This window comes from Dendrobates tinctorius, unplaced genomic scaffold (genome assembly GCF_039654945.1).
Source record: "Dendrobates tinctorius isolate UK_male_01 unplaced genomic scaffold, ASM3965494v1 ptg000151l, whole genome shotgun sequence".
Taxonomy (NCBI): Eukaryota; Metazoa; Chordata; class Amphibia; order Anura; family Dendrobatidae; genus Dendrobates; species Dendrobates tinctorius.
The window spans coordinates 9,065,922-9,137,698 of record NW_027361818.1 but is presented as its reverse complement, the minus strand read 5'-3'; the positions used below and the strand labels follow the sequence as shown (position 1 = coordinate 9,137,698).

Sequence of the window (71,777 nt, the reverse complement as noted above, 5' to 3'; positions counted from 1 at the left end):
TTTTTTTTCACATGTGGTGTGTAATATTTACCTTCTGGTGAGCATTGTTTCCCGGAGGAACGACAGGGCTTGTGCGTACTTGTACTTGCTCCTGCGTCCTCCAGATCCACTCGGGGCCCGCATCTCTTTATTGAACTCCTTCTTGAAACGATCCCTCACAGACCGCCACCGATTCACAATTCTGTTCCCTGAAACGAGAAAGGAGTGGTTAGTATACAACATCAGTGTTTCACAAACTCCAGTCCTCATGGTCCCCAGGGGTCATGTTTTCAGGATTTCCATAGTAAATAGAAATCCTGAACACATGATCCGTGGGGACCACGAGGACTGGAGTTCGGGAAACACTGGTTTACATCAAGCAACCGGTACTGTATATACTTACGCTCTTTACTCTGGGCCCGAACATCGAGGTCCTCCCAGCGGCCCACAAGGAGCGAACAGATTTCCTCCCAGAGTCGTCGGGTAACGATCAGGTCAGCGTGGCGGCGGTCAGCCATATTCCAGAGCGGCTCCCTTTCTCTGACGAGATCGATGAGGCGGTCCACATCAATCCCTCCATCCTCACCGTCAGAGTCGGGAGCACGCTGTGAAGGCTGTTAAAGAAAAAGACAAAAATAACATAATTAGCCTCCACAAAAGAAATGAAATAAAAAGTGCAAAAAAAACAGCAAAAATATTTATACTTACACGCTGGTGACCGCCGCGTTGCTGTCGCCGACGACCCTGGGAGGCACTGCGAGGACCTCTTGGCCGAGCACCAGATTGGGAAGACTAGAGAAGAAAACAAAAAATGTTATGTCTTTGGATGTAGGCATTTGTTTGCTGTGTGTGGTCTGCAGAACATTGTTTTCTATGTGTTGTATGTAGTGTGATGTTGTGTTTCTGCGTTTGATGCAAAAAACTTACCAATTGTGAGCCCACTCCAGGTGTCTGTCCACCCCTTCCTTCTTCTTCTGGGAGCTCCTCTTCATCTTGTGATTCCTGTTTTGAAATAAAAGGCAATGAATAGACATATATTACAGAGATGATGGATTTTGGAAATAAAAACTTACCGTCAAACGCTGACGATGCGAGGGAGGGCTCCCAGAAGATGATGTGCTGTCCTGTTGATGGCCAGACTCCATGGCTGTGGGTATTGCTGCTGCTGTTGCTGCTGCCAGTGATGCCATTTCTGCTGCTGCTGCTGCTGCTGCTGCATCTCTTTGGCGGCTGTTGAATAAAGAGAAACAAAGGGCCAATGAATATCTTGATATTCCATGGCCCTAGTTTGGAGGAATGGGGGATTTGATAATTACCGTCTCTCATCTGCTGCTGGACTCCCCTCCTCAGCATGTTCCATTTGCTGCTCCATTTGGGGTGGTGGTGGTGCTGATGGTGCTGCAGATGTCTGCTGCCTTCTCCTGCTCCTGGTTCTTGGCTTGGGTGGCATGTTGGGTGTGGCTGAGGGTCCCATTGTCTTGCTTTTATATATCTCCTGTGGGCAGAGCTAATGAGCATGCTCAGACCAAAAAACCGGATCCGGCCGCCGGATCCGGCTTTCGCCGGATCCGGCGCATTGCGGCGCTCATAGGCTTTCATTGTGTGAAAAAGCCGGACGCGCCGGATCCGGCGTGTCCGGCTTTTTCGCCGGAGACAAAAAACGTTACAGTAGCCGTTTTTTCCAGACGCCGGATCGCGACACATTGCCGGATCCGGCGAAAACCGGATGAAACGCATGGCCATCCGGCGCGATCCGGCGCAAATGCAAGTCGATGGGGGGGAAACCGGATCCGGCATTGCATTTCGCCAGATCCGGTTTCTGTCAAAAGCGCCGGATCGCGCCTGACGGCGAAAACCTGATGTGTGAAAGAGGCCTAACAGGGAAGGTCTTACGTTTTTTCTTTTGCAGTCCACTGAACATGAGTTCTTGGGCTGTCTTTTTTGCTCGCTCTTCTACTAGCCCCATGGTAGATCTAACTGCTTTAATGAGTTCATCTGTAGTTTCTACTGGGAACGTATCTTCCCCGTCCGAGCTACTTCCTGAATACTGCGTCTTATTTGAGTCGTCCTCTGACCCTGTAGAGTCTTGTTGAGAGACCCCTGAGGGGCTTGATCTCCTAGTTTTCCTCTCTGTATCTACAGATTGTAATGCTCTTACTGACTTGGAAACTTCTGTCTGAATTATGGACCTCAGACTATCCGAAAATGAGGGTGTCTCCTCCGCTATGGTCTTGTTAATGCACTCCTGGCATAACTTTTTGTTCCAGGCTGCTTCTACGGGACTTTTACATAAAGCACATTCTTTATTTTTAGACTTTCCTCTACATTTCTTAGGGACCTCCTATACTCCACCCCGCCAATGTATGTAAGAGGAGGAGGAGAGGGAAGAGAGGAGAAAAGAGAAAGAGAACAGACATTAGATTACTGGACTTTCTCGAAGTTCACTCACCACTCGGGCGCTTCACAGAACGGGTACCGGATCTGGAGGCTGACTGGTCCTTTCACTGTCTCCCAACGAGACTATGGACCCCTCTTTCCTGCGGTGACGATCCGCCCGTGCGCTGCCCGGCGTGTCTTTGCTTTCTCCTCTGAGCACGACCGCCTCTCCTTTGTTTCCTGGCGCGGTTGCACATGCTCTGGCGAAGGGCTCTCCATTATGCTGCCTATGGCTGCGAGTAGTCACCTCCAACTCAAAATTGGTGCTGTGACGCCTGCTCGCATTTTCTGGCGATCTTAAATAGCACCTCTTTTTTTTTTTTTGGACCACCTGGTCCCGCACCTGCCCCGCTAGTGTCTGTGTGGACGCGCGCGCGCACGTGCGTGCCCCATGCCTCTGCGTGCCCCCCCGGGACCGTGCACACCTTCTGCCTCTCGCAGGCCCCGCGGCGCGTCGCTCTACTTCCGGGTCGCACGCAACCACTTCCGGTTCATCGGCCGTCATGCGCGCTCCCAACGCGCGCGCCTCCCGGTGCGGCCATACGAACCCGGGCCGGGTGAGCGCCTGGGCCCTACTTGCTTCGGGGGGCCCCCAGACACCCCTTACCTGCCCGTTGGCCTGGCCACCACTGACTGCAGGTATACCTTTCCTTTTCGCTGCGGGGTCCGGTGTCTGGTCTTCAACAGGGAGGGTACACTGTCTGTGGCCTCTGAGGAGCATTTTTCTCTGCCCGGGCACCGATGTGTCTCCTGGGCTGCATGGCCACTGTATGTCGACAGGGAGGGAACACTGCAAGTGGCCTCCCTGGACCTTCTTTGTGTGCTGTCATCTTGGAGGGTCCACCGCCAAGGTACCCCGCTTCGCCTGGGCATCTGCCCTACCGGCTGTGGCCATGCCTTCGCTCAGGGGGGACATAGGCATATATGGCCCCCGAGGCGACTACCGGTACCCGGCGTCGGGTGTAGCAAATCCATGCCTGCCATTAATCACCCGACCCGGGTCCAGGCATCCTCTTCTTTCTTCAAAATCTTCAAGAGGCTTTCATCTTGAGGGTTCCCCGTCGAGGACAGGAAACCAACTGATGCGGAGAGAGGAGTCGCCCCTTTTATCTTGAAGGTTTCCTGTCCTCGTGGGGCGGATCCCCTCTCTCGTGGTGCCGTCATGTAGAATGGAAAAAAGTGTCTACCTCAGACTAAGAGGAAGGAAAAATCAAAAAATAAAGAATGTTCCCTGTGTACACGTCCGCTACCGGACTCTTACACAAAAAGGCTGTGCAAAAGATGTATTAACGAAACGGCAAAACAGGCATCAACATCAGCCGCAGATATAAGGGCTATAATTAGGGAAGAACTACAGGCTTTAAACCAGTCTAGCAGGCCTACTAATATCGAAACTAATAAGCCAGCAGGGGCTGTAGACACCGATGAGGACGAAGTAGCCTCGGATAGTTCCAATGCATCCACATCAGCATCCTCCTCAGATATGGAGGGCTGTTGCTGTTTTTCTTTAGATCATATGGACAATTTAGTTAAATCCGTGAGGAATACGATGGGATGCACAGACACAAAGGAGCCGCAAACGACACAAGAAATTATGTTTGCAGGTCTGACAGACAGAAAGAGGAGAGTTTTTCCGGTTATACCAGCGATAAAAGCTCTAGTTAAGAAGGAATGGGAGAGACAGGACCAGAGAGGGTATCTTCCCTCAACCTCAAAGAGAAGGTACCCCTTTAGCGACGAAGAGTTGTCGACATGGGTTAAGGTCCCGAAGGTGAACGCGGCAGTGGCCTCCGCCTCAAAGCAAACGATCTTACCAGTGGAGGACACAGGGGTTCTAAAATACCCTCTTGACCGCAAAGCTGACGCCTCATTAAAGAGGGCATGGGAGGCAGCTACCGGCACGTTTAAACCGGCAATAGCTAGTACGTGCACAGCTCGCTCTATGCTGGTCTGGATCGATCAACTAGACCAGCAAATAGACCAGAAGATCTCCAGAGACAAGCTACGAGCTGCCATACCACTATGCTTCTGCTGATTCCTTACGCATGGCAGCCAGAACAGCAGGGTTGGCTAATAAGGCCAGACGTAGCCTATGGCTTAAAAGCTGGAGAGGTGACACCCAATCCAAAGCAAAGCTTTGTACCATTCCTTGCGAGGGTGAGTTCTTATTTGGGAAAGCCTTAGATGAAATTCTTACTAAGGCAAAAGAAAGGAAAAAAGGATTCCCTAACCCTCCTCTCCAATTTTATAGGAGGGCGTTTAGGAGAAGACCATTTGGCCGGGGAAGACCAGCAGAAAATCAAAACCGCTGGGCCACAAAGGAAGGAAAGGGCAAAGGTGCCATGTTTAGAGGATCCTCCTTCCGCAGGGACAGGAACTGAGGAGCCAGTCCCTCCAGTAGGAGGGAGGCTAAAGATTTTTTTTCGAGAATGGGAGAAAATTACGGCTAGCCCTTGGGTTCTGGGCATTAATAAAGAAGGGTTAAAGATAGAATTCCATCATGTACCCCGTAATTCATTAGTCGTAACATCTTTCAGCTCACCAATCCAACAGCAGGCTCTGGAGGCTGAGATTTGGAACCTACTGGACAAAAAAGTTTTGGTCCATGTGCCTAAAGGACAGGAAGGGAGAGGATTTTACTCCCCTCTCTTTCTGATAATAAAAGAAGAAGTGATCCAGCTGAGTACTCTGGTGATTTATTGAGTGCTGTTCAGACAACAGAACGTTGTTAACGCGTTTCTGGCTAGACGCCCTTAATCATAATTATAATTATGATTAAGGACGTCTAGCCAGAAACGCGTTAACAACGTTCTGTTGTCTGAACAGCACTCAATAAATCACCAGAGCACTCAGCTGGATCACTTCTTCTTTTATTATTGCTGTGCGGCCAGGGCAGGGCCGGATCCGAGTCTGAGGTGCGGTGAGGTCAGACGTGGGTGAGCTGGATTCTCACACAAATCTCTCTTTCTGATACCTAAACCAGACGGATCATTCCGGACGATAATCAACTTGAAGAAATTAAATTCATTTATAATAAATCATAAATTTAAGATGGAATCCATAAGATCCACGATTAAGCTCCTCTTCCCCAATTGTATGATGGCAGGCTTGGATCTGAAGGATGCTTATTATCATATTCCCATCCATTGCAGATATCAGAGATACCTCAGAGTGGCGGTCTTCCTCGATGGCAAGATACAGCATCTCCAGTTCACAGCCATGCCATTCGGCATTTCCATCGCACCACGAGTATTTACAAAGGTGATGCTGGAGGTGATGGCTTTTTTACTAATAGTACCCTATCTGGATGATTTTTTGATAGTAGGGAATTCAATTCGGCAATGTAATGAGCGAGTTGCTGATACAATCTTGTCCCTACAGGCTCTACGGTGGTTAATAAACTTCAAGAAGTCCAGAATCGAGCCGCAGTCCGTTCAGTCCTTCCTGGGTCTCGAACTAGACTCCATATACCAAAAATGTCTGCTGTCACAGGTAAAAATTTCAGCAATTAAAAAGAAGGTTAGGATAGCAATAGATCGGCCACACATATCTTTAAGGGAAGCAATGTCCCTCCTGGGATCCCTTACTTCCTGCATCCCGGCAGTTCGGTGGGCCCAGTTCCACACGAGGGAACTACAACACCAAATTCTCTTAGAGGAATCCCGTGACCGGGGGAATCTGACAAAGAAAATCACGCTATCCCAGGAGGTCCTAACCTCCCTCGCATGGTGGCTAAGGGATAATAACCTAGCAGGAGGAGTACCTTGGGTTATAACACCCTCCCGTATAATTATCACGGACGCTAGCCCCACAGGATGGGGAGCCCATATGGGGAATATTTTTGCCCAAGGCCTATGGGATATAGGCGAAGATCAGGATTCGTCAAATTTAAAAGAACTAAAGGCAGTCTGTCATGCATTATGTCATTTTCTTCCACAGTTACAAGGGGAAAATGTGAGAATCCTTTCGGACAACACCACAGTAGTCGCATATCTGAACAGACAAGGCGGGACTCGATCAGTCACCTTAATGTCTTCCGCAAGAAGGATTTTATCCTTAGCCGAAAAACATTTTTTGTCTCTCTCAGCCCTCCACATAAGGGGAAGAGACAATTTGGAAGCAGATTTTCTAAGTCGTCATACACTGCGACAAGGAGAGTGTTGTCTGAGCCGGGGGATATTCACACGTATTGTGTCACTATGGGGTCTTCCCCAAATAGATCTCTTCGCCACCAGAGAAAACAGGTAGGTGCGAAGGTTCGCCTCTCTAAATATGACAGACAATCCGGAAATTCTGGATGCCCTCCAGGCCCCGTGGCGATTCAAACTGGCATATGCTTTTCCACCAATCATACTACTACCGCAGGTGATCAGGAAAATCAGAGCAGAGGAAGCACAAATAATCTTAATAGCACAATTCTGGCCCAGGAGGCCATGGTTTTCATGCCTGCAAGCAATGTCAGTGACAGACCCGTGGGTGCTTCCTTCAACCCCCAGGCTCCTCTCGCAGGGGCCATTCTTCCATCCTCAAGTGGACAATCTCCACTTGACGGCTTGGAACTTGAAAGGGAAATGTTGAGATCAAGAGGATTCTCGGAGGGATTAGTCAATACACTCCTACAAAGTCGAAAAGTGGCAACGACAAAAATTTACACCAGGGTATGGAGAAAATTCCTAGAGTCCCACACAGCCCCTGATTCCGGAGAAATTCCGATAACAGCAATCCTAGAGTTCCTACAGAAAGGGTAGGAATTAGGGCTATCTGTTAACACACTAAAAGTCCAGGTGTCGGCTCTAGGGGCCCTCTATAGTTATAACGTGGCAGGCAATAGATGGATAGGCAGATACATCTTGGCCTGTGAGCGGAGCGAGCCGGTGCACACACCTAGAGTTCCTCCTTGGGACTTGAACCTGGTACTGGAGGCTCTAACATGTCCTCCTTTTGAACCTTTAGATTCAATATCCCTTAAACACCTATCCTTCAAAACAGTACTGCTAGTTGCACTAACCTCAGCCAGAAGAGTTAGCGACATACAAGCACTTTCAATAGAACCCCCTTTTCTGTTGACATTCCAGGATCTGCTAATATTAAAACCAGACCCCTCATACTTACCGAAGGTAGCAGGGAAGTTTCATAGATCACAAGAGATCCACCTCCCTTCATTTTTTAGAAACCCTTCTACTCCAGAGGAAGAAAAGTTCCATACACTAGACGCTAGAAGAGCAGTATTACAATACATCGAGAGGTCTAGCAGCTGGAAGAGCAGGAAGAGTAGGGCTCTATTTGTTTCCTTCCAGGGCCAAAAGAAAGGATATGAATTCACAAGGGGTACCTTGTCTCGGTGGATCAGAGACGCGATCAGTCTGGCATACTCCGAGAGCAATGAAAATCCTCCGAAGGGTATCAGAGCACATTCCGCCAGAGCTATGGCTTCCTCTTGGGCAGAGAGGGGAGAAGTCGCAATCGAGTCTATATGTAAGGCTGCAACTTGGTCTACACCCTCTACCTTTTATAACCACTATAGGCTTGATTTATCATGCTCATCTGACCTAGCCTTTGGTAGAGCGGTCCTCAGCAAGGTGGTCCCTCCCAGGTGAAGGTCTCTGAAAGTCTCTCCAAGTGGGTGCTGTCGTGGCGAAGAGTAAAAAGCCGGATTACTTACCGGTAATGCTCTTTTAATGAGTCCACGACAGCACCAGTTCACTAACCCTCCCTAGAAGTTAACATAATGTATATACGCCTTTCCTAGTGGTAAAATTGATAAAAATTGAATACTGGATAATATAATGGCCTAATAATTGGCGGTCCTCCTGGTACTCTGAAATCCAACTGAGGGGGAGAGGCGGACCGCCCTCTTTTATCTCTGTAGGTTTCCTGTTCCTATGGGCGGATCCCTCTCTCCAAGTGGGTGCTGTCGTGGACTCATTAAAAGAGCATTACCGGTAAGTAATCCGGCTTTTTTTTTTTTTGATTGGGAGATTCTGAACGCGGCATTACCCAATATGTGTATGTTAGTTTTTTTGTTTTTTTTTATTTTGAATGGAGCGAAAGAGGGGTGACTTGAACTTTTATATATTTTTTTTATATTTTTAAAATACTTTTTTTTTTTTTTTTACTTTTTGCATGCTTCAATAATCTCCATGGGAGACTAGAAGCTACCACAGCCCGATCGGTTCTGCTACATAGAGGCGATGCTCAGATCACCTCTATGTAGCAGAATTACAGACTTACTATGAGCGCCGACCACCGGGTGCCGCTCATAGCAATCCGGCATCAACAACCATAGAGGTCTCAAGGAGACTTCTGGTTGTCAGGCCGACACACCGGTGACCTGCAATCACGTGATGTGGGTCACCAGTGAGCGTATTTCTGGCCGGATGGCCTGAAGCGCTTGTTAAATGCCGCTGTCAGTTTGACAGTGGCATTTAACTAGTTATTAGCCTTGGGTGGATCACAATTCCGCCCGTGGCTATTGCGGGCACATGTCAGCTATTCAAAACAGCTGACATGTCCCGGCTTTGAGATTGGCTCACCGCCGGAGCCCACTTCAAAGCGGGGGATACTGACATCGGACATACTAAGCCTTCCGATGTCAGTAAGGGGGTAATGATGTTTTTAGGGCAGCATAGGTACCATTCCGCTGGTATAATTAAACACTGCGACCGATGTTCAAAACTCAGCACAAAATCCTTGCAGAGAATCTTTGAGATTTGTAGTGACTGTTGGGATTGCTCAAACCAGATTACTAATGATTACTAATCTAGACCCATTGCTGCCACCAATTTGTCAAGGAAAACCGCCAGGAGAAAATGCAGATCCCAACGCTAGTGCCAGTTTGTCAGGGAACAACACTCCAATCATCAGGACAGTTACGCAATTGAGTGATGGACGAGGCCATAGCTACTTCCACTACTAGGCCGATTGTTGGGAAAGTCACAGTGAGTGTATGGTATATACACCTCTGATTCCAACGCATGGAATATGTGTATACACCTCTAGTACGGTCACTGCCAACTCCACGATAACAAAAGGAAACTATTAGCTTCCCTTGTATCTTCCTTATCCCACAACCCCAAACAGTTGTTCAATACTTTTAACTCCCTCCTCCGCCCACCATTGCCCCCTCCGACTTCCCTGATCTCTGCCGAGGACTTTGTTGCACGCTTCAAAAACAAGATAGACCAAACACGGCAAGTCTTTATTGCTCAACCACCACAACCCCTTTGCATACCAGACCAATGCCAAAACCCCATTACCTCCTTATCTAACATCACTGAGGTGGAACTTGCTCATCTTCTCTCCAAATCACACCTCACCACTTGTGCACTTGACCCTATCCCATCCCACCTCCTCCCCAACATCACCACCACTCTTATCCCATCCCTAACCCACCTCTTCAACCTATCACTAACTTCTGGTACCTTCCCTTCTGCTTTCAAACATGCCACAACCATACCTATCCTTAAAAAGCCAACCCTCGATCCAACAGCCACGTCCAGCTATTGCCCAATAACACTGCTCCCATTCGCTTCTAAACTCCTGGAGCAGCATGTCCACGCTGAACTTTCCTCCCACCTATCATCTAACTTGCTCTTTGACAATCTACAATCTGGCTTCTGCCCCATCATTCCACTGAGACAGCCCTGACCAAAATTACTAACGACTTACAGCCAAAGCAAACGGACAATACTCTATGCTCCCCCTTCTAGACCTGTCCTCTGCTTTCCACACAGTTGACCACTGCCTCCTACTACAGATCCTCTCCTCCTTTGGCATCAAAGACCTCACCCTATCCTGGATCTCTTCATACCTTTCCAACTGCATATTCAGCATCTCCCACTCCCACACTACCTCCTCATCCCACCCTCTCTCTGTTGGAGTCCCTCAAGGCTCTGTTCTAGGACCCCTACTCTTCTTGATCTACACACTTGGCCTGGAGTAACTCATAAAGTCCCACGGATTCCAGTACCACCATTATGCCGATGATACTCAGATCTCCCTCTCTGGCCCAGACGTCACTTCTCTGCTCTCCAGAATCCCAGTGTGTCTGTCAGTCATATCCTCCTTCTTCTCCTCTCGCTTCCTCAAACTCAATGTGGACAAATCTGAACTAATCATCTTTCCCCCATCTCACAGATCTTCCTTACCTGACCTTTCTATAACAATTGACGACATCACGCTTTCCCCTGTACTGGAGGTCCGTTGCTTCGGAGTAACCCTTGACTCTGCCCTGTCCTTCAAACCGCACATCCAAGCTCTCTCCACCTCCTGTCGCCTCCAGCTCAAAAATATTTCCAGAATCCGTCTCTTCCTCAACCCTCAATCTACTAAAATGCTTTGCCTCGACTATTGCAGCATCCTTTTCTGTGGCCTCCCTGCTAACACCCTTGCACCTCTCCAGTCCATCCTCAACTCTGCCGCCCGACTAATTCATCTCTCTCCTCGCTACTCCTCCGCTTCTCCCCTCTGCAAATCTCTTCACTGGCTCCCATTCTCTCAGCGTATCCAATTCAAATTACTAATACTAACCTACAAGGCCATCTACAACCTGTCTCCTCCATACATCTCTGAACTTATCTCCCGATACCTTCTCTCACGTAATCTCCGGTCCTCCCAAGATCTCCTTCTCTCCTCCACACTTATTCGCTCCTCACCCAACCGCCTCCAAGACTTCTCCCGAATATCTCCCATCCTCTGGAATTCCCTGCCCCAACACGTCCGGCTATCAACGACACTCGAATCCTTCAGACGGAACCTGAAAACCCACCTCTTCAGGAAAGCCTACAGCCTGCAATGATCCCCGATGCCTCCTCACCACTACTGGAGCTACTGCCTCACCATCACTGGAGCTACCGCCTCACCATCACTGGAGCTGCTGCAACCCCCCCACCATCCTGTAGCATGTAAGCCCGAAAGGGCAGGGTCCTCTCCCCTCTGTATCAGTCTGTGATTGTTAGTTTGTTTACTGAAAGTGATATCTGTAATTTGTATGTATCCCCTTTTCATGTTCAGCACCATGGAACCAATGGTGCTTTATAAATAAATAATAATAAATAATAATAATAATAGCTGCCACCACGCATCATTTATACAGGCCAATTGGACACCCGTTACCGGTAGCGTACGGCTTCACGGGTGCGGTTTATTAAGGAAGTGGAACGGAGCTAATAATTTTTCTATATTTAATCCAAAAAGTAGGCAGAGTGCATAAAACTATTCAAAGATGTTACAAAAAGGACAAAACAATACAGTGTAAACAATCGCATAAAATAAAAAAGATACACAGAAGAAATGTACTAAACCTGATGTTACAGGGTTGGCTCTGGCTTTTATGAAGGGGAGTGCTTTATTTTAGGAGGGTAACAATACAGAACCATAGGGAACGGTGTCTCCCAGGACTGAAACTGATCATAGTTTGGTATTTGCTTATAATAATAATAATAATTAATTTTATTTCTATAGCGCCAACATATTCCGCAGCACTTTACATTATAGAGGGGATTTCTACAGACAATAGACATTACAGCATAACAAACACAGATCAAAATAGATACCAAGAGGAATGAGGGCCCTGCTCGCAAGCTTACAATCTATAAGGAAAAAGGGAGACACGAAAGGTGGATGGTAACAACTGCTTTCTTTGTTCGGACCAGCCATAGTATAAGAATTGGGTGTTCATGTAATGCTGCATGAACTGGTTATCAGCCTAAGTATGTAACAGTACAGACACAGAGGGCTATTAAATGCATAAAGCATATGAGAACATGATGCGAGGAACCTGGTTATGGTAAAAATTTTGAATAGGTCACACAGGGATAGTTAGAGTGTGGTGAGGCGGTAAGCCAGTCTGAAGAAATGCGTTTTTAGGGCACGCTTAAAACTGTGGGGACTGGAGATTAATCATATTAACCTGGGTAGTGCATTCCAAAGAATTGGAGCAGCATGTGAAAAGTCTTGGAGACGGTAGTGAGAGGTTTTGATTATTGAGGATGTTAACCTCAGGTCATCAGCAGAACGGAGGGCACGGGTAGCATGGTAGACTGAGACGCAGGAGGAGCTGTAGGGTGGTGCTGAGCCATAGAGTGTTTGTGGGTGAGAGTAATAAGTTTACACTAAATTCTGGAGTGGGTGGGCAGCCAGTGTAAAAACTGGCACAAAGTAGAGGCATCGGTGTAATGATTGGTGAGGAATATGATCCTGGCTGCAGCATTCAGGATGGATTGGAGAGGGGAGAGTTTGGTAAGAGGGAGACCGATTAGAAGAGAGCTACAATAGTCCAGACGAGATTGAATAAGAGAAACAGTAAGAGTTTTTGCAGAGTCGAAAGTAAGAAAGGGTTGAATTCTAGAAATGTTTTTGAGGTGGAGATAACAAGAGCGAGCCAGTGATCGGATGTGGGGGTAAATGAAAGCTTGGAATTAAGTAAGACCCCAAGACAGCGGGCATGTTGCTGGGGAGTAATGGTGGAACTACACACGGAAATGGCAATGTCGGGTATAGGTACATTAGTAGCGGGAGGAAACACAAGGAGTTCAGTCTTTGACAGGTTCAGTTTCAGATATAGTGAGGACATGATGTTAGACACAGCGTTTAGACAATCGCCGGTGTTTTCTAGAAAGGCTGGCGTGATGTCAGGAGAAGAAGCGTATAATTGGGTGTCATCAGCATAGAGATGGTACTGGAGACTAAATCTACTGATTGTTTGACCAATAGGGGCAGTGTACAAGGAGAGGAGGAGGGGGCCTAGGACTGATCCTTGAGGAACCCCAACAGTAAGGGGAAGGTGAGAGGAGCAGGAGCCAGCAAAAGATACAGTAAAGGAGCGGTCAGAGAGATAGGAGGAGAACCAGGAGAGAACTGTGTCCTTGAGGCCAATGGAACAGAGCATAGTGAGGAGGAGCTGATGATCCACAGTGTCGATTGCTGCGGAGAGATCCAAGAGAATTAGCATGGAGTAATGACCATTTGATTTAGCTGTTAGTAGATCATTAGAGACTTTAGTGAGGGCAGTTTCAGTAGAGTGTAAAGAGCGGAAACCGGATTGGAGGGTCGAGAAGAGAGTTATCTGAGAGATAGCGGATCAGACGGGAGTGGACCAGGCGTTCCAGGAGTTTAGTGATGAAGGGAAGATTAGAGACAGGTCTATAGTTAGCGGCACAGTTTTGGTCGAGGGATTTTTTTTAAGTAATGGATGTATGATGGCATGCTTAAATGAGGAAGGAAAGATACCGGAAGAGAGAGAGAGGTTAAATATTTTTATTAGCACCAGACACACCCATATACCTCCGTGACTCATAGCGGGGCTGGTCAGGGATGTGCCTATTCTTTTGGGAATATATGTGATGCCCAACTTCTACGATATCTTCATCCGTGGCGGTTCCTTGCAGGAGACATTACTGTCATTTTTCCTATCATAATTTTATCTATCCATAGAGAGGAAACATGGCATACATATTGTCATCCACCTGCCTGATATTAATTTGAAAGGTGCTGTCGCAACCGCCCAGTGATGCAAGATAAAACCCAATATTCACAGTTTGCAAGAGGGGACAAAGAAGCTTAAAGTAGTTTTCCAGCCAGTGCTGGTCATGCTAAGGCCATAAATCTGTCACCTCCCCCATTCTTCTGTAGCTGAGGACAAAGGTGATTGCTTATCTCTACTGGCCATAAATCTGTCATATACCATAATTTCTGTCAGCCGTGTCTGGTCTGCGTCCATCTTGTAACCCTCTTTAATTACCCGTTCACATCATGGGGTCTACTTGCATTGGGGTTATTTGGAGGTCATACCCTTGCTTCATTATTCACTATCAACTATGAAATGGCTTATAGATTTTACAATTATCTCTTTAACAGTTGTCATAGCGTGTACTGGCAGGGGTCTTATCCACAGAGTTCCTTCATGTTCAAGAGCTGCCATCATGAATAATAATAATAATAATCTTTATTTTTATATAGCGCTAACATATTCCGCAGCGCTTTACAGTTTGCACACATTTTCATCACTGTCCCCGGTGGGGCTCACAATCTATATTCCCTATCAGTATGTCTTTGGAGTGTGGGAGGAAACCGGAGTACCCGGAGGAAACCCACGCAAACACGGGGAGAACATACAAACTCCTTACAGATGTTGTCCTTGGTGGGATTCGAACCCAGGACTCCAGGCTCCAGGCTAACCACTGAGCCACCGTGCTGCCCTGTCGATCATGAAGATCCTGCCGTGATAATGGCTGTTACAGCTGTAGGGCCATCCCGCTGGTTCTTCATCCTGAGAATTGTCCCTCACTATTCCTTCATCTCGCGAGGTGATTTCATGTTGGTTGAGTTGAATATTTCAGCTTTCAGCAGAATCATTCAACATTTAGACATTATAAGAATGAACGATTTACTTGGCCCATGTTTGACTACTATTTGTTCTACATTTTGGAAAACAATCTGATTGCGATCAAAGTTTTTTCCTTTTTAGGATTTCAATCAGCCGAGGTTTAAGGATTTTACTGTTCTGTCTTGTCTTTGTCGGTTACTGTGGGACAATATGTGGGAACCTACTGATCATCCAGGTCTCCACCAGCAAGAACCTCCACGCTCCAACATACCATTTATTTTGTGACATTGTCCGGTTACTTGAACTTGACTGCTATGACACCATCATTGTTCACTTGGAGACTGATCTACGAAACATTTCAGTTATCTTCATTCCAACCACAATTATTATTATCTCAGATACTTCTAGTCTTAAAGATCCCATTCATGACCGGCAGACAGAAAGCCTTCTACAGGGCAGCACGGTGGCTCAGTGGTCCTGGGTTCGAATCCCACCAAGGACAACATCTGCATGGAGTTTGTATGTTCTCCCCGTGTTTGCGTGGGTTTCCTTTGGCTACTCCGGTTTCCTCCCACATTCTAAAAGACATACTGATAGGGAATTTAGAATGTGAGCCCCATCAGGGACAGTGATGATAATGTGTGCAAACTGTAAAGTGCTGCGGAATATGCTAGCGCTATATAAAAATAAAGATTATTATTATTTGGAGATGGTATATTGCATAGTCTATGAGATCATGTTGAGTGTTTACCCATCAAAGGCACAAGCGCCCACCAAAAACACTATATAGTGTTTACTCCGGTAGTCAACCCCATTATATGTAGTCCCAGAGATGAGGACATTGGGAAAGCGGTACAAGAAGCGGTTTACAAGTGTGTGGTCTTCTCCACTGAAGTTAGATCAGAACATTCTCCGGCAATTGTTTATTTTTTCACCTGCTTTATCTAATAAATGTTACAGTAAATTATCTGTCAAGACCAAAGAGCTACCAATAGAAAGGCTTGGCACCAGATGTTCTACTAAGCAGACCTCAAATGTTATCAGCTTTATTTGTGCCGCCCCTTGGGTTGCATCCATAAAGTAGCCAGTGGTGGATCGGTCGAATGGAAAACATTTCAGAAAGCCAAGTCACATACAAAGATTACTCAACTGATAATCGGGTTCATGTCCAAATGGTAAAAAAAAGACATTGTAAAAAGAGAGTAAATGGAGAGTCTCGGGACAGGTCCAAATGTCCTTCCAGTCATTGAATGCAAGAGTGAACCTGGCACAGCAGCTGGTGGACATCCGTCACATCCTGCCATTGATCAGCTGAACAATCGGAGAACCATAAAGTAAAAGATTCCTCAGTGCTCGGCTCATCCGTCTTTTTCAGTCCCCAGTTCTGCCCCTCTGTCTCCCCTCTCAGTACTCGTTTCAGCTCCACTATCCATCAACTCTCTCTCTTTGTGCTCTGTATAGTCTATTTCTCTGTCACTACTCTCTCTACCAGTGCTCAGTGCAGCCTCTCTGTTTCCTCTCTCGCAGCACTCTGTTTAGCCTCTCTGTCCTCAGTTCAGCCCCTCTCTTGGTCACCTCTCTTTGTCACTTCTCTTCAGCCCTCAGTTTAACCTGTCTCTCGGTCACCTCTTTACCTCAATGCTTGGTTTAGCCTCTTTTTCTGTCTCCTTTATGTTAGGTGTCAGGTTTCTGCGGCTGCTCTGCAGGAATCCAGAGCCTCACATTCTGCAGTCTCCTGCTATCTATCTACTGCAGAGAAGATTACTTTGCAGCAGACCACTCCAGAGACTAAGTCCCTCTGTGCTCCTACTGGGCATGCTCACGAGACGATCTCCCATTGGAGATCGGTAGTCATGTGCCCAGGTCCTGCTCCAGATCTCATTGGTCCATCTTGGAGATCTGGAAGGTCCCGCACGGCTATAAAAAGCGTGCATGACCGTTCGGCCATGTGCTAGTATAGACTTTTCAAGCTAAATGTGTGAATGGTGACGGATGTATGATTCTGGTGACTGACTCACTTGAAACCCCTTCCCTCTGATATTACGCATGTGGATAGGGTATTAGTGCAGCAGTCAGCGCCAGTCAGTGGCAAGCCTTAGGCCACTGTGCACACCGCACTTCTACTCTAGCGTCCGAAATTGCGCCTGCTTCCTAGCTTTGTCGACTAGCAGCTGTGTCCTACGCCGCGCTGCAGTTGCAGCCCTCCTTGGCGTCCGCAGTAGTGACGCCGCACAAACGGTAGGTCTAGACGGACGCAGCTCCTCTGCCTTGGGTCCTGCTCCTGTGACCAGATACAGTGTGTGCATTTCCCTGTCGTCTGTGACACTAACAGGCTCAGCGTTTTTGAATGTTTATGTTGCGGCGCCTCTGTGTGTGAACAGAGCCCGCTTTGCGCACTTTGGGTGAAGTTGAACCTGTGCGCATTATACTGCCATATTGCTCCTCTATCATCACTCTGCAGCGGTTGTTACACCTACTGCACGGTGGACCCCGAGCGACGAACACACTTTATTATTTATTTTTATTTAGTGCGTTCCGCCGTTCCTAACACTTTTTTCAGCACTCTCCCTTGGTCACCTCTCTCTCAGCACTTGGTTCAGTCCCTCTCTCGTTTACCACTCTCCTTCGGTTCTCGGTCACTTCTCTTCCTCAATGCTTGGTTTATGCCCTTTCTCGGTCACCTCTCTACCTCAATGCCCAGTTTAGCCCCTTTCTCGGTCACCTCTCTACCTGTCATGTCGGACGCTGTTCACACCACAGCATCCGGCAGGCAGAGGTAGTTCCACCTCCAGCCACTATAGCCTCAGTGGCGCCGGCCTGATCTTCAGGCTCTCGGGGGTTAATCCTGCTGGAGACCAGGTTGGAAGGTTAGTCACGCCCACGGTCTTTAAATAGTCATGCTGGCCTATGGGCGTCGCCGATTATAGCTTGTGTTTCATACCAAGTGGTTCCGGTCTGGAGTGGAGGTGTTCAAGAGAGAGATTCATATCTGGTGTCGTATGATCCGTCGTTATCCTTTCTCCTTCCCATATTTGTGTTTAGTTGTGCCCTGTTCACATTACTGTTTATTCCTGTGTGTGTGCGGCGCAGTGCAGTTTAAGTTCTCCCTGTCTGTCATTATTTGTGTGGGAGCTTTGGTGGTGACTTCTCACTGGGTGGAGGGTGGAGGGTTAAGTGCAGGGCTGAGCAGGAGATAAGGAAAGGTCGGAGGCTCAGGCATTTGCACCTTCAGCAAAAACCCTGGGTTGAGGGTCAGACAGGGTTTCCCCTAGTAAAGGGACACCACAGGGGCCCCGGGTATTTCAGCCTTAGTTGAACTAAGCCCCCGTGACATTATAATTGGCCCACATTTTTTCAGGAGTCCATGGATCCATTAGATTCCATAACCCGCCAGTTGGCGGCGCTGTCCATACAGGTCTCCGAGTTGAATGGGGCAGTTCAGCAGCAGGGCCTGGTAGTAGCAAAGGTGCAAACGGCATCTGCAGGTATCGGTGCAGAGCCGAAGTTTCCGCTGCCAGAACGATTTTCAGGCGATCGCAGCAAATTTGTCGTATTTCGGGAGGCCTGCAAATTATACTTCCGCATGCGGCCAATATCCTCAGGTAATGAGGCCCAGCGAGTAGGGCTGGTGTTGTCATTACTGAGTGGTGACCCCCAAGCATGGGCATTTTCCTTACCACCTGACTCTGCTACATTTCATTCGGTCGATAATGTTTTTTCTGCCCTCGGGCTCATTTACGATGACCCTGACCGACTGGCTCTAGCGGAATCTAAAATCCGCGCCCTCCGCCAGGGGGAGCGCTTGGCAGAAGACTATTGTTCGGAATTTCGCCGCTGGGCTGTAGACACACAGTGGAATGACCCAGCACTGCGGAGCCAGTTTATTCGTGGGGTATCAGGGAGGGTGAAACAAGCCCTCCTGATGTATGAGACTCCGGCATCATTGGAGTCTGCCATGAGTTTGGTGATACGTATTGATCGCCGTTTTCGTCAGGGGGCACAGGAGACGCTACCTCTGGGGGAAAACAGAGGTGCAGGTGTGGTTGAAGTAGATGAGTCCCCTGAACCTATGCAGATTGCTGGCGTGGCACGGGTTCAGCCTCGCGCTCCGGGAGTCCGGAAGTCCGGAGCATGTTTCTACTGTGGTAAAGGTGGTCATTATGTTAACGTTTGCCCGGTACTACCTAAGAGGGTCACACCGGCGGAAAACTGTTAAGCTCAGAGGGTATGGAGGAGACCCAACGGAGCGTATGCATATCCTCCATGATGGTATCTCAATGTATGCTCCCTGCCAAGGTTATTGTCGCCGGCAGAGAGCTACCTATATCAGTGTTTGTGGATAGCGGTTCCGCCACCAATCTCATAGATGAGGAGTTTGCACACACCGCCGGGTTTAAGATTGAAAAACTTCCTCACCCCATACAGGTGGTGACCATTAATGCTGTTCCCCTCCCTCAAGGGGAGATTACTGAGTTTGTGGCAGAGGTGAAACTCCACATTGGGGTCCTACATTCTGAGTCGGTTACATGTAGGGTCCTCCGTAATCTCCCAGCTCAAATGGTCCTGGGTTTTCCATGGCTGTCCAGGCCCACCCCGGTAATTGATTGGAAAACTCAGGACATAGTACAATGGAGTGGTTTCTGCCAAGACAATTGCTTGGCCACATGTGTGTCCGCCGTGACGCCCAGCCTGCCGGAGGCTTTGCAGGATTTCGCGGATGTTTTCTCTGAGAAGGGTTGCTCAGAACTGCCTCCACATAGAGCCTATGACTGTGCTATTAGGTTAAAACCTGGGGCCAAATTACCTAAGGCCAGGATGTTTAATATTTCTGGTCCTGAGAGACAAGCTCTGAAAGACTACATCGCGGAGAGTCTGAGCAAAGGTCACATCCGGCCTTCGTCCTCGCCTGTAGCCGCGGGGTTTTTCTTCATTAAGAAGAAAGATGGGGGGTTACGCCCGTGTCTGGATTTCCGAGAGTTAAACCAGATTACTATCCGTGATCCCTACCCAATGCCGTTGATCCCGGATTTGTTCAACCAGGTAGCGGGGGCAAAATGGTTTTCCAAGCTGGACCTCAGGGGGGCGTATAACCTCATAAGGGTCCGTCAGGGGGATGAGTGGAAGACGGCGTTTAACACTCCTGAGGGTCATTTTGAGAGTCTGGTTATGCCGTTTGGGTTGACCACCGCGCCTGCCGTTTTCCAACATTTTATTAATGATGTCTTTGCTCATGTCCTGGGGAGATTTGTGATTGTATACCTGGATGATATCCTCATTTATTCTAGTGATCGGGACACTCATTTGCAGCATGTTAGGCAGGTGTTACAGTTGCTCCGGGAGAACCAGCTCTATGCTAAGCTGGAAAAATGTTTATTTTTTGTCCAGGAGTTGCCCTTTTTGGGATATATTGTGTCCGCAGCTGGTTTTAAAATGGACACCGCTAAGGTGCAAGCGGTGTTGCAATGGGAGAGGCCGGAGAGTCTGAAAGCACTCCAGCGGTTCCTTGGGTTTGCGAATTATTATAGGAAATTTATAAAACACTTTTCGACTGTCGCCAAACCGCTCACGGACATGACAAAGAAGGGTGCCGATCTGGCGAACTGGCCTGAGGTGGCTATACGTGCATTTGAGCGTCTGAAGAATAGTTTTGCTTCAGCCCCCATTCTGGTGCAACCAGACGTGTCTAAACCTTTTGTGGTAGAGGTTGATGCGTCGGAGGTGGGAGTGGGGGCAGTACTGTCTCAAGGCTCGTCCTTGAGCGAGATGCATCCATGCGCCTACTTCTCCAAGAAGTTGTCGCCGGCCGAATGGAATTATGATATCGGCAACAGGGAGTTGTTGGCCATCAAACTGGCTTTTGAGGAATGGCGACACTTCTTGGAGGGGGCGGCTCACCAGGTCACAGTTATCACCGACCATAAGAATCTGCTCTACCTGGAGTCGGCCAAGCGTCTGTCTCCTAGGCAGGCTCGCTGGGCATTGTTTTTTACTCGTTTCAATTTTCTTGTGACGTACCGTCCCGGGGCTAAAAACACCAAGGCGGATGCTTTGTCTAGGTGTTTTCCGGGGGGAGAACCTCGGGAAGAGCCGGTACCCATCCTCCAGAAAGGGGTAGTGGTCTCGGCTCTCACGACTGAGGTAGAGGCGGAGATTGCCGAGGCCCAGGAGGAGGTACCACCAGGACTTCCCGCCAACAAATCATTTGTACCCCTGCATCTTCGGCCTAAGGTGTTGAAGGAACACCACGATTCGGTACTGGCTGGTCACCCAGGGGTGAAGGGCACCTTAGAGCTGGTATCGCGTCGTTTCTGGTGGCCCAAAATCCGGCAGGACGTGGTCTCGTACGTGGCAGCTTGCATCACGTGCGCTAGGGCTAAGTCACCCCGAACCCGTCCTGCTGGCACGCTACAGCCTCTGGGGGTACCCAATAGGCCATGGACAGAAATCTCCATGGATTTTATCACTGACTTGCCAGCCTCGGCAGGGAACACGGTCATCCTGGTGGTGGTTGACCATTTTTCAAAGATGGCGCATTTTGTGGCGTTGTCCTCTTTGCCCAATGCTAAGACGTTGGCTCAGGTATTTGTGAAGCAGGTGGTCAGACTCCACGGAGTACCGTCTGACATAGTATCTGATAGGGGTACGCAATTTGTGGCGAGGTTTTGGAAAGCTTTTTGCTCAAGGTTGGGGATCAAGTTGTCACATTCATCGGCGTTTCATCCACAGTCTAATGGACAAACTGAGCGCATGAACCAAAATCTAGAACAGTATTTACGATGCTTTGTGTCCGACAACCAGGAGGAGTGGTCTACTTTCCTTCCTCTGGCCGAATTCGCATTAAATAATCACCGCCAAGAGTCATCAGGAGAGTCTCCATTCTTTTGTGTGTACGGTCAACATCCTCAGTTCTGTACCTTACGTCAGGGTGACTCCGGGGGTGTCCCGGAGGAGGATCAGCTAGGAGCCCAATTGTCATCAGTCTGGAGGCGGGTGAAACAGCGTTTGTTGAGCATGAGTGCCAGGTACAAACGGGTGGCTGACAGTAGACGCGTGCCAGGTCCGGACCTGTGTGTGGGTGAATGGGTGTGGTTAGCTACTAAGAACATAAAACTCAAAATCCCTTCTTTAAAACTGGGTCCAAGATTTATTGGGCCTTTTAGGATTTCTGCCATCATTAACCCAGTGGCTTATCGGTTGGAACTTCCCGCAGTGTACAAGATACAGAACGTGTTTCACAGGGCTTTATTGAAAAAGGTGGTAGGCTCTGTGGACACAACGCCGATGCCACCTCCAGTCATGGTGGATGGCGAGTTAGAGTTCGAGGTCGCCAAGGTAGTGGACTCTCGAGTAGTACGCCGTACTCTTCAGTATTTGGTGCACTGGCGGGGGTATGGTCCAGAGGAGAGGTCTTGGGTTCCAGCCTCAGACATACATGCGGATCGGCTGGTCAGTTCTTTTCACCGTCGTCATCCGGACAAGCCGGGTCCTATGAGTCTTGAGGGCCCTGGGGTCCCTCGTAGAAGACGGGGTACTGTCATGTCGGACGCTGTTCACACCACAGCATCCGGCAGGCAGAGGTAGTTCCACCTCCAGCCACTATAGCCTCAGTGGCGCCGGTTTGGGAGCTTTGGTGGTGACTTCTCACTGGGTGGAGGGTGGAGGGTTAAGTGCAGGGCTGAGCAGGAGATAAGGAAAGGTCGGAGGCTCAGGCATTTGCACCTTCAGCAAAAACCCTGGGTTGAGGGTCAGACAGGGTTTCCCCTAGTAAAGGGACACCACAGGGGCCCCGGGTATTTCAGCCTTAGTTGAACTAAGCCCCCATGACACTACCTCAATGCCCGGTTTAGCCCCTTTCTCGGTCACCTCTCCTCCTGAATGCTTTTTTATCTCCTTTCTCAGTCATCTCTCTATCTCAAAGCTCGGTTTTGCCACCTTCTCAGTCACCTATCTCCCTGAATGCTTGGTTTATCCCCTTCTGTGGTCGCCTTTCGCCTCTCTTTTAGTGCTTGGTTCAGTTCCTCTCGTTTATCTCTCTTTCAGAGCTTGGTTCACCCCACATGTTGGTCCCTTCTTTTGAAAGCAATAAACATACCTGACAACTTTTGAGGAACAGAAACACCGACAGTTCGTGCGCCACACATAGCGGCAAATTTTGGCCACATCCCAATCCACGCCCATTTATAATTTATTTCTACTCTGACATGAAGAGTTGCCAGAGGGGTGCTGGCAGTGAGGGACATTCTGCAGATGCCCAAGACAGCAGGGCATAGACCCAAATCCGGGACTGTCCACTGTATCTGAGAAGTAACAACTTGAGGGCACTACAAGAAATATTTAAGGGGATTGTATCACCCAGAGTGGGGTACTCAGGTCGCCGGGCAGCGTTGGATTCAGGAGGTCACGGGGGTGACAGCCGTGCCCGGTGCCTGTGCTCCGAGGACAGTGAAATGGGGGTGAAGAAAAATGAAGAAAAATTAAAGAAATTTGAAAAAGAGTTTGTGACGCCAGTTGGAGTGTTCGACTGTAAGATAGCCGGGACTGCAGATGATCTCTGGGGGGTAGATGGTGATAGCAGTGCAGGTGTTTAACCCCCTCCAACTAGGGCTGACCCCCAGAGATAGTGATGGAGGTAGATGGTACGGAGTAACAAGGCAAGAGACAAGGAAAGTCACTTTATCATTTACTGATGTCCAGATACAGTTCAGAGGATAAAATACAACTCTCATCAGGTATACAGTGCTCTGCACGATGGGAGTTATCTCTCTCACTGCTGGAGTTCAGTGTAAACTTCCTGCTGTTCTAATCCCTTTAGGGACAAAGGTTTCCCAGAGTCTGAGCTTGAATCCTGTGTGAAGCAAGTGCTCGTTCTGGCATAATCTCTCACTGATTCTTGGTTGCTGTAGTCTTCCTGGGAGAAGACACTCCACCGTTGGTTGTATAAACCGCACAGCCTTTCAGCTTACCATCCGACTCTAAAAGCATAGATGGCCTAGGGGCTGAAGCCCTGATTCTCCTCAGTGTTGTTCCTAGAGACAGCACAGGTCACTGCTCCCAGAACATTCTCCATTTTTCTTCCACACCGTCTTCTCCACAAAACAACAACAAAACTCCTCCCCTCCCAGTTAGGGTACGTCTCCAAAGCTCTAAGCTTCAGGCAAGTAAGGGAGTGGGGTAAAATTGTGTGTGCAGTTGTCTCAGCAGAGAAAGCATAACTCCCATCAATTGCAAAACACATATAGAATAGTATATATTTGACCATTTTGTGGCAGCAAAGACACAGGGCGCCACAGGATCACTGACCACACACTCGAGTCATAGTTAGCAAGGCCGAAAAAAGACATTAGTCCATCCAGTTCAGCCTATAAAATTCTGTCAGAATAAATCCTCAGATCTACGTCCTTCTAAAGAACCTAACAATAACTGTAAGATACAATATTGTTACGCTCCAGGAAGACATCCAGGCCTCTCTTGAACCCTTCGACTGAGTTCGCCATCATCACCACCTCTGGCAGGGAATTCCAGATTCTCACTGCCCTAACAGTAAAGAATCCTCTTCTATGTTGGTGGAAAAATCTTCTCTCCTCCAGACGCAGAGAATGCCCCCTTGTGACCGTCACCTTCCTTGGTATAAACAGATCCTCGGAGAGATATTTGTACTGTCCCCTTATATACTTATACATGGTTATTAGATCGCCCCTCAGGCGTCTTTTTTCTAGACTAAATAATCCTAATTTTGCTAATCTCTCTGGGTATTGTAGTTCCCCCATCCTCTTTATTAATTTTGTTGCCCTCCTTTGTACCCGCTCTAGTTCCATTATATCCTTCCTGAGCACCGGTGCCCAAAACTGTACACAGTACTCCATGTGCGGTCTAACCAGAGATTTGTACAGAGGCAGTATAATGCTCTCATCATGTGTATCCAGACCTCTTTTAATGCACCCCATGATCCTGTTTGCCTTGGCAGCCGCTGCCTGGCACTGGCTGCTCCAGGTAAGATTATCATTAACTAGGATCCCCAAGTCCTTCTCCATGTCAGATTTACCCAGTGGTTTTCCGTTCAGTGTGTAATGGTGATATTGATTCCTTCTTCCCATGTGTATAACATTACATTTATCATTGTTAAACTGCATCTGCCACCTTTCGGCCCAAGTTCCCAACTTATCCAGATCCATCTGTAGCAGAATACTATCTTCTCTTGTATTGACTGCTTTACATAGTTTTGTATCATCTGCAAATATCGATATTTTACTGTGCAAACCTTCTACCAGATCGTTAATAAATATGCAGAAGAGAATAGGTCCCAACACCGACCCCTGCGGTCCCCACTGGTCACAGCGACCCAGATAGAGAATATACCATTTATAACCCCCCTCTGCTTTCTATCACTCAGCCAGTTACTTACCCTTTACACACATTTTCCCCCAGACCCAGCATTCTCATTCTGTGTATCAACCTCTTGTGTGACACGGTATCAAACGCTTTGGAAATATCAGGATATACCACATCCAATGACTCTCCTTGGTCCAGTCTATAGCTTACCTCTTCATAAAAACTGATTAGATTGGTGTGACAGGAGCGATTCCTCATAAACCCATGCTGATATGGCGTTACACAGTTATTCTCACTGAGATAATCCAGAATAACATCCCTCAGAAACGCTTCACATATCTCACCACTCACCAACAATAGAGGTTAGACTTACTGGCCTATAATCTCCAGGGTCACTTTTAGTGCCCTTTTTGAATATTGGTACCACATTTGCTGTGCGCCAGTCCTGTGGAACAGACCCCGTCGCTATAGAGTCTCTAAATATAAGAAATAATGGTTTGTTTATTCCATTACTTAGTTCTCTTAGTACTCGTGGGTGTATGTCATCCGGACCCGGAGATTTATTTATTTTAATCTTATTTAGCCGGTTTTGCACCTCTGCTTGGGTTAGATTGGTGACCCTGTTAGATAGTATTAGGTGTAAAGTGCTGCTCCTCTGGTCGGATTCTGCACCAATTGTGAAAGATAATCATTCTTGGCTATTAGCAGAAACCTGTCGCCTTTATGGGTTTCGCAGGTCTCAGTTTCCCAGTTAATATCCGGGTAGTTAAAGTCCCCCATAACAAGGACCTCGTTATGGGTTGCAGCTTCATCTATCTGCCTTAGTAGTAAACTTTCCATGATTTCTGTTATATTTAGGGGTTTGTAACAGATGCCAAAGATAATTTTGTTACTATTTTTCCCTCCATGTATTTCCACCCATATGGACTCGACATCCTCATTCCCTTCGCTAATACCTTCCCTTAAAGTGGACTTTAGACAAGACTTTACATAAAGACAAACCCCTCCTCCTCTCCGATTTTTACGATCCTTTCAAAACAGACTGTAACCCTGTAAGGTAACTGCCCAGTCATAGCTTTCATCTAACCATGTCTCGGTTATTCCCACCATGTCATAGTTACCTGTAGATATTTCTGCTTCTAGTTCTTCCATCTTGTTTGTCAGGCTTCTGGCATTTGCAAGCATGCATTTTAGAGAATTTTGTTTTCTTCCAATCTCCTCCCTGTTGATTGTTTTAGGAATTTTCTTACCTCCCTTCTGAGTATGTTGTCTTGGATCTTCTTTGCCACACCTCATATCATTCATCAGTATAATATCTGGTTTCATGTTCTTGTCTGCTGTTTTTCCTCCCATCCCCTCTTCTTCTAGTTTAACTCTCCCCTGATGAGTGTAGCGATTCTTCTGGCGAATGTGTGTTTCCCAGGTTTGTTGAGGTGTAGTCCGTCTCTGGCGAGGAGTCCATCGCACAGGTAATTCACACCGTGGTCCAGGAATCCGAATCCTTGTTGTCTGCACCATCGTCTTAGCCAGTTGTTCGCATCAAGGATCCTGTTCCATCTCCTGGTGCCATGCCCGTCTACTGGAAGGATAGTAGAAAAAACTACCTGTGCATCCAGTTCCTTTACTTTCTTCCCCAACTCTTCAAAGTCCTTGCAGATTGTCGGTAGGTCCTTACTTGCCGTGTCATTGGTGCTAACCTGTATCAGAAGAAATGGGTGGACGTCCTTGGAACTGATGAGCTTTGGTATCCTATCGGTCACATCCTTGATCTTCGCACCTGGGGGGCAGCACACTTCTCTTGCGGTTATATCCGGTCTGCAGATGGCTGCTTCTGTGCCTCTCAGGAGTGAGTCTCCCACCACTACTGCTCTTCTTCGCTTTTTGGCTGTACTTTTTGTTGTCACTTCTGGGTGTTGCTGTGTGGCCTTTTCTTCTTTGCTTGCTGGTTGTGCCTCATCCTTAGGTGTACCATCGTCATCCTACGCAAGGCCTTGGTATCGGTTTGTCAGTTGTGTGGTTGGTGATGTCTCTATGGTCTTCTTACTTCTTTTGGTCACATGCTTCCACTCGTCTGCTTTTGGAGGTTCTCTGACACTTTCCTTCACCTTCTGTGACCAGTAGAGATGCTTCTGTTCTGTCTAGGAAGTCTTCATTTTCTTGGATGAGTTTCAAAGTTGCAATTTTTTTTTCCAGACCCCGCACCTTTTCTTCTAGAAGGTCCACTAATCTACACTTCTGGCAGGTGAAGTTGGATTCTTCTTCTGGTCGATCTGTGAACATGTAGCACATGTTGCAGCTCACCATGTAGGTTGTCACATCTGCCATGTTGCTCCTAGATCCTGCTGACTTGCTGCGTGTCTTCCTTCTTGTGTAATCTACTCAATCAGCCAAGCTTTCTTGCAATAATGTCCTAGAGGCAAAAATTTGCGCACCGTAAGGCGATGCTTTCCAAGCAGCTGGTCCTGGCTGTATCCAACGATCCTCTTGCTTAGGGAGACTCTTCGCTTTTCCCAGAAGGCGCCTGGAATATGCAAATTATCTTCCTCAAGCTTCAATCCTTGGTTCGGCGATGCTTTCCAAGCAGCTGGTCCCGGCTGTATCCAATGATCCTCTTGCTTAGGGAGACTCTTCGCTTTTTCCAGAAGGCACCTGGAATATGCAAATTATCTTCCTCAAGCTTCAATCCCTTCAAACACTGATGTAATATAACATGAAAGAAAAGAGAAAGTAGTGTGTATGGCAGACATGATCACCCAGAAAATAATGACCAAAAAATATATTCAAAAATACTTTATTAAAGCAGAAAAACACACAAAAAAGAACAATATTATTAAAAACAATAAAAAAGGCCACCAAATTGATCATGAATAGACCACTAAGGATCCATATAAGGACCCAGAGATAAAGCCAGAACATTGGAACATTGGAGGAGGTTAAATGCAGGCACTATTGCAATAAATATATATATATATATATTATTATTATTATTATTATTATTATTATTTATTGTTATAGCGCCATTTATTCCATGGCGCTTTACATGTGAGGGGGGTATACATAAAAACAAGTACAATAGTCTTAAACAATACAAGTCATAACTGGTACAGGAGGAGAGAGGACCCTGCCCGCGAGGGCTCACAATCTTCAAGGGATGGGTGATAATACAGTAGGCGAGGGTAGAGCTGGTCGTGCAGCGGTTTGGTCGATCGGTGGTTACTGCAGGTTATAGGCTTGTCGGAAGAGGTGGGTCTCAATATACACATGTTTGTAATTATTTGCACTAATTTTATTCAGGATTGCCTTTTATATGGCTCCACATACAAGGAGCAGATTAGGTTTGGACCGTGAAGAAGGCGGATTAGGCCGCAGAAACGCGTAGTCCCATTTGCGCTTATTTCTGCCATGTTCTCTGGTTTCTGATTCTTGTGGGTCGTTTTTATACCTTGTTGAAGAAATAAAGAAAAGCATCATTTTACTCCAACCCTGGTTTGCTGAGTTCTTGCTGGATTTCCATTTTGTTTATATATATATATTACATGCATACATAAGCACCAGTGGTATAAATGTGATGAGTCCTAATTCACATGAGGTAATTACTAATCAGTGAGCATGGTCCACACAGGGGTTAGAACTGTTAAGATGTTAGATCAAAAAAAATAAGGAGCACAAACCCTCCTAATTCACATGGGAAGCTGACCCAATACAAATGAATAAGGACACAGTAATAATGAACACAAAATTCAGAGAGCCAAATATAAGCTTGTGGATGATCTTATGTTCCCATGGGTGGCAGTGGATAAAAAAAAGACAATGGTAGAATGGAAGGGCTCAAATAAATACCCCAAAGGGGCTGAATAGAAGATGCAGGAAATTGAATACAAAAATGTAGTAAACCAGAGAATATCACATATCAAATATTAGATGGAATAGAAACAATATAAGGACCAAACCTCCTGATCCCCATAAGATAAAGGCACACAACAAATCTGTATGAATGTGATCTCCTAAGTAATAATATGTCTGCACTAAGGAGGCAAACAAATAATCTATGGATTAACAATAATAATAATAATAATAATAATAATAATAATAAATTTTATTTCTATAGCACCGACATATTCCGCAGCACTTTACATTTCAGAGAGGATTTGTACAGACAATAGACATTACAGCATAACAATAATCACATAGATCATTACAGATACCAAGAGGAATGAGGGCCCTGCTCGCAAGCTTACAGTCTATGAGGAAAGAGGTAGACACGAAAGGTGGGTGGTAACAGTTGCCCTGATTGTATGGACCAGCCATAATGTTAAGTGTGTAACAGTACAGACACAGAGGGCTAATGGATGTATAAAGCATGTGGGAACAGGATGCGGGGAACCTGGTTATGGTAAAACTTTTGGCTGTGCCACACAGGGATAGATTAGGTTAATATGTTGAGGCGGTAGGACAGTCTGAATAAATACGTTTTCAGGGCACCCTTAAAATTGTGGGGATTGGGGACTAATCGTATTGACCTGGGAAGTGCATTCCAAAGAATTGGCACAGCATGTGTAAAGTCTTGGAGACGGGAGTGGGAGGTTCTGATTATTGTGGATACTAACCTCAGGTCATCAGCAGAACGGAGGGCACGGGTAGGATGGTATACTGAAACAAGGGAGGAGATGTAGGGTGGTGTTGAGCCATGGAGCGCTTTGTGGGTGAGGGTAATAAGTTTATATTGAATTCTGGAGTGGATGGGTAACCAGTGTAAGGACTGGCACAAGGTAGAGGCATCAGTGTAACGATTGGTGAGGAATATGATCCTGGCTGCAGCATTCAAGACAGATTGGAGAGGGGAGAGTTTGGTAAGAGGGAGGCCGATTAGAAGAGAGTTACAATAGTCGAGACAAGAATGAATAAGAGAAACAGTAAGAGTTTTTGCAGAGTCAAAAGTAAGAAAAGGTCGAATTCTAGAAATGTTTTTGAGGTGCAGATGACAAGAGCGAGACAGTGATCGTATGTGGGGGGCAAAGGAAAGCTCGGAGTCAAGTATGGCCCCAAGACAGCGGGCCTGTTGCTGGGGAGTAATAGTGGAACCACACACGGAAATGGCAGTGTCGGGTATAGGTACATTAGTAGAGGGAGGAAACGCAAGGAGCTCAGTCTTTGACAGGTTCAGTTTCAGATATAGTGATGACATGATGTTAGACACAGCGCTTAGACAATCGCCGGTGTTTTCTAGAAAGGCTGGCGTGATGTCAGGAGAAGAAGCGTATAATTGGGTGTCATCAGCATAGAGATGGTACTGGAAATCAAAACTACTGATTGTTTGACCAATAGGGGCAGTGTACAAGGAGAAGAGGAGGGGGCCTAGAATCGATCCTTGAGGAACCCCAACAGTAAGGGGAAGGTGAGAGGAGGAGGAATCGGCAAAAGATACAGTAAAGGAGCGGTCAGAGAGATAGGAGGAGAACCAGGAGAGAACGGTGTCCTTGAGGCCAATGGAACGGCGCATAGTGAGGAGGAGCTGATGATCCACAGTGTCGAATGCTGCAGAGAGATCCAAGAGAATTAGCATGGAATAATGACCATTTGATTTAGCTGTTAGTAGATCATTAGAGACTTTAGTGAGGGCAGTTTCAGTAGAGTGTAAAGAGTGGAAACCGGATTGGAGAGCGTCGAGAAGAGAGTTATCAAAGAGATAGCGGATAAGACGGGAATGGACCAGGCATTCCAGGAGTTTAGAGATGAAGGGAAGATTAAAGACAGGTCTATAGTTAGCGGCACAGTTTTGGTCGAGGGATGGTTTTTTTAGTAGTGGATGTATGATGGCATGCTTAAATGAGGAGGGAAAGATACCAGAAGAGAGAGAGAGGTTAAATATTTTAGTTAGGTGAGGGGTGACAGCAGGGGAAAGGGACTGGAGGAGATGTGACGGAAATGGGTCACTGGTGCAAGTGGTTGGGCGAGAAGATGCAAGGAGCTTGCTTACTTCTTCTGTGACTGGTTCAAAATCAGAGAGTGAGTTAGATGCAGTGGGGGAGGGAGGACAGTGCATGATATGAGGTGATTGGGAGATAATTTCCTGTTGAATCTGGTCAATTTTTTCTTTGAAGCAATTGGCCAGATCGTCAGCTCGGAGCTCCGTGGTTGGGGCGTGTACTCTTGGGTTGAGTAGAGAATGAAAAGTGTCAAAGAGACGTTTCGGGTTATTGGACAGTGAGGTGATGAGGGTGTTGAAATAGGTTTGTTTTGAGAGGTGAAGGGCAGGTTTGTATGTTCTAAGCATAAACTTATAATGGATGAAATCTTCGTGTAGATTGGATATTCTCCACAGACGTTCGGCGCACCTGGAGCACTGCTGCAGGAAACATGTTTGCAGGGTGTGCCAGGGTTGTCGCCATCTGTGTTTTGGTGTTCTATTTATAGGGGGTGCAAATTCATCCAGGGCACTTTGAAGTGTGTCATTGTAATGCTTCAATACAGAATCAGGACATGAGAGGGAGGAGATAGGGGCCAATGATGACTGCAAGTTCTTCATAAGTTTCTGGGTGTTAATGGCCTGTATGTTTCTGTAAGTATGGACAGTGGGGGTGACCTGAGCAGCCTGGCAGTTCTTGATAGAGAATGAAAGAAGATTGTGGTCAGAGAGCGGGAGAGGGGAGTTTACAAAATCATCCACTTCACAAAGCCGAGAGAAGACCAAGTCGAGGGAGTTTCCGTCTTCATGCGTTGGAGAATTAGTAAGCTGCGAAAGGCCAAACGAGGAGGTTAGAGATAAAAGGTGAGTAGCAGATGGGGAGAGGGGAAGAGCAAAGGGGATGTTGAAATCTCCCATGATGAGGGTAGGTGTTAGGAACGGCGGAACGCACTAAATAAAAATATAAATAAAGTGCGTTCACCGCTCGGGGTCCACCGTGCAGTAGGTGAAATAACCGCTGCTAAGTGGTGGCAGGAGCAATATGGCGGAATTGCACACAGGGTTAAAGTCCACCCAGGTGTGCAGAGCAATCTCAGTTAAACTCACGGAGATGTCAAAAGTACAAACACAAATAACTGAGCCTGTTGTAGTCACAGTACTCAGTAAAAAATGCACACACGGTGTACGGTCACAGGAGTAGCCCAAGACGGCGGCACTACGTCCGTCTAGACCTACCGTGTGCGCGGCGTTGCAACTGCGAACACAAAGGAGGCTGCTACTGCAGCACGGCGTGGACACTGTCGCCAAACGACAAAGGCAAGGCGCAAGCGCAATGTCGGACGCTAGCAGCTGTGCAAGTTGAAACGGAGGAGCACTGGCGCTGAAACTAACTCAGTCCCTATTCACATGCGTAATATCAGAGGGAAGGGGTTTCAAATGAGTCACCAGAATCATGCATCCATCCTCATACACACAGCAGTAAGTATGACTATAGTAGCGCATGGCGGAACAGCCATACGCGCCTTTTATAGCAGCGGGACTGAGCATATGACTCCCGATCTCCAATGGGAGATCGTCCCATGAGCATGCCCAGTAAGAGGACAGAAGGACTTAGCCTCAGGAGAGATTTTCTGCAAGGCAATCTCCTCTGCAATCTCCCCTGCAGTGGAAAAATAGGAGGAGAGTGCAGAATGTGAGGATCTGGATCCCTGCTGAGTAAATGCAGGAATCTGACTCCTAACAGTAGGGATGTCACAGGAGAGAAAATGTGGAAACCAAGTGGCAAAATGATCCAGGAACTGATGGGAGGGGCCGGGAGGACGATACACCACCGCCACTCGCATGGAGAAGGGGGTGTAGATAGAGTCTGACGGCATGCACCTCAAAAGAAGGGAAGACAAGTGAGGGTACTTGAGGGATAACCTGAAAGGTACATTGTGGTGATAGGAGCAGACCAACACCTCCACCTGCTCTAATGTCTGATCTTGGGGTATGAGAGAAGTGTAGTCCCCCGTATGAAAGAGCAGCAGCAGCGGTAGTGTCCGACTGCTGGATCCAGGTTTCAGTAAGAGCCAGGAGGTTAAGAGAATTAGAAAGGAAAAAGTCATGAATGAAGGAGAGTTTGTTACACACTGAGCGAGAATTCCAAAGTGCACAATTAAGAGAGACAGATGGCATGCAGGGAATATTAATAAGATTAGAGGGGTTTCTGAGTGTAGCAGTTGGGGGGTTTGACTTTCTATAACATGGGGGACCAGGGTTGGGAGCAATGTCTCCTGCGACTAGGAGAAGGAGGATAGAAAGAGTGAGCAGATGGTTAAGTGATTTGTGAGAGCGTCTCTTATGTTGAATGGTGGGACTGACTGGATCTGTGCAATTTAACAATGTGAAAAGAGCGTGAGTGCTATACATAGGAGAGGAAAGGAGTGAGGGGCGGATATGGATGGAGTGTAGAGAGTTAATGCCAGGGCGGTGGATGTGTGTGAATGCAGCGGCCAGGATATAAATGACACAAATGCATATGGTAAATATTTGTTGTACTCCAAATGTACAGGGAGCAGATGTATATAAATGTCTTACCTGTCTCCTGCCCTGTCTAAATGCCATGTTATAACTGCCAGTACTTTGATACATGTACTTCGATTACTTGTGCATAAATGCCCCCTGCATAAATGCTCCCCCAAGCTAAGTCTGAATATATAGGAGGCTAAGGCTTAGATTTTTCTTTCTCTCTCTTCTCGTTAATCAATCAAACTAAATTGAGACAGCAGGGCCCAATAAAATGTTGTGGTCAGATAAACAGATGTCGAGCACTACATGGATCATAAAGCACTTTGAAAAGTTTCTTGACCTCACAACATAAGGGGACAAGCAGAGTAAGTTGAAATAACTATATACCAGATATAAGCTTGCATAGTTGAAAACACATATAGAGCATTCAGGATTAACTGCTTGCTGACAATGAATGGAGTTGAGAAACACAGGAGTTGATTCAGAGCAGAGATTGAAAGAGCTGGTTACCAGATATTAGCTTGCATAGTTGAAAACACGATTCTCGTGCGAGTCTCTCGCTGAGTGTAAGCCCTAATAGAAAACGCTCAGGAAATAATAAACACCTCAATGGGGCTGAAATGGAACGTGCAAAAAGAAATCCCTGACCCATCTTATGAGGAATTAGAAAGTATAAAGACGAACCTGTTAAAATGGAGCCAAGGATTTCTGTCTTGTTTGTAGACAAAACCAGTCCCATGGAAGGGGAGGTAATGAAGGCTCCCGAAGTAAAAGGGAGTAAGGAACGTACCCCACCACTCCGCACACTCCACCCAGACATCCATTTAAAAGATGGGTTATGGGGCAACCAGAACTTGACTCCCGCCAACAGCAAACACAGATACGTGTGCCCCAGTCCTGCTTCACTGGGACAAGAGATGAGCAGATTGATTCACGGGTCACTAGTCCAGTGTCCAGGTCAGGGGTACCTGGTGACTGGATGGGAGGCCACAAATCTCTTACCAACCTGCATCCTTGGCGTGGCTTTTGATTACCCAGGGCAGCAGTATGTCATCTGTGAGTCCTGCTCTTCTCTACTTGGGACCTGTGCTTTTATTCTTTCCTCCTTCATTTATTGTCAGATCCGCCAAAACTTTCTTTTCATGTAGCTTCACTATACGACGTCTGACTTGTCTGTGTCTTTAAGGCCGTGTTCACAAGGTTCAAAAATACTGTGTTTTGCACTTTAAAAAGTATCTGCAGGTTTTTATGACCTTTTTTTTAGGTTCCACATAGAAGATGAGAGAAAAAAAGCACCAAAATCGCACAGATCAGCGGCGTCTTTAGATCACAGGGGCGCAGTTTTCATGAAATCACAACCACATTGCTTGGACAGTTGAACACAGCAAGATTTCTGTGTAAAAAAAAAAAAAAAAAAAGCAGAAAAAATGCAGCAGTTACGCTATATGTGAATGTAATAAACTGCAGGTACTGAGGATGTCGCCACAGATCAGACACAGATCAAGAGTAAAGGGTTTATTTACAGGGAATAGACTCTCCACGCAGGGAGAAGCAGTGGGGTTAAAAATGACAGCGTAAACGGTAAAGCGGTAAAAAGGCTAGGGAAAGCTATAAAACAGTTATGCAGAGTTGAAATGGTTAAACTGGAATTCTTGTAACTTATCAGTCCGGGGAAAGCTTGATTGCAGCGTCTGTTTCTCCCACGTTGGCACCGTCAACAGCGGCGCTTGTAGTCTCTGTAGTCTCTCCTCTTGATGAAGCTGGGACCTCAGGGGTTAAAGCAGGAAGCAGGGAGATGCTGCGAACCTGAGTCTCCCCTGCTCTAAGTCTCTGAATGATACACTGTCGGTCTCTCCACAGGAACAATGCTGCGCACATTGGGAAGTCTCTGCCACACTCAGAGGCTCTGGCCTGTCACCGCGGGCACCGGGATTGTGCGCACGGGTCAAGGGGAAAGCCTCCTCTGGTCACAGGGCTACCGAATCCACATACTCACAGGCAGCACTTTCTATATCTCATCCTGCAGTCCCAGTCCTCTGACAGGTAGTTCTCTCTCTCCTGGAGCGTGGTGCTGCAGCCTGCTTTCTACGTGACGCGCGCTGCTCTGTCTCTGGAGAGCTCTGCTTTCGCGCCCTCAGCCTGCAAAGCTTCCAGTCCACTGCCCCTTCTCTTCCCCCAACTGCCCCTTACAGTCACATGGTGCAGTCAGTCCTGGTCAGAAAGTCTTCCCCCCCACAGCAAGTCTGCTGCCCAGCTTTGTGGTTCCGGACACGGAGCAGGAGAGGTATCCACCTTCTGGCTCTTCTTCCTCTTCACCCTCTTACATTAACACGGTCTAAATGTTTCTGCTGCGGTGTACAGTACCATAATATCCTATGGGAAATGGAAACCGCAGTGCAGACGGTGTGGACTTTTCCACTCGGATTTGCTGCGGTTTCTAATCCGCAGAAAGAATTGACATGTCAATTCTTTCTGCGGATTCCGCTGCGGTTTGCCATCTCCTCCATTGTAGAGGTGATAAACCGCAGGGCAAAACCGCAGGCTAATCCGCAGATAAACCGCAGGTCTACTGATCTGCGGATTTACCTGCGGATTTTGCAAAATCCGCACGGATCAATCTGCAGCAGATTCCGCAGCGTGTGCACACACCCTAAGCGAAGTGGATGTTATTCCATGAAATCTCTGCCCTCGGTGCATCTCAAGACGCTGCTGAACTCTGAGATTTTGGTGTTCTTTTTATCTATAGGTTTCTTTGTGGATATATACAAAAAACAGGAAAGTTCTAGGTTTAGATTAATTATGTTTTGGGTGTTGATGAGGTTACAGTTATAGTAATAATGTGTTTCAATGTACCCAGTTACATCCATTATGGTATATTCAATTCCTAGTACTGTGACAGTGCTGCAATATTAATAAACTTATATAATATTATTGCAATATGTTTTTTTATGGTCTCTGAATTCCCGGTCCTTATATGTATTAGTAAACGGTGGAAACAAAAGAAATAAATAAATATAAATGTTTATTGTACATACAAAAATACATAAAAGGTATAACAAAATAGTCATAGTGCACCAAGGAACATGCAGGCAAGCAAAGGGGCACCCGTCTGACAGTATAATCCTATGTTTGTAAGCGCTCCGGTCAAGTGACCCCAAAGAAGAAATAATAAAGACAATGCAGCTTACCGAGGTGAATAGATGTCAGAAAGAGGGCCCCACAGCCAGATGTCCGCCCCCGACGCGCGTTTCGCAAGCACTGATGCCGCTTTCTCAAGGGGATGGTAAGTGGTGAGGAATAGGACCTTAAAGTAGCTCATGTGATGTGTCACATGGGGTGAATCGGCCAATGGGAGCGGTTTGTAGTGGCGCGTGCGCAGTGTGCGCGCCAGGTCCTCTGCAGGGCCCGGGCGTCATGCCATCACAAGCACAAACGGGATAAAATTATCCCGGTGTGCATGGAGGCATAGAGACGCCCTGCAGCCAGAAGACACAGGCGCAAACCACCGCGGACGCGCACACCCGCCTTGGCTCACCCAAAAGGTCACGAACGAATCATGGTAACAAAGTGCAGTTGTAGCCGTAAAGTGCCTAGTGCATATAAGTTTAAATGCATCCCCCAAAGCGATGATATTGAGATCACAATAATAGAAAAGGGGGGAGAAGCAAAAGATTTTAAACCATAATATAAGGAAAACAACTGCAGATAAATCGAAATAAATAATAATACAGCCCACAAAGGAACTTACTGACAAAAATCACCCACGAGACAACATAAACATATACATCATAGGTGGATAAATAAGCCAATGACGCGACGCAATATATAAAGTCACAGATTACATAAATTAAGCTGCAGTATAGATAGAAATCATGTCATAGTGAGTCCATAGTTGCGATCTGATTCCAAATTCCTGCAGCCATTTCGGATATAGAAATCCTAAGTGCGTCACGGCAAAGAAAAAAAGAAGGTCCTATAATCACACAGAAATAAGAAAAATAGGAAAAAAGGAAAAAATTAAAATCAAAAAATAAAAAACATAATTAAAAACAAGGACAACTGGCAATAATGGAACCAACAAAAGATGGAAGCCAATCCTAAATCAGGAAACAATTTTCACAGGAGATCTCATAGAAAGGGGGCAAAGCTAAGATGTTCATTTAGGCCCCTAGGGGCCATGGTATCTAATAAAACAATCCAGCGAGTCTCCATCTGGGCCAGAATCTTCTTATTATTACCCCCTCTAATCCCCAGATGAAGAATATCAATGCCACGTATTTTGAGAGACGCAGCATCACAATTGTGATGACTTTTAAAGTGGCGAGGGATTGTTTTAAGTTCCGAGGGGTCCAGAACTCCTTTCGCAGCGCCAATGTCTCGGACGTGTTCACGCACTCTTACGCGAAGTTCTCTTGTAGTCATGCCAACGTATATCCTGGGGCAGCCACAGGTAGCATAATAAACAACATTTGTGTTGCCACAGGATATACGCTGGCGGATATCAAAGGTGCGTACGCCATCCGAAGTAGTAAAATTAGTACTCCGTTGGACATTGGCGCATGCGAGGCAGTGTCCACACGGTACAAAACCTGGAGTAGGGCCACGGGAGCCAAAAACGTTACGAATGGTGGGGACATAGTGACTCTTAACCAATAGATCTCCCAAATTTTTGGAGCGTCGAGACGTCATGGCAGGAAGGTCACCCAAAGTAGACTCAAGAACAGGATCAGCCTTCAAGATATCCCAATGTTTAATAAGGATCTGACGTATATTTGTCCACTGATGATTAAAGGTGGTAATAAATCGAATGGGACCGTCAGATTCAATATTACGTTTGCCCTTTTTGGAGTGCAATAATGTATTATGTGGAGTGCTCCTTGCCCGGTCATACCCATGTCTGATGCACCTACCGCTGTAACCCCGGGCCCGAAAACGTTGTTTAAGGTCAACTGCCTGGGCCTCAAAGAGAGTATCGGAGGAACAAATGCGCCTCATTCTTAGGAACTGTCCGACCGGGACAGCCCTAATGGTGGCCGGATGGTGTGCAGAATCCGCATGAATCAAAGAATTAACCGAAGTGGGCTTCCTGAACACATCCGTCCTAATCCGACGTAGGGGATCAATCTCCAAAGAGATGTCCAGGAAGTCCACCTTAGTATCACTGTAGTGATTAGGACGGATGTGTTCAGGAAGCCCACTTCGGTTAATTCTTTGATTCATGCCGATTCTGCACACCATCCGGCCACCATTAGGGCTGTCCCGGTCGGACAGTTCCTAAGAATGAGGCGCATTTGTTCCTCCGATACTCCTTTTGAGGCCCAGGCAGTTGACCTTAAACAACGTTTTCGGGCCCGGGGTTACAGCGGTAGGTGCATCAGACATGGGTATGACCGGGCAAGGAGCACTCCACGTAATACATTATTGCACTCCAAAAAGGGCAAACGTAATATTGAATCTGACGGTCCCATTCGATTTATTACCACCTTTAATCATCAGTGGACAAATATACGTCAGATCCTTATTAAACATTGGGATATCTTGAAGGCTGATCCTGTTCTTGAGTCTACTTTGGGTGACCTTCCTGCCATGACGTCTCGACGCTCCAAATATTTGGGAGATCTATTGGTTAAGAGTCACTATGTCCCCACCATTCGTAACGTTTTTGGCTCCCGTGGCCCTACTCCAGGTTTTGTACCATGTGGACACTGCCTCGCATGCGCCAATGTCCAACGGAGTACTAATTTTACTACTTCGGATGGCGTACGCACCTTTGATATCCGCCAGCGTATATCCTGTGGCAACACTAATGTTGTTTATTATGCTACCTGTGGCTGCCCCAGGATATACGTTGGCATGACTACAAGAGAACTTCGCGTAAGAGTGCGTGAACACGTCCGAGACATTGGCGCTGCGAAAGGAATTCTGGACCCCTCGGAACTTAAAACAATCCCTCGCCACTTTAAAAGTCATCACAATTGTGATGCTGCGTCTCTCAAAATACGTGGCATTGATATTCTTCATCTGGGGATTAGAGGGGGTAATAATAAGAAGATTCTGGCCCAGATGGAGACTCGCTGGATTGTTTTATTAGATACCATGGCCCCTAGGGGCCTAAATGAACATCTTAGCTTTGCCCCCTTTCTATGAGATCTCCTGTGAAAATTGTTTCCTGATTTAGGATTGGCTTCCATCTTTTGTTGGTTCCATTATTGCCAGTTGTCCTTGTTTTTAATTATGTTTTTTATTTTTTGATTTTAATTTTTTCCTTTTTTCCTATTTTTCTTATTTCTGTGTGATTATAGGACCTTCTTTTTTTCTTTGCCGTGACGCACTTAGGATTTCTATATCCGAAATGGCTGCAGGAATTTGGAATCAGATCGCAACTATGGACTCACTATGACATGATTTCTATCTATACTGCAGCTTAATTTATGTAATCTGTGACTTTATATATTGCGTCGCGTCATTGGCTTATTTATCCACCTATGATGTATATGTTTATGTTGTCTCGTGGGTGATTTTTGTCAGTAAGTTCCTTTGTGGGCTGTATTATTATTTATTTCGATTTATCTGCAGTTGTTTTCCTTATATTATGGTTTAAAATCTTTTGCTTCTCCCCCCTTTTCTATTATTGTGATCTCAATATCATCGCTTTGGGGGATGCATTTAAACTTATATGCACTAGGCACTTTACGGCTACAACTGCACTTTGTTACCATGATTCGTTCGTGACCTTTTGGGTGAGCCAAGGCGGGTGTGCGCGTCCGCGGTGGTGTGCGCCTGTGTCTTCTGGCTGCAGGGCGTCTCTATGCCTCCATGCACACCGGGATAATTTTATCCCGTTTGTGCTTGTGATGGCATGACGCCCGGGCCCTGCAGAGGACCTGGCGCGCACACTGCGCACGCGCCACTACAAACCGCTCCCATTGGCCGATTCACCCCATGTGACACATCACATGAGCTACTTTAAGGTTCTATTCCTCACCACTTACCATCCCCTTGAGAAAGCGGCATCAGTGCTTGCGAAACGCGCGTCGGGGGCGGACATCTGGCTGTGGGGCCCTCTTTCTGACATCTATTCACCTCGGTAAGCTGCATTGTCTTTATTATTTCTTCTTTGGGGTCACTTGACCGGAGCGCTTACAAACATAGGATTATACTGTCAGACGGGTGCCCCTTTGCTTGCCTGCATGTTCCTTGGTGCACTATGACTATTTTGTTATACCTTTTATATATTTTTGTATGTACAATAAACATTTATATTTATTTATTTCTTTTGTTTCCACCGTGTACTCCTGTTTCTCTGGTATATTATAATTTATTGGAGTTGGTGTGTTTTCCTAGCTGGGTTGCTCGCCAATTGGTGATGTTTCCCCTAGTTTCATTATGCGACTGATCTTGTTTCTAAAGCTTATATGTATTAGTGTAGGATCTTTTTTGCTTGTGTCCTTCACTGTGATAATTTTGTCCGCATAAACTTTTTTAATTATTTTTTGATTATTGTGTCTTATACGAATTATAAGTCAAATATTTGAGACATTTTATATGGGTGTTTTGTACTCCTTTGTTTTTTGTATATAACTGTGTTTTGGAGTATACCTGTTGCTTGTTTTAAACAGTGTTTTTTATCGATTTAACTTATTTTTCTGTTTTTTTTATTCACAGGCTTCTATGTGAAGTCTGACAAAAAACACAAAAAAAGAATACTGTTGCATTTTTTTAGCGCAGAATCAAAGCTTTTCTGTTATATGCTGATTTGTGATGTTTATTATTTAAAAAAATAAAAATTAAAACTGACGTAATTGGTTTTCATTATTTTTTAGTGATTTTATAGGAAGAAAAAAATCTTTTATTCTCCCTTTAGAATACAGAGACATAAAAATACACTGCCATGTACATATGTATAGCTATGTCTCAGGATAAAGAGCCTGCAATACAGATCAAGTATTCAAAATTCTCCCAGTGACATCACCAGAACTTGTGACTCAGTGTCTCTAGTTCTTGCCTGTAATGTTGAACATTGTAGGTTTGAGACCTGGGGAGACTCACAGGATAAGAGAAAATGACATTTTTGTAATTGCTTTTTTTTATTTTTAGTAGTTTTATAGAAACAAAAAAAATCTGATTTTTCCTCACACACAGAAATACACTATTGAATACAATGTACATAGCGCTGCTGCCTGAGAACATGGAGATACGAGTTCAAGTCCTGGGGAGACCTGATCTCACGACGTGTGAATAAAATTAAATTAATTCACTGAGCAGAGCGATGTGGACACGCCTCCTGAGGAGGAGCTACAGAGCAATGAATTCATTAGAGTTGTGTATTAGAACAAAGCCCTAATGTAGCGGCATTGAGCTCTCAAATCGGGACAGTCCCAGGAACAAGGTTAGAGGGGGTTAACATCCAATGAACTCCTTTCACCTCACTGACATTATCGTAGGCCGGGGTCACACTTGTGAGAAACTCGCACAAGTTTCGCGTCTCAATACCAGGCACTGTCGCCGGCACTCGGGACCGGATTGTGCAGCTGCATGTATTTCTGTGCAGCTGAGCACTCCGTTCTGAGTGCCGGCGGCAGTGCCAGGTATTGAGACGCGAGACTCGTGTGAGTTTCTCGCAAGCGTGACCCTGGCCTAAGCGTGAGAAAGTTCTCAGGCTTGCGGTGCAGTCAGAAAGGTCATTGGAGTTCACAGTCAATGAACGCCTTTCACCTCAATAACGTCAGCAATAGCACTGTGATATGTTTCCCAAGGCGCTTGTGCCGACGTCATTGAGATGACCATAGTTAATTGGATATAAACTCCTCTCACCTTTTTCCCCATTACCGCAGTTCAGTGACTCTGCTTCCTGACATGCTGAATGCTCGCATCATGCCAAGCAGATGTAGCAGAGTTAGAGTCATCTATGAATTAAAATGAATTACTATCTTCCCGTCAGAGAGGTGAGGATTACAGTTATCTATTTTTTTGACTCTTTTACAGGGGACATGGGCATCGTAGGATTATCTTCACGTCAGAGACAGATGAGGATTACGTTGCTTTTTTATTTCTTTTTACAGGGGACATGGGCTTCAGTGGATTGGGCATAAAGGGGAGTATAACTTTTTATTTTTGATTCAATAAAGGAGTCTGTCATTATTTCAAATAAAGGACTTTATTCAGGGTGATTTTTATTTACTGTATAACTATGGGGTTAGTAATGAGGGCATCTATTATAGATGCTTCTCCGTTACTAACCCCTGGGCTTGAGGTCAGCTGCCAATACAAAGCTGACATCACCCCCCCAACTATCACCCCACATGCAAGCACCACAGAGTAAGTGGAAAGAGCGAGGCTAAATGCCAGATTTAGTGCATCTTATGGATGCGCCTTTTCTGGGGCAGCTGATAGTTGATGCTTTTAGTTTGGGAGGGGTGCAATATCCATGCCCCCTTCCTAGCCGATTATCAGCCCACAGCTGTCTGCTTTGCCTTTGCTGGTTAGTAATTCTAGGGGGACCCCAAGTCATTTTTTTGGGATCCCCCATTTTAATAATAAGGAAAGGCTAAGTATAAAGCTGTGAGCTGATATTAATGCCTGGAAAGCTCCACTGGTATTACCCCCTTTCCAGGCTATAAGCATCTGCCCCCAGCATACATATAATCAGATCCAGGTTCTCTTGCCACAACCAAGTAGTGGGAATTGTATACAGGAACATCTGCACAGCATATGGGGTAGGTCGCTCTAAGTCCAGGTGGGTGACCCCAGTGAAAGTGGTGGAGAATGGAAGGGCAAAAATCCCGTGGGACTTCAAGATCCAGACGGATAAGTAGGTGTTGGAAAACCAACCAGACATTGTCATAGCAGACAAGGATCAGAAGACAGCAATGATAATAGATGTGGCCGTGCCAAGTGGCAGCAACATCAAAAAGAAGGAATATGAGAAGCTGGAGAAATACCAGGGCCTCAAAGGAGAACTGGAGAAGATGTGGAAGGTGAAGGCAACAGTGATTCCAGTGGTGATAGGAACACTTGGAGCAGTGACCCCTAAAGAATGGCTACAACAGATCCCAGGAGCAACATCTGAGCGCTCTGTCCAGAAAAGCGCAATGCTGGGAACAACTAAGATCCTGCGCAGAATCCTCAAACTCCCAGGCATGTGGTAGAAGACCCGAGAATCAGGAAGGATAACCCGTTGAGGGGTGAGAAGGAAGTATGTATGTATTGATGAATATTTCCTTGGAAAAATGTGTAAATGACAGAGAATTGCGCTATGCAAAAGCTCATGCTACAATCCCATTGCAACTGCATGTAAATCGGACGCTAGGTGATAAAAATCAAATTATATTTGCATGACCCTTGTCCAACTTTTCAGGAACAATATTGAACTTTTTTTTTTTTTTTTTTTTTACAGTGATGGTTATTAACCCCTATAGATATTGTAGCACTGTGCGTTTTTTGGTGTGGGGCTTTCTCTATAGGCCTTGATGTGGAGGCTTTAAAACTGCATATAAAAAAAAACAGTTGTGTTTTCTAACGCATAATCTCAGAGTTTGCATAAAAAAGGAGAAAATATACAAAATGCTGCAATCAGATTGTTATTGCATGTGTATAGGCATGGACACCGGCGTTTTGGAGGCTTTTTTCCACATGGAAAACTCACGCTGTGGCCAGAAACCTGAAATATATATCAAATAGATGACATGCGTTTTTGGTGCGAAGCCATTTTGATCTCAATGAGGAAAAATTGTGGAAAAAAAAATTTACAAGTTTTTTTTTTTTACATGTACCACAGATAAAAAAAAAAACAACTTGCACTATGACCTTAGTGTGAACGCAGCCTACTAATTTCTGTTTCTTATACAGCTTTTAATGAAGAAAAAAAAAAAGTTGGAAATTCAGTAAAAAAAAAAAAAAAAAAAAAATGCAACGTGATTCTAACATATAAGAACGGGGATACATATGATGGGACTTTGCATCTAATCATTTCCTGCGGTGTTACATTATGGAGTAACTGCGACAAAAAGGAGAAAATGTTTCCAAGTGTGTTGGATTTTCTGTCGCTGGTCACAATTCACACCTGACTCAGCTGCTACAATCTTTGCTGAAGGCCGCGCGCAACCACAACTTGTTGGCTAATTGGTTGGATATTAAAATAAAACCACAGCCTGTGATGGTCACCCACCAGCAGGTCACAGACGAGCTGCACCGATGTCTTTTTTTCACATGACGTCATGTAATCCTAACTTTAAAAAAATTTAAAAAAAGTCCAGAAACTGAAGACGTGCCGCATACAGACCGCAGTCGTAAGCAAGTTACACTGAAGCCCATGGCAAGTGAGTTGCAAGCAGCTACAGAAAATCTACCAAAACACTTGTGACTTGGTGTCGCAGTCGTGGTAAAAGACTGGTCACAATCCAACATCAGAGGAAATCATTAGATACAATGTTCAGAGCCACACATGGACAATATAGTCCTGCTCCAAACCCAAAGAGATGTGAACAAATCCCAGTATGACTCCACCTCATCGCTGTGTCCTGCCCACGTGTGGAGAAGGTGGTCAGCTGAGGGTAATAAGGTGGACTAATGGTGGTGTGAGGAGGAGGGTATAAAACTCTGCTCCCTCCATTTCCTTCTTGTACTGCAGTCAGGATGGAGTTGTGGGTCAGGTGGAGTTGTCTGCTAGTGGTTCTCCTAGGTGGACCAGGCTTTGGTAGCTCCTTGGTCAGATGCCAGCGTCAGTCAGATGCTTGGTGGAGGAATTATCAGCCTGCTTCTAGAGGACTTGGACAGCCTGTATCTGGAGTGGGTTCTCCCAGATGGGACAGCAGGTATAACGGCAGAGACCAACATCTCCGAGACCTCACGCAAGCTCCATCCTCTGTCAGTGTGCAGTGTGGTGAGGACAGGATGGTGGTGATGGTGAACAGGGACTTCTATGGGAATGGTAAGCTGGTGAAGCCCTCAGACCTGACCCTGGGCTCCTGCAGGCCGGTACAGCAGAGTACAGATAGTATTGTGGTGTTTGACAATGGGCTACAAGAATGTGGTAACCTCTTACAGGTGAGTACTCAATATGACCATTCTACCAGTGAATTTGGCTTTGCACACAATCTTGCTAGACATGGACACCAAATTGCAACTTCTATGACTGGCTTTACTTCTGCTAAGTGTTATAGTTGGGAACATCTTAGAAGATTGGATTTTTGATTGGTTCCTTGATCACCATGTCTAAACTGGTGCACCACAATGATAAACCTGGCTCTCTAGCTAGCAACTAAAACTTGTCAAGAAGCTGTAATCTTGGAACATCACATTAAATGCAGTTTAATCTGTGGCTGTAATGGTATTGAGCAGGTGGAGTAGAGCAGATTATACAAGTTGGAAGGCGAATATTGACTTAACTTGATGCACTATGATTAATTATTGCTCTTTCTAGGCTTGTGGGATATTACCAAGTGTCCCCACAGCTGGACTAAGCATAAACTCCAGAATAATTACCTACCCCCCCTTTTTTTTTTTTTTTTTTTTTTTTTCTTAACCTTGTTCATCACATTGATATGTCCTCTCCAGGTGTGGAGAAGGTGGTCAGTACAAGTATCTCCCTTTTGGAACTTAATCCAAGCTTTGACCACTGGTGGAGATATGGGAATTATGAGAACAGCAAGGCTGTTGCTCTTGTTAGTTAATGTGACCCCACCACTAATGTTTGGCACCTGTATGGAGTTGTCCCATTTCCCTCCCAAACCTCTTCCATAAAGTGCTGAGATTAGCGATCCTCAGGGTCTTTACATCTGTAGAGTTATATTAGTTTTCTCCAGACCTTCTCGAAAGCTTGAGGAGCTAGTGTGCATGAGGTAACCAGTCTTCTGTTACATCTGAATAAAGTGAGCAAATTAACTAACCAATTGATGCTCTTCAAGATGACTCCAGACTGGCTGATCTACAACTCCAACCTACGCTACTCCCCAACCTCTTCCAGGAATGTGCCCATCATCAGGTCCAACTCTGCTGTGGTTCCTGTCCAGTGCTTCTACCCAAGGTAAGACCCTAGAACTACAGGACACATCTGAGGACCTCAGACTAGTCAATGTTCACAAAGAAACTTGACCCTGAGATCCTTTTAAAACTGGCCATACTATGTTACTGTTGAAGTTACAGGCATCAATACTGCTGCCTTACAAGAAATGCAGCTGATCATGGCCAATGCCACAGTAACTGTTAGCCCTAAGATTATTTGGTTTAATGCCATATGTACATGGAGAGGTTGATATTTGTCTTGGTCTCACAGCAGAGTGAGTTGGACCATGCTGAAAGCCCAACAGTCGCCTAAACACTACTTTCAAGATCCAAAACTAGTCTTGAATTGGGGTAGTGGAATCTAATTCATTGTACAATGTGTTGGCCATCTTGCAATGCATCGGAGGTCATATTGCCACGTTCTTGTGTCCAGGTCAATGTATATGACCATCCTATCAATGAAGGAATCACTCAGTTGTGACTTTTATAATTCCTTATTTTTTTTTGCATGTCTATCTTGTCTAGACATGGCAATGTGAGCAGCAATGCCATCAAGCCAACATGGACTCCATTCAGCACCACGGTGACCTCAGAGGAGAGGCTGGCATTCTCCTTGAAGCTTATGACTGGTAAGCTTCCAACATTTAGGGTAATGGAACCAAGTCTTATGATCAGTTTAATGACTATTTTCTCTTAGCGGACTTCGGTGCCCCCAGTTCAGTACTGGTCTTTCAGCTTGGTGAGAAATTGTACATAGAAGCCTCACTTGATATCCAGAACCATGTTCCGATGCTCCTGTTTGTTGACCGTTGTGTGGCCACCATTACTCCTGATGTGGACTCTAGACCTAGTTATGACATAATCTCCAACAATGGGTGAGTTACAAACATCAGTACTATGCAAGACTCCAAGAAGCCCATTAGCTACAACTGATGTGTTCTACAGATGCATGATGGATAGTATGGAAGAAGATTCTTCCTCTGTCTTTGTTTCACCAAGACCTCAAGCCAACAAGCTCCGCTTCATGGTTGATGCCTTCAGATTCACTGACAGTGCTATGTCTACGGTGAGAACTTCTACTTAATTCATCCTGAACATACATTCTACTTGCACGAAGACTACCAAAGAGTGCTGTTACTCTGAACTCAAAGCAACATGTTATGGGGATTATTTGTACCCCAAAAATTAGTTGCTAAAATTAAATTGCCCATTTCTGGTATTTTATTCTTAGATCTACATCACATGTACCCTGAGAGCTGCTGAAATCAACCAGACCCCTGATCCCATGAATAAGGCCTGCTCCTACAGCAAGGCATCTAGCAGGTAAGACCTACCATACATCTGACTGACTATGATAATTCAATGGCTTGTTCCGATTGACTATCTTTGAATTCCCTAACAAATCCAATTCTAAACCAACAGTGACCTGTAAAGCTGTCATAATTTGTCTGCTCCTTATAGCTCCAAGCTAACCTCCCAATATCTTTTCAGCTGGACATCTGTGGAAGGATCTAGTGGGATCTGCCAGTGCTGCACCACCAGGAACTGTGCTACTGTTGCCGGCCAGAGAACACAATGGGGATTCTCCTCCGGAAGGCAAAGGGGACTTGGGAAGAGGGATGTTGGTGAGGCACATTTCTTGCAGTTGGCTATAGCATTCTCAGGTCTGTGACTACTGACAAAAACCTACATGATAGATCTGTTTTTAAAGCCGAATACACCTTCTGCCCAAGTGAACTTTGATGTGTAGTCTACAAGACCCGAATTATTATGCAGGCTAGACCTGTAGTCCACCAACTGAGCCATAATGTTCAAGGCATCTTGATTATCACAAGCTGTTGCCATTACTCAATATTTGTTTATATCTTTCTGACAGGTTCTCATGTAGAGAAACATGGCACAGCCACCCTGGGTCCCATACTAGTGACTGGATCCAAGTCCAACCAGGTTACTGGAGCAGGAACCCTCCAAGCTTCCAGGATGACTGCAGACCATGAACCTCTACAGCTGTGGGTGTTGGTGGCCATTGGATCTGTCACTTCAGTAGTTGTTGCCGTTGCTCTTACTGTGGCTGGAAAATGTCTTCTGTCAAGATTTTCCCACAAAGAATCTGTGCAGCAATAAACACAATTTGAGTAATCCTTGTCTTCTAGTGACTTGATAGGGACTGGGCAAGAGTCTCTAGATGGCTTGATACAATCATGATATCCTGTAGGCATCGTTTGAATCAGATGAGTCATTAAATGGCCACTGATGTACTGGTTGGTTTACCCCTCTTAAAGTAGTGCAATAAGATACAAACTGCAACAACCCCCAATAGCTAATCTCAGGATGCCTCTACAGCACACTCGGGCCAGAGGCCCCTGACCCTCTGAAATAAGAAAATGTGAAGTAATCTGTAAATGACTTTGGCTTTATTTACCTAATGTGACCACAGACCATAATCTGTCAATTTCCACATTATGACCACTCTTGGTACTGGGATTCTTCTATGAATTCTGGATGAAATCATTTAAGATGCCTAGAAAACACTTGGGAACCTAAAATGGGCATGTGTATATAGAGGAGTAGCTCTAACAAGGGTAAGGATTAAGGACACAACCAAATTGTATATACAAAGGCCATTTAAGCATTCCCACATCTACAGCAACAATGTGACTTATGGGGAGGGGGAGACTAGTAGCTTTGTAAGAATACCTTCTGGCCAAGTCCTCCCACTTCACAATTTTGTCATCCCTCCACTTCCCTTTAAAACATTAACAAAATACTTCAGTGAAGTTGTAGCTCACCAAACTACCTGGCTAAACATTTTGGGCTATGTCAGCCCCAACTAGCAACTTGGTTGTACTAAACTAGATTTGATGGAAGCCAAACTGTGCCATCAAGGTGAGCAGGAGTTGATACAGGAAAAAATAATGCCGAATTGGTTAGTCCAGGTCAAAGGTTGGGACAGTGGAGAAGTCAACAAATAGTTGCCTGAAACCAGTAGACTTGCCCAGACTATATTTGTGAGGTGATCTAGTAGTTGGGGTATATGGCTGTTCCACAGGTGAGTATGAGGGGAGATATCAGTTATGAGTAACGTATGGTTTTTAACAACCACCATTGCCTGAGGCACAACTCTAAGAGGGCAAAAGCTGGCTCTACAGTTAACCCTGTCACCCCCTGACTAAAAGGAACTGTAGCCTCAGAGGATAATGCATGCAATACACTTAAAATAACCAGGATTTCTAAAGATGCACCATCCCGCTCCAGCTGAGTAGTGTGTAAAGCCATGATCGTGGGCAAAACTTTGCAAAGTACAATACCTGAGAAACAAGATTAGATCACTCACCAATTTTAAGGCCACATGTGAATGTGGTCTTGCATATGTAGACAAGGGTTCAGGAGATGAGTAGGGGGGGGGGGGGGGGACACCTTCGGGATATCAAAGAAAAAGGGTAACCCATGAGCTAAACATGACAATCGGGAACATTCAGCACAAATCTCAAACTCGTGGAGTTTGCTAGTTGAAACATCACTAAGGATAGATGCACCTTGAAAAAGTTCTATCGCCTTACGAAAATGTATCCCCACTTGGTCTTAAGTGTTTGATGTACAATAACTATTACGGACTAAGTTATTTACAGTGCCAACCCCTGCCACAAGCGAGGGATAGTATATTAACCCCTTCATTACCAGAGCAGTCTTGTCTTTCGCTCCCCTTCTTCCCAGAGTCATAACTCTTATTTTTCCATCAATCTAGCCATGTGAGGGCTTATTTTTTTGAAGGACACCATTGGTTTTACCACATTGTGTGCTAGAAAATGGGAAAACTCCTAATGTGGTGAAATTACAAAAAAGTGCAATTCCACACTTGTGTTTTGTTTGGCTTTTTTTTTTTTTTTTGCTAGGTTCACTAAATGCTAAAACTGACCTGCCATTATGATTCTCCAGGTCATTACAGGTTCATGGACACCAAACATGACGTTTTTAACTCGGTGGTGAAAAAAAAAAAGTTCCAAACTTTGGAAAAAAAAGCACCATTTTCCAATATCGGTAGCGTCTCCATTTTTAGTGATCTCGGGTCGGGTGACGGCTTACTTTTAGCGCGATCAGTTCTAATACATGGAGGCAATGCTCAGATCGCCTCTATGTAGCAGAATAACAGACTTGCTATGAGTGCCAACCACCGGGTGGCGCTCATAACAATCCGGCATCAACAACCATAGAGGTCTCAAGGAGACTTCTAGTTGTCAGGCCGACACACCGGTGACCTGCGTTCACGTGATGTGGGTCACCAGTGAGCGTATTGCCGGAAGCGCTTATTAAATGCCGCTGTCAGTTTTACAGCGGCATTTAACTAGTTAATAGCCACGTGCGGATGGCAATTTCGCCCGCGGCTATTGTGGGCACATGTAAACTGTTCAAAACAGCTGACATGTCCCGGCTTTGAGGTTGGTTCACCGCCGGAGCCCACATCAAAGCGGGGATACGGATATCGGACGTACTAAGCCGTCCGATGTCAGTAAGGGGTTAAGGATGTTTTTAGGGCAGCATAGGTACCATTCCGCTCCCCTCTTATATACTCCTGTGATGATCGTCTTCTGATAAAGTGATGTACAATTGATTTGCATTAATCACCCAAGCACTAACCGATTACAACAATCTCCATTTTTCACTTCAAGCACACCTCCCATTTTTTGCTTCATCTGTTTGTTTTACTTCCTCTCCTGACTTGGATTCCAAAACCTTCCTCTGGGACTCCAGCGTAATAATAATGGCCACAAAGTCTCCTCACACTGCTTCAATCTGCAGAATTTCATCGATTTGGTTACAATCTGATTGTTCGGCTGGGTTCTCATGTGACTTTTTCAGGGTGGTATTGTGCCATGTGATAACACTACTTCAGACTTGGCGCGGTTTCGCAGCAAATCCAGATGAAGCACAAAGAATAATAAATATGCTTGTCCTGCACTCCCATCTAAACTGTGGCAAATCATCAGCTTCCCCGTATTATTCTCTGGCACACGGCACAATGAAAACCTCGCCGTGTGGCTTTGCGTTGCGACCAGTAGGCATAACCTACACAAAGGCAGTTTTCCCACATGAGTAAATGCTGTGCTTTTTTCCACAAGTGATCACACCAAAATACCCAATAAAAATCTGCTCTGATTATTGCATTTTTCCCTTTGTTTTAGGCCTGTTTCACATGTCCTGATATTTCCGGTACCGGAGATATCAGTGTCCGTGTGTGTAATACTTGTGGCAACCGTATGCCACATCAGTGCCACACGTACCGGCGCCAGGGAAGCAACGGCACAGTAAGATGCCGGGAGCGTGGAGAGGAGATCGGGGGCCGTCGGAAGGTGAGTATATCTCTGTTTGAAACGGAAATCCCGCGTGCAGAGCACTGTGCCCTCCCGATGCGAGTAGATCTAGTATAGTATATACCTAAATGTCATCTCCCCCTGTATATAGTATATACCTGTATGTCATCTCCAGTTTCCCTCCCCTCTGTACACGGTGAAGGCGCATTGTTCCCACAGCACAGAGCATTTCAGTGCGGTGGCTCCGCCCCCTGAGGGTAATACCATTTAGTTAGAAATTGTAAAGATGGACTAATTTAGAGTGGCATTAGTTGTAGCTGTATAAATAAGTTTAAAGCGAACCAGGCATTGTCAGGTTCGCATTGTTACGCCAATTAAAATGATACCTGGGTTGGAGAAATCTGTCTTGTGTTTCTTTTTTTAATCTGTGTTTGAATTTTTAAGGTAATGAGCTGCTTCAGGCCAGACAAAGAGAATTTCCTGACTCTGGGCTCCCCCTGCAGTCTGTGTCACAGGGTGGTCTGGATCGGCACTGTAATAAATTGTGTTTTTTCCAGCTTTACAGAAGGACGATAACATCATAGAAATGATAAGAATAATAGACCTCAGTTACCACAACTGTCTACAAGGAAAGCTGTTGCTCATAGCAACCAATCACAGCTCAGCTTTCATCTTTTAAACAGCTCTGGTGAAATGAACGATGCTTAGTAATTGGTTGCTATGGGCAACACAGGCAGTGCAACCTGTTGTGGTCAAGAAGATGTGCTTATGAAATATATGTACAGCTCTGGCAAAAATTAAGAGACCACCACATCAAAACCCTGTCATGGGCAGCCCATTCTCCAGACCTGAACCCCATTGAAAACCTCTGAAATGTAATCAAGAGGAAGATGGAGAGTCACAAGCCATCAAACAAAGAAGAACTGCTTACATTTTTGCACCAGGAGCAGTGTGACAGACTGGTGGAAAGTAGCCAAGACGCATGAAAGCTATTTTTAAAAATCATGTTTATTCCACAAAATATTGATTTCTGAACTCTTCCTGAGTTAAAATATTAGCATTGTTGTTTCTAAATGATTATGAACTTGTTTTCTTTGCATTATTTCAGGTCTGAAAGCACTGTTGTTTTTTATTTTAAATTTTGACCATTTCTCCTTTTCAGAAAAGAAAACAAAACAAAATTTAGTGCTTGGAAATTCGGTGACATGTTGTCAGAAGTTTATAGACTAAAAGAACAATTTACATTTTACTCAAAAATATACCTATAAAGAGAAAAATCAAACTGAACATTTGGCAGTGGTCTCTTAATTTTTTCCAGAGCTGTATATTATATTAGATATTTATTATACGGGGCTTTGCGTGTAGAGTGGGTGGGGCTTGATACACACACACACACACACACACACACACACACACTCCGTTATATATATATATATATATATATATATATATATTAACAAACACAGTTATACTCGTCACTGAAGCCCTTATCTCCTGTAATAAAACTAAAATAGAAAACAACAATGTCCCTCACCTGTCTGTCATTCTGTCCCACGCCATAATCCATGTCTGGGGTAGAAATAGTTTTTAACCTGGACGGTGCCAAGATGTGACTGTCCAAACTGAGAACCACTGGTGACTGAGCTGCTGCAAGCGCGGCCTCAGATGCCTGAGCAAAGTGGAGTTTTTTTTTTTGTTTTTTTTTCTGGTGTAAACACGGCAGAGAAACTTTGCTTTGTCACAGTTTAAAAAAAATGCACCATGAGCTCAATGTGTGACCGCAGCCTAAAAATTCTTTGACCAGTCAGGTAGTGGTTAAAAATCCACAATCATTTCCAGCCTCTTGTGTCTTAGTTTTCAGTTGCCTCATCTGCAAACACTGCAGTGATCACCACGAAAAGTCACGGTAAAAAAACATTTCTAACGTGATCCTAACATGTAAGAACGGGGATACGTATGATGGGACATTACATCTAATCATTTCCCGTGGTGTTGTGGAGCAACTGCGGCAAAGAGGAGAAAATGTTTCCAAGTGTGTTTGATTTTCTGTCACTGGTCACAATTCACACCTGACTCGGTTGCCATAATGTTCGCTGCAGGTCGCGTGCAACCACAACTTGTTGGCAAATTGGCTGGATATTAAAATAAAACCACAGCCTGTGATGGTCACCCTCCAGCAGGTCACAGACGAGCTTCACCGATGTCTTTTTTTTTCACATGATGCCGTGTAATCCTAACCTTAAAAAAAGCACAAAGAAAAAAAAGTCCAGAAATTGAAGACAGGCCGCATACAGACCACAACTTACACTGAAGCCCATGGCAAGTGAGTTGTGAGCAGCTGCAGAAATCTACCAAATCACTTGTGACTTGGTGTCACAGTGGTGGTAGAAGACAGGTCACAATCCAACATCAGAGGAAATCATTAGATGCAATGTTCAGAGCCACACATGGACAATATAGTCCTGCTCCAAACCCAAAGAGATGTGAACAAATCCCAGTGTGACTCCACCTCATGACTGTGTCCTCTCCAGGTGTTGAGAAGAAGGTGGTCAGCTGAGGGTAATAAGGTGGAATAATGGTGACGTGAGGAGGAGGGTATAAAACTCTGCTCCCTCCAGCTTGTGTGTCTTGTGCTGCAGTCAGGATGGAGCTGTGGATCTTGTGGAGTTGTCGACTGGTGGTTCTCCTAGGTGGACAAGGCCTTGGTAGCTCCTTGGTCAGACATCAGCGTCAGTCAGATGCTTGGTGGAGGAATTATCAGCCTGGACTGGGATCTTCTAGAGGACTTGGACACTCTGTATCTGGAGTGGGTTCTCCCAGATGGGACAGCCGGTATAATGGCAGAGACCAACATCTCCGAGACCTCATTCAAGCTCCATCCTCTGTCAGTGTGCAGTGTGGTGAGGACAGCATGGTGGTGATGGTGAATAGAGATTTCTATGGGAATGGTAAGCTGGTGAAGCCCTCAGACCTGACCCTGGGCTCCTGTACGCCGGTACAGCAGACTACAGATAGTTTTGTGGTGTTTGACAATGGCCTTCAAGAATGTGGTAACCTCTTACAGGTGAGTGCTCAATATGACAATTCTACCAGTAACTTTTGGCTTTGCACATTGTCTTGCTAGATATTAACACCACAATGTGATTTCTATGACTGGCTTTACCTCTGCCAAGGCTGTTGTAGTTATGGGGAGAAGCTTAGATTTTTTTTTTTCTTTTCCCTTGGTTCCTTGATCCCCATGGTTAAACTGGTTCATCACAATGGTGAACATGGTTGTATACCAATTTATCTTCTGGCATGGAGTTGTAACACTTTAACTGTATTGAACATGATGTCCAAAATGTCATGGCTGTATAGAGCGTGTGGAGCTGGGCAACCTAAAATACAAGCTAGAAGGATAATATTGGCTGCACTTAATTATCGTTAAGGCCTATGCTTGTGGTTATAAATTGGGTGTCACCATCCACTGGAGAAAAGCAGGAGTATAATCAATTTTTCCTAAAAACCTCTTTAAAACTAAGAATGCATGCAAGTTTACCATTTTGGAACTTAATCCAGGCTCTGACTACTGATGGTGGAGATGTGGGAATAGGTAATGCTGCCTGTCGAGTAACAGAAATGAAACCAGCAAGGCTGTTGCTCTTGTTAACGTGGCCCCACCACTAATATTTATCTTACTCATTTATATAGCGCCATTAATTCCATAGCGCTTTAGACATTATTGGCACTGTCCCCAATGAGGCTCACAATCTAGAATCCCTATCCATATGTCTTTGAAATGTGAGAGGAAACTGGAGAACCTGGTGAAAACCTATGCAAAATGGGGAGAACATACAAACTCCTTGCAGATGTTGTCCTTAGTGGGATTTGAACCCAAGACCACAGCACTGCAAGGCTGCAGTGCTAGCCACTGAGCCACCATGGGACAACTCCATCCATGTTTGGGACCTGGATTGAATTTGTCCCATTTCCCTCCCTAACCTCTTCCATAAAGTGCTGAGATAAGGGACCTTGGGGTCTTTAAATGACTCCACAGAAGTAGCATTCTCCAGGCCTACTGGGAAGCTTGTGATGCTGATGTTCATGCGTTAAATGGCAAGTTTCTGTTACATCTGAGTAAAGTGTAAACCAAAATAACCAATTGATGCTCTTCAAGATGACTCCAGACTGGCTGATCTACAACTCCAACCTACGCTACACCCCAACCTCTTCCAGGAATGTGCCCATCATCAGGTCCAACTCTGCTGTGGTTCCTGTCCAATGCTTCTACCCAAGGTAAGACTCTATATAAATGCAGAATACACATGTGGAGCTCAGATTAGTCAATGTTCACTGGAAAGGGTCCACATAAGAACTAGGCCATGAGATCCCTCAAACTGACATTTCAAATACTGCTAATGCCTCCTAAATTCCATGGAGCCCTAACCATCATATTGTGATTTAACGAATAATTCATTGTTTGATCCCTGTCATATTGGCTTTCTGGTTGTATAGTCCCCTAAAGTAATTTAGATTCTTGACGCCTGTGGCAGCAAGGAGTCCCGACTGCTGCAATTCCAGGCACCAATGATTTTGACTTCGAAGAAGTGCAGTGTAGGGAGGTGATGACTAAAGCTGACCACGGACAATGCTAAAATAGTTTTTCCCTATTATCTGAACTTCATCTTGGAAACTTGATATGTACATGGAGAGGTTAATATTCTGAACATCCTCAAACACCTTCTACTGTGAGACCAACCTACACACCACTGTCAAAACCCAAAACTAGTCTTGAACTGGGGTAGTAGCACCTCATTCACTGTAGCATGTGTTAGCAATCTTACTATGGATCTGGGGGTCATATAGCCTCATCTTTGTCCTTTGACCTGAACAAAACAGTTACTGGTTAAATGTGCATTACATACCATAAATGATTGGATGTGTCAGCTGTTGTTTTTCTAGTCCTTATTCTTATAACTCTATCTTGTCTAGACATGGTAATGTGAGCAGCAATGCCATCAAGCCAACATGGACTCCATTCAGCACCACTGTGACCTCAGAAGAAAGGCTGGCATTCTCCTTGACGCTTATGACTGGTAAGCTTCCAACATTTAGGGTAATGGAACCAAGTCTTATGATCAGTTTAATGACTATTTTCTCTTCAGTGGACTTCGGTGCCCCCAGTTCAGTACTGGTCTTTCAGCTTGGTGAGAAATTGTACATAGAAGCCTCACTTGATATCCAGAACCATGTTCCGATGCTCCTGTTTGTTGACCGTTGTGTGGCCACCATTACTCCTGATGTGGACTCTAGACCTAGTTATGATATAATCTCCAACAATGGGTGAGTTACAAACATCAGTACTATGCAAGACTCCAAGAAGCCCATTAGCTACAACTGATGTGTTCTACAGATGCATGATGGATAGTATGGAAGAAGATTCTTCCTCTGTCTTTGTTTCACCAAGACCTCAAGCCAACAAGCTCCACTTCATGGTTGATGCCTTCAGATTCACTGACAGTGCTATGTCTACGGTGAGAACTTCTACTTAATTCATCCTGATCATACATTCTACTTGCGCGAAGGCTGCTAAAGAGTACCGTTACTCTGAACTCAAAGTAATGTTATGTAGCTTATTTTTACCCCCAAAATATCCTGTTGATACAATGAAATTGCCAGCTTCTGGTATTTTGTTCTACTCCTAGATCTACATCACATGTACCCTGAGAGCTGCTGACATCAATCAGACCCCTGATCCCATGAATAAGGCCTGCTCCTACAATAAGGCATCTAGCAGGTAACACCCACCACCATACATCTGGCTGGCATTGACCATGATAATCAATGGTTGGTTATTAATGACTCTCCATCTTTCAATTCCCTAACAAATCCAATTTTAAATTTGCCTACAAAACTGTCCATAACCTGTCCCTTCCATAGATCTCCAAGCTAACCTCCCAATATCTTTTCAGCTGGACATCTGTGGAAGGATCTAGTGGGATCTGCCAGTGCTGCACCACCAGGAACTGTGCTACTGTTGCCGGCCAGAGAACACAATGGGGATCATCCTCTGGAAGGCAAAGGGGACTTGGGAAGAGGGATGTTGGTGAGGCACATTTCTTGCAGTTGGCTATAGCATTCTCGGGTCTGTGACTACAGACGAAAACCTGTTTTTGAAGCAGAAAACACCTTCTGCCCAAGTTACTTTTGATGTGTAGTCTACAAGACCCAAATTATTATGCAGGCTAGACCTGTAGTCCACCAACTCTTAGCCATAATGTTCAGGGTGCCTTGATTGGTTCAAGCTGTTGGCATTACTTTCAATATTTGTTTATATCTTTCTGACAGGTTCTCATCTAGAGAAACATGGCATGGCCACCCTGGGTCCCATACTAGTGACTGGATCCAAGTCCAACCAGGTTACTGGAGCAGGAACCCTCCAAGCTTCCAGGATGACTGCAGACCGTGAACCTCTACAGATGTGGGTGTTGGTGGCCATTGGCTCTGTCGCTTCAGTAGTTGTTGCTGTTGCTCTTACTGTGGCTGGGAAATGTTTTCTGACAAGGTTTTCCCACAAAGAATCTGTGCAGCAATAAACACAATTTGAGTAATCCTTGTTTTGTCTTCTAGTGACTTGATGGGGACTGGGCAAGAGTTTCTAGATTTTGATGCAATCACTATATTCTGTAGGTAGGTGTCATTAAATGGCCACTGATCCACTGGTTGGTTTGCATAAAGCTGGTGACAGAATGTTAATTCTAGTATGATGTCATGATAAGTACTACTGACAACTCTAGAAAGTGATGTTTACACAACAAAGGGTTGTGGGGGGGGGTGGACCCTAGATTATCCTACAAAATCAGTTCTGTCTTAGCAGCATGGAAAAGGGAACCCAAGTTCCTCAGCAAAATAAAGACAAATAAAACATACTGTACATCCTGAGAATACAGAGGAGGGTAACAAAGTAGTTCAGGACTAAAGGAAGATTCACAGTTAACACAAGTGTAAAATACTTTTCTATAAAATAACTGCATCAGTGGTTGATGCCTTTATTAACAAATGGCAAGCTTTCTGATCTAGAATACAGGGTGAGCCAGTTATATGGATTTGGACCCGTTGAAGCGCTCGAGCAGCACGAAACGGCCGTTGTCAGCCTACTTTGCACTCCTTATGTCACTCCCCCGAATTGACATGTTTTTGATATGTCAATAAATCAGTGAAACTTCAATCTCGATGAGTGCGACCTCTTCTCTTTGCATGGATTCCCAGGATTGACTGTTTCCAGGTCTGGCACCTGAGATTCCCAGCTGCTGGGCTTCTGCATGCCGCACATCATTTGAAGTCACACGGTAACAGCGGTGCCGTCCGCCTTTTATCTTGAGTTTTGTGACTTATATGGATTCACCTAAATAAAATAGGAAAGGTTGGTGATATCAACTTCCTGTTGTGGCACATTCGTATATGAGAGGGGGAACACTTTTCAAGAAGGGTGGTGGCCATTTTGAAGTTGGACATTTTGGATCCGACTCTTTATTTTTTCCAGTGGGAAGAGGGTCATGTGACACATCAAGCTTATTGAGAATTTCAAAAGAAAAATAATGGTGCTTGGTTTTAACATAACTTTATTCGTTTATGACCACTTTGAAACACATTTTATAAGTGTTGGATTGTCAACACAACTCTCTTCTCCCACTCTTGACACACTGATGGCAACACTGCAGAAGAAATGCTAGTCTAAGGGGGTCAGATTCCTTCCAGGAATGCTCGGACCTGACACATAATGTGGTGGCGCACAATTTTGCTGGAAAAACTCAGGGAACGTGCCATATTCAGTACATAAAAAGGGCAACACGTCATCATGTGGCAATTTCAGATATCCAGTGGCGTTGAGGTTTCCATTGATGAAGAATGGCCCCACTATCTTTGTATCCCATATACCACACTATCAATTATGGGTGTTGGGTCTGAGCATTCTTACAGGAACAGTTTCCTGGAAAGTGGATTGGTCGTCGTGGGCCAGTTGAATGGCCACCAAGGCCTCCTGATCTGACCCCCTTAGACTTTTATATTTGGGGTCATCTGAAGGCAATTGTCTATGCTGTGAAGATATGAGATGTGCAGCATCTGATACAATGGATATACTGGAAGCCAGTGCTAGTGTGGCGCCCCTGAGGCTCAGTCACCACAGAGGTACTGCACCTTCTCCTAAGGTGTAGTGCCCCACCATCCAGGTAAGGCGGGAACTCCTTTCCACACTCCAACACTCGCACCCCACACTACAGGGTAGTTCTGCACAACCACATTGCGGCTCAGTGCTTAGAGAGTAGCAGAGCACCTTTGGTGGTTCCCTGCTTGGAACACTGGCCGTGCTGGGAGGTGGGTGGAGTTAAGAGACATAAGAGTGGGAAAGTGTAGGATGAGAGGTCAGTCGGGAAGGAAGTCATTCAGACAGGCGTGAGGATCCCTGGAAGGAGTGCTGCAGCTCCCTCAGTGATCTGAGCCAGCTGGCATAGGAAAGAAGGAGAAAGACGTAGAACTGAAACCCTAAGCTTTCATAAGAGAGAGAAAGACAAGTGCGGAACGAAGGAGTAGAGAGGACGTAGGTTAGAAGAGGAACCCTGCCTATAGGTTCTCAGCGCAAGGCCGGGGCCCGGTCCCCGAGGTTGTATGGACACTTTTGGTTCTGCAGCTGACACCGGTGGAGTAGTGGGCTGTAAATGCGCTACTCCCATCTAAGACGGGACTCAGTAGAAGGGAGTCCCCGAAGCAGGCTACAGCTGTCTGTCGTACAAGTAAGGTTCTTGGGAACATCTGACAGGAGGAACTCAAGTGTAACTCAGTAGTAGGAGATCTTCACACTTTAAGGCGCTATAGAGGAGTCGTTCAGAAAGGTACATGTTGGCGGAGTATTGGAGAGGAGAGTCCTGATTTGCCTGGGAGGTTGATTGAGTCTCTGACCCGGAGGACACTTGTATGAATGGGTCACCGAGGAGAAAAAAAGTAAATAAGCTAAGTCACAGAAAACCAGAGAGGTTGGTAACTATGCAGATTCCTGATCCTAACCACACAACTAGCAGCAGCCGTGGAGCGTACCTACGATGATCCTAGATGCTTCGTCACAGCTGGAGGACTAAATAAGCCTAAAGCAAGAAAAGGGGAAAGCTAACTGCCCCAGAGCAGACCCCAAAGGAAAGACAGCCCGCACATAAGTATTGACGGTGAAACAAGATGAAAGCACAGAGGCAGGAAAATAGGCTGAGCAAACGATGGGGCCCAAATTAACTAGAAAGGATAGGAAAGGAAAGACACTGTCTGCAATCTGCCAAAAACCCTACAAAAATAATGTCCAACACTTCTGATAGCAAAATTAACCCTGAAGTCACTAGACTTCTCCCACTATATCAGCACTCTGAAATATTCTGAGACAGAGCAAAAAGAGGCCAATCTAATAAGGGACAAAAAGCAAATTGGCCAATAGAGATAAATAAGAGTGGAAATTCAGCACAGCCCCAGCCGGGGCTGGCTGACCACACAAAAAAACGGAATAGACCAACAAAATCAAGTGTGAACATTAACAGAAAAACTTAGCTTGAAATGACTGGAACAGAGCTGAAAACCAAGACCTGAAAAGCCAGAAGGAACAGCACCAGAATAGGGCATCGGCTGTCTTAAATCCAGTCTGAGATTCCTGAGGTCCAATAGTCATCCTCATTATCAGGTGGCAGATCTCTACTGATTAAATCAGCTTCACTACCTCCTGTTACCACCAGAAGGAGCCTGGAAGGAGAACTCAAACTGGTGGACCAGAAAATGAACTCACAACAGGACACGGCACGGAGGCAGGCCACCTGTGTGTACTACGGACAGTGAGTAAAGCTTTGGAACTGCAAGCCCTGGTGTCCTCTATTCATTTGTGCGCTAACACCTTCAGCACCGCTACATCTGGGTACCAGCATCCACACCACTCGCGCCTCTCCTCTAATTGCACATCTACACTGCCCTGGGGCTACAGCTTCACCTGTGGGGAGCTACACCATCTAGGCTGCAACACACCACCAGCCCCAGAGGATCTGCATGCAGCGTCGGCCCTAACATCTCATTTGCCGAACACCACAGGTGGCGTCACGAACTATTCATACATTAACCGCCATTACTTGGGCGCACAGGGCCACAGACCGGGTCACCGCTGCTGTGACACATCCCCCTGACACCGGCCCGGTACAGAGTACCCCACAGCCCTGGGAGGGCGACCCACTAGCATTTCTTCTGCGGTGTTGCTATCAGTGTGTCGAGTAAGAAGTGGGTTGCATTGACAATCCAATACAATGAGCAGCACTTTGCACACATTTTATAAGTGGTCATAAACTTGTAAATCACGAAAGAATAAAGTTACGTTAAAACCAAGCACACCATTGGTGTTCTTGTGAAATTCTCAATAAGTTTGAGTCACATGACCCTCTTCCCATTAAAAAGAAAATAAAGTTGGATCCAAAATGGCCAATTTTAAAATGGCTGCCATGGTCACCACCCATCTTGAAAAGTTTCCCCCCTCCCATATACTAATGTTCCTCAAACAGGAAGTTGATATCACCAACCATTCCCATTTTATTTAGGTGTATCCATATAAATGGCCCATCCTGTACTTCAGCATTCAACTTTGAAAATCCTGCAGTAAAATTAAGACCCAAATGAAGAAAAACAAATTATTTCAAATGTTTTGGCCACTTGGCCTTTTTCAAGGAATTTCTGTCAGTGAAGGAGTCAAAGTCCTGTGTTGTCTGCGGTAGATGAGGAGACTACTCGGGTCTCCCAATAAGGCATAGAACACTGTCTGGAGACCTGACTTGTCTCAAGTTTTCTGTTATCTTTGGCCAGCTGAACATGGCATCAATCACTGGCCACAAGTGAAGAAACTTCAGAACAAACGAAAGCACTTGGAAATGCAAAAAAATCCACAGACTTCTACACTTCCTACCCCAAGAGAAGTGGTGCAGTAAACTAACTGTAACCACCCCAAAAGCTAATTATTATGGATGATCCCTCTTCAGCAGTCCCAGCTCAGACTCAAGCCAGAAATTAAATCAGTTTGGCCAAAGTGCTTTGTAGAAAGGGAGTATATTTTTAGCTAGAATTAAGCCAATAACAGAAGGGATCTGTCGCTTTCCACATTACGGTCACTCTCCTGGTGCAGAATCACTTTTTATAAAATCTTTAAAGACCCCTAGGAGACTCGCTTGCGGTGATATACCCATTTTGAGTTCCTGAGGGTTATGTGTGAAGAGGAATATCTTCAACCAGTGTGGTAAGTGTTTAGGACAGGACCACATGTTATGTAGAAAAGTCCTCGTTAAGCTTTTCCACATCTACAGCAACAATCTGAGTCTAGTCAGGGAAGGAGGATTAGTAACTTTGTAGGAATCCATGTTGTAAAAGAATCTTCTCAGGACCCCATCAAAAACCAATAAATATCCTCCCTCTACTTGATGTGGGTGTTTTACAAAGGCTTTAAGGAAATATGTAGATGACTAAACATTATATACAAACACAAGGATTAGCCAGCTAGATCCACTCTAATTTTAGTGCCACCGTATTGTATGTGATGGTTGCCAAACCAAATGGTGTAAGTGTCATTGCCCATACTGCTCTAGAATAGGGATCTGAACCCCAAGATATAGGAACTGACCAACTCATTTAGGAGATTGACCAGTAAGGAGGGGTTCTGAGCTAGCATGGAAAGAGGGCCAATTTAACCCAATCAACTCTCAAGCCAGGGAATATTCCAAATTTCTCGACGAGATTGAACAGCAGTCAGGGATGGACCCGAGTTGGTTGGAAACACTGGATTCCTCTGCGTACACAGCTTGTCCTCCCCTCTGGATGCCTACAATAGATGAAATTTGACATATAGAAACCACTAAGGGCTGAATTACCAGTACAGACAGGAGACAGGAAGGCGGTTAACCTTGTCTGATACCTCTTCCAACGGAAAATGTTCTAGATATATCCAAGCTACCGGGGAGTCATACAATAGCTGAATCCTGGATTAACTTGGGCCCAATATTGACACTCCTGAGGAGCCCCACAGGTAAAGCCATTCACCAGAATTAACAGCCTACCAGAGTTTTGGTCTAAATAAGCTGCAGCAAAATTTAGGGAAAGGAGGCAAATATTAATTCAGCAGGTTACCAATAGCTCAATGGATTTAGGCGCGTACCTGTTCTATCACTGCGACTCTTCCTACGAGCGTTCTATGAGATATCTGGTTATAGCAGCTGGGGGCTGCATCACTCTGTTCTGCTATGACCACCTATGTTGCTATTAGTAAAGTGGATGGTTTAATGCATATGAAGGACTTATCCTTTCCATGCACGAGAAGTTTTTCTACCTGGTCTCACTTGAGGGAAAAGGGTTCAGCTATATGCAAGAGCTCCAGGTGTTGCTCCAAGTTTAGGCTGTCCTCCACTATTGACTCTCCTTTATTATTGATTCTTACCCTGAAATCCCTCATATCCATTTATTTAATTTTACTTATTCTTTATTTTAATTCTTCTTTCTTAACCTAGCTTTATTATTTCTCTTATTTTTTTTTCATGTTGTAGACAGGCAGCAAGATGATGTCTGCTGCTGTCAAGACCAAGATGGAGTGATGTGTCACCAAGGTACCTGGTCTCGGTGATACAACACCTGGAAAAGGCTCCACCAGTGCTGAAAGGTTTTACTTAGTGGAGCAGCATGGGTCCAGGTTTTAGGAATGACTGGTAAGTGATGGGCGGGACCGGTTCTGCTTGACCTTCCTGGGCTGCGATATTCTAGACAAGAAGTAATTGTGAATAGCTGCAAATATCAGTCAATTTTGTATCACAATCTTCAGGCCTCCACTAAAGGCTGAAGATGAAGAGGAATTTCTCCTTTCAGCACCAAAACTTGAAGTGACCTCCAAATCACCAAAAGAAAGGTTTCACCAGAAGATCACAATTTTGGAATAGCCCAGATCTAAATCCAATTGAAAGTGCCCCTCAATCAGACAGATGTGGAGCTACTGCCAGGAGAAGCAAAGACCGCCAATTCTATATGAACCGCTCTGATAGACTCCAATTCAAAAAGACTGAATGCTCCCAAAAACTAAAAGGGGATTTCAGCAAAGTATTAGTTTAAGGTCACCAATATTTGGTCAGTATTTTACATCAGTATTTGTAAGCCAAAATTAGGAGTGGAACAATCAGAGGAAAAGTATAATAGAAACACGTCACCACATCTGTATTTATCACCCGCTCCTGGTTTTGGTTTAAAAATACTGGTGTGAAATACTGACCAAATACTGAACGTGTGAACAAGCCTTAGAGTTATCCTCAACATCATCAGGGCATCATCTTATACTTTCTGCCGCACAGGGTCAATTTTTGTCTTGTACCTAGATTAAGGATGTGTGATGTTGTTCTATTACCTATCAATACTACCCCAATTTTGGATAACTTTGGTTATCTCCTAATGCTTTCCTGCTTTTTGGTTATTTCAAACTGACATCCCACCAATAAGAACAATCTATGACTCTTCTCTTCTTTCAGCATTTCTCGAAAATTCTATATAATTCTATTGTAAAGTGTTTTTCTGTTTCTATAGTCATCTCCTTCTGAATCTGTCGCATTGCATTTCCACCATTAGAAACTGTTCACTTATTGGGTGATCATAACCTGATGCTCCACCCATAAGATCTATGAAGGGTTTTCTCTAGATCAAGGTTGACTTACATTGCTTCAACAATTTACATCACTAGCTTTATCTCAAAACCATAGAGTTTTCCTCTACTTTTTCTAGAGCAGGACTATTATCTCTGGGGCTTTGGTGCTAGATATATAGGGTATTCTGCTTCTAGGGTCAATTCACAAGTTATCTATCCAATGCTTATGGAAATTAAAATTATAATATGAGTTTATATCCATGGACTTTACTCTCTAAGTTTCAATTGTTTTCCATGGCCTCAAAGCTTGACTATATTTCAAAATGGCGCCTCTGATGTCCTGGTTTCTTAAGCTGTAGATTAAAGGGTTAAACAAGGGAGTCACCAGAGTGTAGAGAACTGACAGACCTTTGTTCAGATTTATGGAATTGTCTCTTGGAGGAAAGATATAAATAGTTGACAATGTCCCATAGTACATGCAGACAATGATCAGGTGGGAGCTGCAGGTGGAGAAGGCTTTATGTCTTCCCGTGTTGGAGGGAATTTTGAGGATGGCCCGAATGATAGATACGTAGGTGACTACGATAAACGTAAATGGTGACAACAGGACAGGAAATGCTACCATAGTGGTGGCCAGCTCTACGGAAGACGTACTGGAGCAGGACAGTCGTAAAAGTGGAGCAATATCACAGTAGAAGTGGTTGATGATGTTACAGCTGCAAAATTCCAATTTGCTTAAGACAATGTATACAAAAAAGGACATTGTGAAGCCCAAGAACCAACAGGAGGTGACCATCTGCAGCTGAAGGCTGATGGTCATAATAGTAGCATAGTGTAATGGTCTACAGATTGCCACATGTCGATCAAAGGACATGGCCGCCAGCAACAAGCACTGGGCAATGGTTGGAACGCCCAATAAGTAAAATTGAGAGAGACACCGGGCCACCGATACTTTTCCTCCACCCACCAGGATTAACCATAACATATTGGGCACAATGTTACTGGTGAACAAGATCTCCGAAAAGGACAACTGGCTCAGAAAGATGTACATCGGGCAGTGGAGGCTCTCAGTGACCCCAACAAGGACAATGACCAGGACATTTGCAGTCAAAGCCATGATGTGGACCATCAAAAACAGAGTGAAAACTGCAATCCTGAAGTTGTGGAGATTTCCAAATCCCAAGAGGTAAAATTCTGTGATCGCTGATTGATTTTTCCTGTCCATTGCCTAGAGGGCAGAACATAAGAGAGTATAAGGCCAAAGAAATAAAAGCAGCCCCAAAATTAGATGTACTGGAAAGTGATCATCCACTGTGCCCCCCTCATCTCACAAAGCTCTGACCTGGCTGTAGATGTACTGGAAAGTGATCATCCACTGTGCCCCCCTCATCTCACAAAGCTCTGACCTGGCTGTAGATGTACTGGAAAGTGATCATCCACTGTGCCCCCCTCATCTCACAAAGCTCTGACCTGGCTGTAGATGTATGGCAACTGTCTGAGGCAGGAGCTTCTTCCCAGTGCTTCATCTGCAGAAGGAGCCTCTCCCCCACTGCTTAGTCTGTGGCAGGAGCTTCTCCCCCACTGATTGGTCTGCAGCACCATCTTCTCCCCCCCACTGATTGGTCTGCAGAAGGAGCTTCTCCCTCACTGTTTGGTCTGCAGAAGGATCTTCTCCCCCTCACTTCATCTGTAGCAGGAGCTTCTGCACCACTGTTTGGTCAGCAGCAGGAGCTTCTCCCCACTACTTGGTATGCAGCAGGAGCTTCTCCCCAACCACTCTGTCTGGAGCAGAAGACCAAACACACAAGCACGTTCTCACATGCACCGCAGCCCAAAACAGAAGACATCGGGATGAAAGTAACACCAGTGTGAGATTTTCCAGAAAACTGTTTTAATGCAAAGACTAATATTTGTCATATGTGTGTGAATTGTGTGCAGAGAGAGTGAATAATTACAGGAGACACCAAACACAATTATTACCGGTCACGATCTATCGATGTTCCTGCTTCTCTAAACTACAGTAGAAGGGAAGAAGATAACCATCATTGTTGTCACACAGTATTCATATAGGAGAACAAATAATAGAGGTCCCCTTTAAGGTGCAGGCCACCTTATCCCCATAACAGTGACATCCACAGAACATTTGCAACAGCAACATACAAAGTGCCCCCATAATAATAGTGATGTCCACAGTGCCCCCATAATAACAGCAACATCCAGTGTCCCCATTACATTATAATGCTACTATGCAAGATATAATGCCCCAGCGTTCCCATCATTGTAACATATCCTAGTGATCCTCTTACCTGATCCCACTCTGACTGGGGGATGTTACTATGGGACACTCAAATATAAGGACCACCATATAACATGGGAGAACAGGGTACATAGATTTCTGCACGTCCCTTATTATAGACCTATAAAACACATATCCATTAAGGGGTCTTGTGAATGAGAGTAAATAATTTCTGGGCTTTAGACCCCCCATGAGCCATGAGCGGCTGCATTAGATCCTTGGTCAGATCTGTCCACATCTGGATGAGGTGATGTCAGTCACGCGATGACAGACGCAGCGCCTTCTCTGCCGTGATCTGAGATGATGGCGCCAAGATGTTCAGGATTTAATTATCCACAGTAAGCCATTTAATATCCTGACTTGAGACTCTCTCGGGAGCCTCCTCCTGCCTCATTATTGTCAGGAGGCTCATTAGAGGTTTTCTCCACTTATTGCAGCTACTAATTAACTCTCGACCTCTAGAGGGAAAGACGGCAGCCATAGATCATCATCACCAACAATTATGTCAAAATTTGCCCCGAAATATTGACCAGTAGGATTAACCTCCTAATGACCGTTGGCCATTTTTTTGCTTTCATGCCTCTCCTCTTTGTAGCAGCCATAACTTTTTAATTTTCTCAATGATATGGCTGAATGAGGTTTTGTTTTCTGCAGGACAAACTGTTTTATTTTTAAGTGTTGTTTTGAGGTACATATAGAATTAATTACCATGTAACTTATATAATTGGGTTTATTTGCGATACAAATGTATATAACCAATTTTTAGTCTATTTTTTATGTTTTTTTTTTACTGTTCATGTGCGTGAAAACCTACCTGTGCATTTGTGTGTATATTTTTATTGTAAGGAAGCAGGAGGAAAAGTTCTGGATGGCAGATATGTCTCATCAAGGTGGTTGGCCTCGGTAATGTAAAATATCTATACCAGAAACATTAAGTTACTGAGGGGGTTAATTTGACTGGATTTGGGGTCTGGGATTTTGGAACAAGGAATAGTATGTTTGATATAAAAAAAACTTTGGCATTTGTGTATCCAATACTCAGTTTTACTCTTCGCATAACTCTTTCTCTCCCTGCGTGGAGAATCCCCTGTAATAAACCCTTAAACTCTTGTTCTGCATCCTGCTCGTCACTGCATCCTGCGTACCTGCATTATTACACAGACACCACAAAATATCCCATGGCCTAGGTCAACATATGCATGGACTGTGGTTCCGTATTCTACAAAGTAGGAATTGTCAAGGACTGATTGCATGAGGTTATAGTGAACGAGGAATTAGTGTATTTCCTTTCACTGTACTGGCTGGCAATTAGATTGTGGAAGCATCCCCTGAAGCCAATATCCCTAACCTTGAGTTGTCCAGGGAAAACTTTGTGACTTCCCAGCTCAGAGATTCAACACTGTAAGGGGCTCTGTAAAATGTAATGGTGTTGAATGGTGTTCCCCAGGAGTCAGGGGCAGATAATTGGTTCCCGTATTTTGCTATTTATGTGGAAAGTCATGAGGGAGTTGTGTAAGACCCTACAATCTTCACAGCTACGTATCTTTATGTACTGTAACATCCACAAACGGATAGTGTGAGAGAGAGGTTTAATAAAACTTTGAAGGCCTTGTTAAAGATGGTGGTAGAGAAGGACGGTCTGGATTGGGACTGTCCACTATCCTCAATGGAGTTTTCGCCGCTTGAGCTACTGTACGGCTGACACCCCCAGGGATTCAAGTCTCCAGGTCCAGATGAATTACACCCCAGAGTAATGAAGGAGATAGCAGAAGAAATTTTTGAACCCCCTCTCCATAATCTTTGAAAATTCTTGGAGAACAGAAGTCCCAGAAGACTGGAGAAGAGCAAATTCCAGCATCCAGATCAGTAATTAGATTAAAAAATTTTTTATTCCTTTATTCCAAAATTTAAAAAAATCATAAGATTCTCCATCATGATAAGAGACGCATCAGGACGTGTAGTTGACTACACGTCCTGATGCGTCTCTTATCATGATGGAGAATCTTATGATTTTTTTAAATTTTGGAATAAAGGAATAAAAAATTTTTTAATCTAATTACTGATCTGGATGCTGGAATTTTTTTCCATATTACGCTTTGCTGCAGAGGGATCCTGTTTCCACATTCCGTGCACCGATCGGACTTATAGCTGTCTTCTTTGTGGTGAGCTGAAAAAATTTTCTTTTTTTACCTTGGAGAAGAGCAAATGTTGTTCCTATCTTCAAAAAGGGGAAGAATCATAGAATCATAGAATCATAGAATCGTAGAGTTGGAAGGGACCTCCTGGGCCATCTGGTCCAACCCCCTGCTCAAAGCAGGATTCGCTAAATCATCCCAGTTAGATGTCTGTCCAGCCTCTGTTTGAAGACTTCCATGGAAGGAGAACTCACCACTTCTCGTGGCAGCCTGTTCCACTCATTGATCACTCTAACTGTCAAAAAGTTTTTTCTAATATCTAATCTGTGTCTCCTCCCATTCAGCTTCATCCCATTGCTTCTAGTCTTTCCTTGTGCAAATGAGAATAAAGTTGATCCTTCTACAATGTGACAGCCCTTTAGATATTTGTAGACAGCTATTAAGTCTCCTCTCAGTCTTCTCTTTTGCAAACTAAACATTCCCAAATCCTGCAACCTTTCCTCATAAGACAGGGTTTGCAGACCGGTCACCATTCTGGTCGCTCTTTTCTGAACTTGCTCCAGTTTGTTGATGTCTTTTTTAAAATGTGGTGCCCAAAATTGGACACAATATTCCAGATGAGGTCTGACCAAAGAGGAGTAGAGGGAAATAATGACTTCACGTGATCTAGACTGTATGCTTCTGTTAATACATCCTAGAATTGCATTTGCCTTTTTTGCTGCTGCATCACACTGTTGACTCATATTCAGTCTGTGATCTATTAGTATACCCAAGTCTTTTTCACATGTGCTGTCACTTAGCCCTATTCCTCCCATTCTATATATGCTTTTTTCATTTTTATTGCCCAGATGTAGTACTTTGCATTTCTCCCTGTTAAAAACCATTCTGTTAGTTGCTGCCCACTTCTCCAGTTGGAAGGTGGACCCAGGCAACTATAGGCCGGTGAGTCTGACTTCCACACCAAGAAACATCTTTGAACAAATTATTAAACAACATGTATGTAAGTACCTGGAAAAGAATGAAGTGATTAACCAGAGTCAGCATGGGTTTGTGACTAATAAGTCATGTCAGACTTAATTTCCTTCTATGACAGAATCACTGACTGGGTGGATCAGGGAAATGCTGCAGATATAGTATATCTTGACTTCAGCAAAGCATTTGACAAAGTATCTCACACAATCCTTATTGAAAAAATGACTAAGTATGGAATGGACAAGGCAACTGTTAGGTGGATTCATAACTGGCTTAGTGATCGGACCCAAAGAGTGGTCGTAAATGGCTGCACATCCAGTTGGAAGAATGTCTCAAGTGAGGTAGCACAGGGTTTTGTACTGGGCCCTGTATTGTTCAACATCTTTATCAATGATTTAGATGAAGGAATTGAGGGTAAACTGATTAAATTTGCTGATGACACAAAGCTAGGAGGGATAGCTAATACTAGAGTAGCGAGAGAGAGGATTCAAAAAGATATAAATAAACTGGAGCAGTGGGCAGCAACTAACATAATGGTTTTTAACAGAGAAAAATGCAAAGTACTACATCTGGGCAATAAAAATGAAAAAAGCATATACAGAATGGGAGGAATAGGGCTAAGTGACAGCACATGTGAAAAAGACTTGGGTATACTAATGGATCACAGACTGAATATGAGTCAACAGTGTGATGCAGCAGCAAAGAAGGCAAATACAATTCTAGGATGTATTAACAGAAGCATACAGTCTAGATCACGTGAAGTCATTATTTCCCTCTACTCCTCTTTGGTCAGACCTCATCTGGAATATTGTGTACAGTTTTGGGCGCCACATTTTAAAAAAGACATTAACAAACTGGAGCAAGTTCAGAAAAGAGCGACCAAAATGGTGACCGGTCTGCAAACCCTGTCTTATGAGGAAA

General features: G+C 45.1%; 3 protein-coding genes across 3 annotated transcripts; 2 read left to right on the top strand and 1 right to left on the bottom strand.

Annotated features, from left to right (window-relative positions):
• Window positions 1–45,101: 45,101 nt before the first annotated feature.
• On the top strand, window positions 45,102–48,626 carry LOC141050231 (zona pellucida sperm-binding protein 3-like). The gene is made up of 8 exons (XM_073547089.1): window positions 45,102–45,530; window positions 46,391–46,509; window positions 47,013–47,116; window positions 47,185–47,362; window positions 47,433–47,553; window positions 47,719–47,810; window positions 47,979–48,112; window positions 48,364–48,626. The coding sequence occupies exons 1-8, from the start codon at window positions 45,120–45,122 to the stop codon at window positions 48,609–48,611; spliced, it is 1,407 nt and encodes a 468-aa protein (XP_073403190.1). The 5' UTR covers window positions 45,102–45,119; the 3' UTR covers window positions 48,612–48,626.
• A 5,788-nt stretch (window positions 48,627–54,414) lies between these two features.
• LOC141050229 (zona pellucida sperm-binding protein 3-like) lies at window positions 54,415–58,386 on the top strand. The gene is made up of 8 exons (XM_073547088.1): window positions 54,415–54,860; window positions 55,953–56,071; window positions 56,768–56,871; window positions 56,941–57,118; window positions 57,189–57,309; window positions 57,481–57,572; window positions 57,748–57,881; window positions 58,124–58,386. The coding sequence occupies exons 1-8, from the start codon at window positions 54,441–54,443 to the stop codon at window positions 58,369–58,371; spliced, it is 1,416 nt and encodes a 471-aa protein (XP_073403189.1). The 5' UTR covers window positions 54,415–54,440; the 3' UTR covers window positions 58,372–58,386.
• A 7,341-nt stretch (window positions 58,387–65,727) lies between these two features.
• Window positions 65,728–67,048, bottom strand: LOC141049911 (olfactory receptor 5V1-like). The gene has a single exon (XM_073546751.1). The coding sequence runs from the start codon at window positions 66,676–66,678 to the stop codon at window positions 65,728–65,730; it is 951 nt and encodes a 316-aa protein (XP_073402852.1). The 5' UTR covers window positions 66,679–67,048.
• Between the last annotated feature and the right edge of the window lie 4,729 nt (window positions 67,049–71,777).

Excerpts from the sequence above, each read along its gene's own strand:
- LOC141050231 (XM_073547089.1), top strand. The coding sequence starts at position 45,120 with ATGGAGTTGTGGGTCAGGTGGAGTTGTCTGCTAGTGGTTCTCCTAGGT. Across the intron at positions 47,811-47,978 it reads TACAGCAAGGCATCTAGCAG|CTGGACATCTGTGGAAGGAT; the intron begins GTAAGACCTACC and ends ATATCTTTTCAG. Across the intron at positions 48,113-48,363 it reads ACTTGGGAAGAGGGATGTTG|GTTCTCATGTAGAGAAACAT; the intron begins GTGAGGCACATT and ends TCTTTCTGACAG.
- LOC141050229 (XM_073547088.1), top strand. The coding sequence starts at position 54,441 with ATGGAGCTGTGGATCTTGTGGAGTTGTCGACTGGTGGTTCTCCTAGGT. Across the intron at positions 57,119-57,188 it reads GATATAATCTCCAACAATGG|ATGCATGATGGATAGTATGG; the intron begins GTGAGTTACAAA and ends TGTGTTCTACAG. Across the intron at positions 57,573-57,747 it reads TACAATAAGGCATCTAGCAG|CTGGACATCTGTGGAAGGAT; the intron begins GTAACACCCACC and ends ATATCTTTTCAG.
- LOC141049911 (XM_073546751.1), bottom strand. The coding sequence starts at position 66,678 with ATGGACAGGAAAAATCAATCAGCGATCACAGAATTTTACCTCTTGGGA.